This window comes from Aythya marila (genome assembly GCF_965140915.1).
Source record: "Aythya marila genome assembly, chromosome: 1".
Lineage (NCBI taxonomy): Eukaryota > Metazoa > Chordata > Aves > Anseriformes > Anatidae > Aythya > Aythya marila.
The window spans coordinates 184,153,063-184,204,872 of record NC_139042.1 but is presented as its reverse complement, the minus strand read 5'-3'; the positions used below and the strand labels follow the sequence as shown (position 1 = coordinate 184,204,872).

General features: G+C 39.8%; 2 protein-coding genes across 2 annotated transcripts; both read right to left on the bottom strand.

Annotated features, from left to right (window-relative positions):
- Window positions 1–843: 843 nt before the first annotated feature.
- HYAL4 (hyaluronidase 4) lies at window positions 844–7,926 on the bottom strand (the record flags this gene model as incomplete). The annotated part of the gene is given in 11 exon segments (XM_082752172.1): window positions 844–858; window positions 2,429–2,518; window positions 5,039–5,053; window positions 5,056–5,079; window positions 5,083–5,336; window positions 5,339–5,435; window positions 5,439–5,468; window positions 5,470–5,658; window positions 5,662–5,806; window positions 5,808–5,865; window positions 7,848–7,926. Coding segments are annotated over 11 exon segments (996 nt in total).
- An 11,132-nt stretch (window positions 7,927–19,058) lies between these two features.
- Window positions 19,059–27,874, bottom strand: LOC309876881 (hyaluronidase-1-like; the record flags this gene model as incomplete). The annotated part of the gene is made up of 3 exons (XM_082757734.1): window positions 19,059–19,487; window positions 20,643–20,732; window positions 26,957–27,874. The coding sequence occupies 3 exons, from the start codon at window positions 27,872–27,874 to the stop codon at window positions 19,059–19,061; spliced, it is 1,437 nt and encodes a 478-aa protein (XP_082613860.1).
- Window positions 27,875–51,810: the final 23,936 nt, after the last annotated feature.

Below are 51,810 nucleotides of genomic sequence, written 5' to 3'. Positions count from 1 at the left end.
TATAATAACATTTACATAAGATGCATTAATGTAGGCAGGTACAACTTTATCATATAGAATAATAGAATCATAGAATATCCTGAGTTGGAAGGGACTGATAGGGATCATCAAGTCCAACTCCTGGCTCCACACAGGACCACCCAAAAATCATACCCTGTGTCTGAGAGCACTGTCCAAACACTTCTTGAGTTCTGGCAGGCTTGGTGCTGTGACCACTGCCCTGAGGAGCCTGTCCCAGTGCCCGACCACCCTCTGGGTGCAGAACCTTTCCCTAACACCCAGCCTGACCCTCCCCTGTCCCAGCTCCATGCCATTTTTTATCCTGTTAGCATGTCTCTCAGTCCTACATCAGAAGCAGAATGCTAAAAAAAAAATCAGTCAGAAGATTTCTACTTTTCCTATCAAGAGTGTGCTTAAAAAAAAAAAAATAATAATTTTTTTGAAAGATACAGTCTGAATTTCATTTATATATTTTTTTCTTTTAAAGAAGGATCATTCTAAACTCAATTTATTTCTTATTCATTGGCTGAGGTCTAGTCCCCGTCTCCCTTAATTTAAAAGGAATTTAAAATATTTCTGCAAAGGAGTTCAAGGAGTTCTGTCAAAAAAAAAAAAAAAAAAAGTTTTTCTTACATGTCTTCAAGAGCTCTTTTAAGATAGTGTTTGTTTTACAATAATTTGTTTAACACAGCTATTATGACAATAACTCACCGAGGTTAGATATGAGGATAATAGCATATGTTTGAAGAATTAAAAGCTGCTAAGAGGTGCAAAACCACAAAGCTCTAAGCCTGATGATCCTTAAAGTTCTGGAACAAAATGGATAATGAAAGCCAGTGGGAATTACTGCTTCTTTGCCTGGGTCAAAAAGAAAAAGAAAAAAAGAAAAGGAAAAAGAAAAAGAGAAAAAGAGAAAGAAAAAGAGAAAGAGAAAGAAAGAGAAAAAGAAAAAGAAAAAAAAAAAGAAGAAAAAGAAAAAGAAAAAGAAAAAGAAAAAGAAAAAGAAAAAGAAAAAGAAAAAGAAAAAGAAAAAGAAAAAGAAAAAGAAAAAGAAAAAAGAAAAAGAAAGAGAAAAAAGAAAAAGAAAATAAAAAAGAAAAAGAAGGGAACTCATCTTAGTTCTCATAGGTCCCTTATTGGTTTTGCAGCTATTTGTCTGTTATTTTTTCAGCTATAGAGATTCTAATATAAAGACAATTATGTCACATATACTTTATGTGTGCATATGAATATTTATATATTCATATACCAGTAACCAGTTTGTAATTGCTTCACACAAGTAAATTCTCTTTCAGAAATACTTAACCCCTTGAAACTAACCACTCTATGTTTTGTTTTTTTTTTCAGTCTGAAAAATATGCAATATGTAAGCAGCCCACATTAATGAATGAATTCGGGATGAGTTACGTGTAACTAATGTAAAGGATTGTCAGGAGATTTTATACAGAAAATGCAAACCTTGTGGAAGTGCAGAATTTTGCAAATGGCCTTATCAATCTGCACTCCCCAGAAAACATTGCAGCCTGTAGATGTAGAAAGTATCTACGATGTATGCTAGAAATGCAGGTGCTGACAGCATGGCTGTGTGGCAAGAGCATGGGGGTCTGGAGCTGATGGAGATGCTCCAGGGGCTTTCTTTTGTCATTTGACCCAGCTGGGAGGAAGTTCAGCCCTCCTATTCACATGGACTCTGACAGAAGTCATGGCTGAATATTCACAGAAATTGGCTGAAGTAATTGAATTTGCTGAGGAACACTGAACACTTACCTTCAGCCATTTATTCTCAAAATGGCTGGGTTTTCTTTACTATCTGCCAGGAGAAAAGTGGCCCAGAACACCCACTTCACACAGCTCTGAGGACAAAGTCTTTTCTCCTGACAAAAAATGTGGTTGTCTGAAGGCTTCAGGACACATTGGGGCTTCAGACATAAATCTTTGAGTTTAATGTGGCTAAGTCTGATATCACATGATACAAAGCCTCTGTACTTGATCTAAACAGCCTGCTTCACTTTACTTGCCCATGCACAGACACAGATAGAGGTCTTGTAACCAGACAAATTGCTGGGCAGCACTGCTATACCTAGTCTGGGCTGACTGATGTGCAGGTCAGGCCCTAGCAGATTTCCTGGTGTTTTATCCAACTGGAAAGGAATCTGACGAGGGTGACAAATCCTGAGGAACTGTCTCCCAGAATGCCTGGTATTAGCCATGGACTTCCTTCCCTACCGCGGGGTTGCCCGTAAGCCTCACAAGGCCTGGTTGAACCAGGAAGAATGGCGTGTTGTGTGGTCATCCTGGCTGGGGGACAGCAGAGTGATTAAGCAGTCAGCTCTGCTCTGCTGACTCCTCAGAACTGGTGCAGTTAAGGTCTATTAATAGGGTAAAATGAAGATCTCGCATACTGCATTTAAATCAGGCACAGGCTTACTTCTGATGAAGTTAAACTCATCTCTTTCCAAATAACAATGCCTGCAGCTCCCAAAGCAGCACTCTCTCCAATAGTGTTAATAAGATCTCGCTACAGCGAAAAGAGTAAAGACATCACTGTCAGGGTAATTCGGCATTTCACAGCCTTTCTAAAGCAATCCAATGGTTATTTATGTGGCACTCCTTTGGAGTGCATTTTCTTTTCATACTGGTTCCTATAAACCAGTTTTTATTGTGTTTCAAGGCTTGTTGTCTAGAGTACAAAGATTATTAAACATAAGCCAATCTTTGCAGACTTAGCTATTACCTGAGATACCCGAGAATAAACAAGTGAGCAAACACTGGGAAAAGAGTGCATTTTAATTCACTTTGATGAAAAAAGCAATTGCAATTATTTGGTATCTCATTATTACTAAAAACAACTAAAATCTTTTAATTAAAGTGGAATTTTTAACATGAGAATTCCCAAAAGCATTTAATTGGTTCTGGTTTTGCTGATAAGAGAAGAAGAGAGACATTCTGCCATGTCAATCAGCTATTTTCCAGTCCCACTCCAATTTGAAAGCTGTGATTCCAAAGGCGTGCATTGTTCATACTGCTTTCCCTAGGAACTCACAGTTTCTTATAAAAACCCTAGAAAAGGTTACCATAAATAGACACACACTATAGGAGGGTGAATGCTGGTATTGTGCAACATTAAATGAAAGAGAAAATGTGGCTCTTGATAACTCTTAAGAATTTCAGTTTGTTTTCATGCTCTATGTTTGTTTCAGAAAGATGTCTTTCACTACGCTTTTCCCTCAAATTGCAGGCTCTAAGAGAAGGGTATTAGCTGCATGGATGTTTATCCCTAATTTGACCAGTGATTAAGAATCAGCAACAAGTAAATTACGATGCCACAAGCACTGAAGATGAAAGACCATTGATATGCAAGTGACTCCCTAGATACCATGGTAGATTTAAGGGAGATTGAGGGCCACATCACATGAAGAATCAAAGTAGAAAATCTTCACTGGAATTGGCTTCCTAAGGGGGAAAAGAGGTGGAAACTGGGCATAAAATGGCAAGGGGGTTACACAGCAGTCTGCAGCAGTTCTTGATGCCCATCTATCTTCTTGCAAAGCTAAGGAAGGGCAAGCTGGATAAAACCAGCAAAGCAGATGCCTATGCTTCCTTCAAGTCTGTCTAGGAATGAGATGAGCAAATAACTCTTCCGCTTTGCAGCAGGCTCCCTGCTGAAAGATTCAGTTATCCTCACCGTCATCGATCCACATCTTTCAGAGTTAGGTCAAAAAAGTGGTCAGGTATAGGAAAGGAAGCTCCCTAGCTCAAAAGCAAAACCCAAAGAAAACACAGCATGGACAGCCAGAGGTACAAAATAGCATTTTCTGTCATCACTGTATTTTGTCCATATGTGAACTGCATTGTTTCTAGTCTGCCACTTGATTAAGCTGTCACGCATGGTAAATTGATAATACAGACTGTGCATGACCACAGAATTTATATAAATAGCGTGTTTTACTTCTCTTCCCCAAGCCCATTCAGATATGCAATGGCCTGTCCATGCTGTGGGACCCTTTCCCACTTCCCCCATCCCCAGCATATGATATGGACTTTGTCCCACAAGACACAAAGAGGCCCAAAGCCAGGTCTTCAGACAAGAACAGGCGTATGCTTTCCACCTGGAGTAAGTGGGTGATGATAATGCTAGGGGAGTAGTGGGACCTACTAGGAGGGTGAGCTAATTCTCCTTCCCAGACAAGCTACCAGCTTCAGATTCTGTACCTGGGCTGAAAGAACGAACTCAGCCTTTAAGAAGTGAATACAGCTCACTTGCTAAACTCTGAAATACAGAATTTGAGACCTGCTGGTAGAGCAGCCGGTGTCTAACAAGAAGAGAGAGATTATGCTGCTTTATCACAGGAAACCTGCTGTCTTCATCCAATTTCTAGGAGGATGTCCAGAACCAAGTAAAGAAGGGCTAGGTTAAGACATTTGTTTTAAAAACAGTTGTGTGTTTGTGTGTTTGCAGCTGCTGTGACAAGTACTCCTTGCTTCTGGTGCACTGTTTGTCTATTCTGAGGTAGGCATGGAAATAAATTACATGTTTTTGAGATGGAGCCATGTGTCCATGACTCCTGGTTTCAATACCTAAGCTGAGTAAGTTGCTTAGTTGTAACACTGAGCAAGTTGCTAACATCTCCGCCTCAGTTTCCTTTCTATAAAAGGGGCAACTATCTGGGGATTAGTTAGTGATTGCATACCTGAGAAGAAGAAAGTACATCGGGGGGATTAATGTATTAACTGCATCCTACATACTACATCAGATTGCTAAAATCCTTTTAATCCATTCAAATGCATGTTTGAGTATAGCACAGTGCTGAAATAAAGTTTTTTTTTGTTTTTGTGTGTGTGTTTGTTTGTTTGTTTGTTTAAAGAAAGGGTATTTGAGACTGCATTTTTTCTTCAGAACATTGAGCTCTTCAAGCATGTGGACAATTAACATGAACCAGCAGAGCTGGAGCTGGTTGGAGGTTTTCCATCCCAATGTACCATCTGCAAGAACGGTTAAAGCATAAACGCAACCCACATTGTTCCAGCAAGAGCTTACGACTGAGAGAAAAAAAATAAAGGTTCATCTCCATAACCTAGTCAACTATACACAAATACAGGCAAAACACAACCTTTGGATGTCATGGAGAAAATCCTTATGGATTCATTCACCATAAATTCAGAAAAGTGCAAAATGTTTTCACTGCTTCCAAGCAATTTCTTAATGCTGATGGAAGGATACAGGGCTGCACCACCATCCCAGAGCCAGGGAAGTTCATTGTTCCCCAAAACTTCACTCTTTAGGCAGGAACCAGAGCACTTCTGAACACAGAAATTGTAATTGTGGCAGTCAGGGTTAAACAGCATCCCTGCAGGCCCCTTGTTCTTCTTTTCATTCCTAATGCAATTGTTTCCTTCATAAAAGCTTTTGCACTTTTTTTAAAGGAAAATCTGACTTAATGTTCAACAGCAGCTGCTGAAAAAAATCCCTTCCATTTGAGAAATGAGTTTCCTGGCCTTTTTCCTGTAAACATCTTTTGCATCCCAGTCGCAGTCCCACTGAGGGCTCCAGTACTCCCAGTCTATGGCTGCTAATCCACGGAAGTCCTTAGCTGGGGTGGAATAGTTAATGTCACAGCTGCCTTTCTCCAGATGAGTTTGCAAAGTGAAGTTCTGTGATCAGCCGCCACTAACAGGGATTTCCTGTGATGTGTACTGAGGATAATAGCCAAGCTTATTAAAATAAAATATGGGCACGTTCTGCCCTCTTGCTTTAGCTAATGGGCTCCCAGTTACACGGAACATTTTCAGGTTCAGCACTACGCTGAAGGGAACACAGGTCTCTCGGTACATTCCAGGCAGCTATAAAACATTTCCTCTCCAAAACTGGTGGTCAGACTGGTTTCATGGCAGCAGAAGCCTGGAGGAGTGAGATGCACAGTCAGGCCAGGGGCTGAAATGTGAACGATGAATAATAGTACCCCATTTCCAGGGACTGTTTTCAAGACTTAGAGGACAACATCACAGAATCACAGAATTTCTAGGTTGGAAGAGACCTGAAGATCGTCGAGTCCAACCTCTGAAACAACATGACACGGATCTTTCAGTTTGTCTGTAAAACATAACAGAAGAGGCATTAATACTTATTCCATATACATCTATATGAACTGGCATCAGCCATATCTAAGGTATCTGCCATGCTAACACTGAAGAAACAAAGTGGGCACAATCTATACCAAACAAAGTGGTAGATTTTCAGAGTAAGATCTGTGTATCAGCCCACAGTAGCTTGTCTCATCAGTTCAGGTCTTACTGAAATCATGGAGGATGCTGCCATCACTGCAGTGGGCCCCAGGGTGCCTTAATGGCTGTGGCTGCTGTAGATGAAAAGGTTGATAAAGAAGCAGTTTCCCTATTCTTCAAGCTCTCTTAGTAATAATAAAAGCAACTATAAAATAAAACCTTAGCTTTTATCACTGTCTTCATACTTTGTGAACATCCCTGACCTGCCTAGTACAGTGTCAGCCAGAGATAGTCCAAATAGCTCTAAACAAGCACACATATTTCACTCCCATAGTACAGTAACATAAAGGGATACAAGTTCAGACACCTGACAACAATAAAGCAGATCCATGAAAGCCTGCTCTGAGCTATTTATTAGCCTGGCTGCACTCTCACATTGAGCTAGCGCCTTCCAGACCAGCTCTGGTAGCTCTGCACAGCAACTCATTGTGCAATGTGGACTTTGATGCCAAAGCCTGTGACCACTGCTATGAGCAGAATCATTAGTCACAAGGTCCCTGCTGATTATGTGTGTGTTAAGCAGAACAAGAAACCAGAAAAAGATCAAATATATATATATTTATATGTAAGAAGGAAGAAGGGAAAGAGTGAGAAAGAGAGAGAGAGAGAGAGAGATGACCATGAAGATGGTCATCAACCTGCCCACCACAAAAAAAAAATCAGCTTCTGACCAGTGGCGTACCTGAACTTGGTTGAATCAGTGAGCCTGAGTTTTATACACAAGGGCATAGAAACCACTAAGAGCTTAAAGCATTTGTTATATCTGTACAATACCAGATTGGTAAACAGTTATAGAGTCTTCAGCTGTGTTCTCCTTTGCTCACGTAGCAAGTGACCTCTTATAAAGACGTTCCCGTGTACAACAAGGGTGTGTGTCTCTCTGTGAGGATAGCACTGCCACAGCTTCCTCTGCTTTGCTCTCTCACCAGTACAGAAATCACCCACTTGGTCTTATGAACCTTCCAACCCCAGGCTTCCCTTGCCTTCAAAACCCTGCAGAAATCCCATGTAGCCTTATAACCAACTCTGGGGGATGATCATGGATTTGTATGTGAGTCCTACTTGTTGTCAGTCCTTGCCTACCTGTTCATTTCTCCTGGGACCGTGACTCACTGGAGGTTAGAACCACAGGTTTTATGTGGGCAGCCAGACTGCTACATATACTAAGGGGAATTACAAGTGTATTCCTACCAGTCATCTGTGTTATCCTTCCCTTATCTCAAACCACAAAAGCAACCAGATATATCTATGCACATGGGATAGCTTTATGGGCCTCCCCACACTCCTATTTATTTGCTATTTGCTAGGACTAGAAAGACCTTATCCCAGGTACCTGCAAATACATAAATAAATAAATAAATAAAGTAAATAAAGCACATTAACATCTAAATGGCCAACCTAGATATTTTAATAGATACTTTTAGGAGATAGACACCGTGACATCAGAGAGATCAGAAATGTCCTAGGTGCTCCTTTTCCTTCTGCTGACCATGCAGGCAGTTCCCAGGACACAGAAGTGCAGTGTAGGCATTGCAGAACTCAACATTTCATCAGAGAAGTCTCACCTCTGGAGGCTTGCAGTGCATTTAGTGCAGAGGAAGCCCAGGTTTTCAAAACCACTATCCGTATATCCACAAGTAGCATGGTGACATTAATGGGCCTTTTTGAATATAGCTTTAGTGAAAATTAGCCTTATTTGCTGAGTATCTTCTCTGAAAGCCTACACCATACCAAGAACTCAAAGTGTGCCCTGCGTGCTCCCCTCTGTCAGCAGAGACCTCCCTGTGCCAGAGCATCGTCGCTGAGCAGCGTTCCTGCAGCTCTCAGAGAATCAGAGCTGTAAAAAATCCTGCCAGAGGGCAGCACATCCCTACAATTATTTTTTTCTTGAATTGCAGCACACACTTTTAAATTGCAGTGTGTTAAGTTGCCCCTTTGAGATCTGTGCCACTGTCCTGCCCCCCTGCTCCCGCATCTGTCACAGGCTGGATCAGGGAGGTGCCAACAGCAGGGTTGTTCCTGGAGTGATTTGCCCCAGGATTCAGGGAGGGCTTCCCACACAGGGCCTGTCTGCCTTGATTTTTACATGCAAAGGCACAGCAAGCAGTAGGAAAAAAACGCCATGGGGGACTCTCACGGAAAGATATTTCTAGCTGCTCTATTGTTAAAGAGGAAACATTTACCACTTTATATTCCTGTGCAAGGGCAAATTGCTGAGTTCTGACTTCATTCCACTCGATGCGTTGAGCCATCACACAAGCACACACATGCTCCAGCTGGGAGCACTCTGAAGTCACTTGTTTGCAGCTTGCCGAAAGGAATTCCTGTGCCCAGGCTCTGCTCAGGATTTTTCCCTTTAGCCAGGTTTTTCAAATCTGCTTTTAGTACCCCAGGATGACAGCACACGCTAAAATGTTCTACTCCTGTTTTTGCTAAGTATGTCTTTCAAATGTATCTGTCAGAAGTGGCAAAACAAACAAACAAACAAACAAAAAAACAAACAGGATGAGCAGCATATCCTGTTCTACCCCTTCTGCTAATTATATTTTCTGTAAACCAAGTCAATGCAGAGGCAGTCCGTGCTGGTGTCCAGCTGACCCTGAGAATGCACAGTGGGCAGCAATTCCCAGCGAAGAGAAGAAAGTGGAAACCATATGTCTTTATTAGACAGCATGCAGCTCTAGCTGGGACCAAGCAAAACCAGCTCAAAACAGATGGTTCAGATCTGAGCGGATATACAGGGTATTACTTAAACCAGATATTTAAACCACAGAATACTGCTGAAAAAAAATAATAATAATAACATACTGACTAAATGGTAAAGAAACAACTAGGCATTCATCAGATTATGCAAAGCCCGTATCCTTCTGCCCCAGTCCAGTTAGAGCTGAGGAATGTACTTTCAAGCTTTGGTATTTATCTTGTAACAAAAATCCTACTTCAGAGATGTTACACTATTCTTATTGAGGGATTAGAAAAATCACAGATGATAAATAAAGACAATGGTCTTTTCTCCTTTCTGGCTAACATTGTTACACAAGATGACATTGACTCAGCACAACCCTGATGGTCTTAAAACAGGCTGTCTCAACAGGCCAGCCAGTCACTAAATACCCTTATCAAAGATGTGCATGGTTTATAAAACAAGAATTTTCACACCCACAGAGATCCAATAAAATCCTTGGATTTTTACAGAATAATCCTTTTGTTGACTTTTTATCAGCAAAGCTAAAGCTGATGCACTCAGAAGTCTGATGAACTGGAACAAGTTTTGTCCAGCTTAAGGCATGCTGCTAGAAGTGAATCTTGCTTCCTGTGCCAGATCTGCATTTGGAGGCAATATGCTTGGAGGCTGCACAGATGCCCGGAGGCTGGTGACGGAAGAGATGACACTGAAAGCTCCAGAGACTCCGACAGCTTCAGGGAGGACAGAAAGGGAGGATTCATTACTGTTATCCTCTACGTTCCCTCATAGGGATGAGAGCTCATTAGACCAGTGCATCCATTAACCATTTGCCTGGATGAGATTTTGCAGAGTCTCTCTGTTATGTTAGTAAATGCAGGGGACTATGCAGCATAATGAATAATAAAAATGGAGCAGGATCTCACCTCACTGCTGCCTGACTAACTCAGTGATGCTCATGACTGATTGTAGCCGAGACTCAAGCCCTTATAGTATAATGTTTCACTGATCCTGACAAAGGTGCTGAATCCAGAGCAGCATGAACTGTCATGGGACATTTTACAGTGTTTCAAACCCTGGGCAGGGCACCCTGACAATGCTACAAATGAAAGTATAAATCTGTAGCAGAAAAGGTATTTTCCATAGCACCTGTGAGGAATAAGCTAATTAATGCATCAAAAGCTGTGATTCAGCATTTTAGCATGCTAATGGCATGTTGGTATACAGATACTGATAGCAATTTTGCAGTAAATTTTAACCTGTTATGAGGAAAGATTGAGACTACTGGACAGAGGAGAGCAGAGTTTAACAAAACAGGCCCCAAGTCTGTGTGGGGCTCATCAGGAGTCACCTGGCCTCTGTTATCTCAGCTCCTTTTGCCACCATAGTGGAGTTTTGTCATTATCTATGTGAGAGTACTTGTAGTCTGGTGGTCTACTAGGTAGCTAGAGTCCTGAATATGGAAAATGAAGAAAATTGATCAAGTGCCCTTATGTCATTTACTTTTCCTCTGGTTCATGCTGCACAGATGTCTCTCACCTGTAGACATTACACCTGAGAGTAGTCCAGCCTGGGAGATTAGGCTCATGCTTAGCCCTAGCAAAGAGGCAGCTGGTTTGATGGATTCATTTAATGTCCCACTGAAACATCCATAAAATCAGTCTTAATGCTTGGCTTTGTGTTCTGGATACCAGTGATGGTTGATTTCTGATATACACTTAAATAATCAAAGAGCTTCTTTAGCCTAGGTCCAGCCTGGCAAGGCTCCCAGTGCTCCATACCACATTTTTCCCCATTTTAAGCCCAAAGGTTTTCCAGTAACTCTCTTTTTCAAAGAGGGTAGCCCTTGCACTGGGAGCTAGAGTTTGGACACTTATGTTACAGAATAAACATAATGGCCTGAATCCTGAAACAGCCCAACTGATCTGCAGTCCTATCATGCTGCCTTCATGTGAGAGTGTCTTGGAAAACTGTAATGATTACACCATGTGCAAAGCAAAGGAGGTCTACATTCTTTGAGGGTACATCAGCCACAAGACATGAAGCCTGTGGTCAGGAGTTAGGTCAATCTCTGACTCCCAGGATGCCCATCTTTCCTGCCATGCTGCTCATGTATCTGTACTTCAAAATACCCACACTGCGGTTTAGCAGATGTGCTTGGAGGACACAGCACAGCATAGGCAGCCCCTGACTTAAGGATGCGGTAAAAACACAGTGGAAGACCATTTTAAGACATCAAAACTGCTTGGGCTTTCCCTCTTCAGGGAGCTCCCTCACTTGCCAGAGCATATCTTGTATCCACACAGTGTGGATGGAAAACATTTTTCGACCAGAAATGGTCTTTATGGCATGTTATTGCCATCCTTTTTCCTGCATTTCTGAGGCTACTGAGAGAAAAGAGCAAATACCAACAGTTCATTGCTGATTTACTATTATTACTCATAGTATTTTAAATTGTTTTGAACTGATTCCCTTAAAAAAAATTAAGGATTTATTTCTATAAGAATTTAGTTCTTTCAATTTTCTTGATTCAGTTGTATGGTAAACCCTAACCACAAAAATAAAAATAGAAAATAAAATAAATAAATAAATAAAATACAACGTTTTGGCTGTTCTGAGCATATCTTTCTCACAGAAATTAAACAAAAGGGTAGCCCAGCACAACAGCAGGGAGTTGACTTTCCTCCCACCAACTTTCCCGCAAGCCCAGCAGAGTTGCTTTGCGTTTGCACCGGGATAAGAACGGCCCCCTGGACCGTGCAGAACAAACACCCACACGCTCGCAGCAGTGATTACAGCTTGCACCCAGCACCAGCACATTCGGGTGACATTCCTTTCTTCCCACTCCTACAGAATAACTGTAACGCAGCAGCAAAAATAAAACAGGCATTCGATTCTTTCCCCAACCCCCCGCGCCGCTGAGTATTACATTAGAACTAAATGTTATTTTTGGAGGGAATACAACAATTCAGTGTTGTCAATCCAAGGGATTATTGCAATTATTTTAAGACAGGAATTGTGTAAACCCCTGGTAAGCCTTGTGTATGGATTGGTTTTGAACAGGAGACTTTGAACAAATCTAATGAGCCTGACCAGAGGAGTGCTGGCGCAGCCTCTTGATCTAGCTCTCATCTGCAGCCGTATGACCCGCTGCTTCCAAGGGAGCACAGAGAGGGGATTTTAAGGAATTGCTGCAGACTATCCTTGCAGCAGCTGGCGACTGCTAAGAACTAATGGACCAGTGCCAGCCTAAAAGGAAAAATCTGAGGATGAGGAAGGCAAATGTGAATATTTCACATCTGGTTTTCACCTGCTGCAAATGAATAATCATATACTGTCTTAAATCAGATGGGGCTCTGTCCCTGTAAGAGTGGGGAAATCACAACAAAAATAAGAGATTGCATGCTGGAAAATCACAAATCAAGTACTTGCTATCAAAAGCAGGGTAATGACCACTCAAGTTAGCATTTTCACTGCAATCAGGTCAGTTTATTACCAGGATTTGATTCAAGTGTACTTGAAGCTGAGTATTGCTGCTGAGGTACAAATGCAGCAATGGTACTCACAGAGTGCTATTCCTTCAAAATCAAGATACATCTGTACTTGAACTGCTACAGAGGCCCAGGAAGAGTTTATCTTGTTCCTCCCTACTTCTAGCATAAATAGAAATGTTACTAGTCCAAATTCTACAAAACAAAGTTCAATGCAAATATTTAAGAAAATAACACTTGTCTATGGAGAAGTCCAAATTTTCCAAAGGGCTTCAGATCATGCTTGTGCAAATTAACCCCATGCAATCACTACCTCCATCCCATCCCCACCTCAGCCAGCTGGTACCTAGCCTGGGTGCGGTGCATCTGACTGCAGCCCGGTGAGGGTGATGAAGGGGCAGGAGGAAGATCAGAGGTGCTGCTGGATTCCCACATAGGAGAGTCCCACAGCAAACAGTCAGCAGGCCTTGGGCCTTCTCCCAGCACGTGAAATGGCAAATGTCCTCCCTGTGGCCACTGAGACAAGGCAGCCCAGCGTGGTGATGGAGATGCCTGGCATGAGCCTGCGTGTCTGCATGTCCATCAGGAACCCTGGGCAGAAATGACAGGCTGATTCCCCCAGCATTAATACATGTATTGAAGATCACTTCCAATGTACATGGTGAGCTGCATAAGCAGCCACACATGGGTGGGACAGCAGTAATAATTTGAGTTGAAGGCAAATGTCAGCTTAGGAAAACCCACACATCGTTGTCCTTACTGCAGTCAAGGGCTGACTTGTAGGTCCTGTAGGGTTTCCATAGTTTAACACCCTCCTACCAGAGGGAAATAGAACTGTCCCCAAAATAAGGAGCAAATTCAGTAAGGGATAAAATGAATACTTTTTGTTCTGTCCTGAAAACCCAGCATTTGAAAGAGCAATATAAAAAAACACTCTTAATAATCTACAGTCTAATTGTCTGAGAAGTTTATTACTGGTGTGCAAACAAACATCATTTTTCCAAAAGCTGCCCACAAATGTCAGACTGCATGGCTATCTGAAGAGAAAAAGCAGAAGCAATACCCTGGGCTGCTTTGCTTCTCACAGATACAGGGTATCTTAAATAAAAAACAGAAGAGTTTGTGCTGTAATGGAAAAATGAGAAAGGAGCTCTGCCTCTCTCTGAGAAAACAGGCTGCCAGTGTGATAAAATATCATCCTAGACAAAAAATAAATAAAACGTCTAGAAAGACCACTTTTATTGCTGAAAGAGAAGAAGCGTACGAGAGGTCTAAAATATTGTCCTTTGAAATTACAGAAGTCTGCTTATTTTTAGCTTGTTAGATGCTGTCAGCTTCCTGTATAAACTCAGTTACATAATGGACATAATCTGCACCTCAGCAGGGACCATACGTGCCAAGCTATAAGGTTATGCAACCGCCTCCCAGCTTGTTCCCACAAGACAGACAACAAAGCCTCACACCTGTCTTCACTGTTCTGCTTCTTCTGGGGCAAAGTCAGACATATAGACGCATAAAGACACATATACCCCAATATGGATGTGCGTATGCTCAGTTATGTGTACATATGTATGCATGTTCTCTTTCTTATTGCATGCTAAATGAGGTATTTCCTGAATCAGAAAAAAAATAATACATCGGAATTATTCTGGTGACATTAAACAAGGAATACACTGGTATGCTACAGCTGTTAAATGCAGCAGAATTAAATCCCAAACTTTCTGAAGCTACCAAAAAGTTCCCCCCTCTTTTCTAATCTGACCTCCAAATGCTCCTTATTGTTGCCTGCAATGGTATGTGGAAAATGTGCAGTGCGTTGCTGAGTGAGAACAAGCTAGTGGCTTTAATCTCATTAAACAGTGTGTGACATTGTTTTTCTTTGTGATTTTTTTTTTTTGAAGGACTGCATTTTCATCTTTGAGAAGCTGTACTGTTCCCAACCTGTATTGTTCTTCGAAGTATACTGAAGTGTACAAAACTATATCGTTTCCAACTTATTTTTAGAGTAACCTGTGTTTGCAAATACTCCCCCTCTCTGAGCCCAGCACAGATTGACAGGAAATTACTTTTCCCAAAACGTAAACACAAAAGCAGTTGTGCTGCCACAGTGTCTTAAGCGTATCAAAGTTTCTTTGGCAAAATCTTTCATACGTCTTTCTATTATGCATGATGTGCAATTTTAATTAACTTTCCATTAGTTGCCCAGAACATGCAACTACATTTTACGGAGTACAATACCCTACTGAAGTAACTCTACCTATTTCTTGCTTGTCACATGGCTTTGCTACTGATCATTCAAGCTTTGTAATTCAAAGGTTGGTGTTAGTTGCATTTCCAGACATGGAAAAGAGATAGCATACAGAAATAGAAAGCCCAGCATGGAACAGATGTATGCACAATGGCATTCATTCAACTTCAATGTGAGCACAGGATGAATTGAGTATAGGAGATCACTGCCCTCCCATCTGAAAAATAATTTGTCTATGTATTCAATTTTTTTATTTTTTTTTATTTTTTTGCTGATTATTAAGACTTCTGGGTGCACAAAGCAAGTGTTTTTATCACCAGAACAAACAGTGACCTAGTATTAATGAAATGACTTCGAAAACAAATGTTTCCATTGCTTTGCATGCGCATTTACACAGTAGTGTGAGATAAAAAGGAAGACATTTCCCCAACTTTCAACATTTTGGAATATTAAATTGGCAAATTTAAGAAAAGCTGGAGATCTGACAGTTGTGCTTCTGTCGGTATTGTTTATTCCCTGACAAGGGGCAGAAGATTAGAGAACTCTACAGGTACATTTGGGAAGAGTTACAGAAACATATGGGGTCTGAGTACACAGCACCTTGAAGCTCTACATTAATCTTGAAGCTCTAGATCATATGCAGAAAATGATTGTTTCTATGATCTCAGAGAATCAAATCCCACCTCCCAATTATTCTTTATGAGCTGGTTTTAACTAAGGAGATCATCATGTAGCTTAGAGCACAATTCTCTCCTGCTTCAAACTCTCCCTCCTCCAAATAATTCTAACACAGAGACATCAGATTGTGTGTTTCCAAAGACTAGACTATACAATTGGGCCAGAAAATAAATCTTTGTAAAAGCATATATACCCATATGTACCAGAATGATCAGGCAAGACCTACCACAATTGCAAATAGGTGTAATCAAAAATGCACTTGAAAGTATTTCTCTACTTGCAATTCGTTATTTGTTCTGCGGTAGCATCTGGAGTTTGATTTGATCACAAGTACCACCTAAGAGAGAAAAGCCTTATTAAGAAATAAATTGGTAAGATTGTAACTACATAATACTGTGTGGGAACATCAATGAAATTAAAAATAAATAAATAAATAAATAAATAAATAATAATAATAATAAAAAGATACAGCTCCCATACCCTCCAGGTAGCTGGGATTTGCAAGAATGTCTATTCATTTGGATTTGATTTCGGTGTTCTGACCCATATTGTCAATTAGTCCACCCCTTATTTTGAAGACTATTTTTAATTTAGTGGTAATGGAAAATAAAAAAATCACATTACCAAGGTTATTACCATATTTCACATTTCTTCACGTAAAAGGAAATAGTAGAAAAACAGCATACCAGTTAACACTTCACTGGATGGGTGCTGAGGCCTCTGATGAGCACAAAGTACCCATGAAAGAAGGGATGGGAGCAGAGGGGTCTATGGACCCCCTTGCTTTTATAGCAGCCAGCCAACAGGCACTGCAGGGTGATACATCCTCTGTGGTCCTGCCAGGCATCAGGCTCCAGCCAACCTTGCACAATCCCATCCTGCACCTGCCCCAGTATAGGGCACAGTCACAGGACTGTGTGTTTTTATATGTGTCCTACAGCATATTCACCAGGGCTAAAGGGATGAAATGCATCCCAGTTTTGATACTGCTTGTGTAACTGGTGGTCCCACATAGGAGCACACAAGCTCTGGGAGCCCTTGCAGTTGCACAACCTCTGCCTGCCCCAGTCAGCAGCACAGCTCAGCTGCCTCCTACCCCACCATTGACAGCTGCCATTGTACAGAGCTTCCAAGGACACTACGTAATGGTAAATGTTTTGTTTTTAAAAAAAAAAAAAAAAAAAAAAAGGAGAGAGAAAATAAAAAAAAGGGGGGGGGAGGGGGAGGGCTTTAACTAGTTGAAATACAAAAAGTCTGTATAATTACATTCACTTAAATGCATGGTTCCATTAAAAAATACCATTGAGCCCGGGCCAAGTTCTGGTTTTGATTATACTCAGGGAACTCTGCTGAAGACACCATGGTGATGAGGATGAAAAATTGGGCCTGCAGTTCTACATGGAAATATATGAGCCAAATCCAAAGATCTTTGTATCTGGGATTCTTTGTATCTATTACCACAGACCTCATACACTCCTCCATGTGAAATGATAACCTAGACTGAGGAAGAGCCACTGGGCAAATTTACAGCTGACATAAACTGACAGAACCCTATGGACTCAGTAAGTCAGTCAACTCTGATAGCATATATACATCTCAGACTGACCTGGGATTATTTCCAATTCACCCACAGCATTTTTACTGTTTGTATAAACACCCTAGCTTCAGTCTGAAGCCACAGTTAACAACTTTCAGTTTTCCTAAACTTTAATTCTAATCCCTCTTCTCTCACAGCAAAACAGGGAAGTTTTTTAGCTTCATTTTTTCTGTCATCTACTGCTGTGGCATGCTGCAAAGTAAAAGATCAGTGGCAAATCTCTCCTGTAGTTTCTCAGCACAAGTCATTACAGTCATTACTCAAACACTATAGCTAACAAGTCTCTATTTAACTGAAGTCAGTCCCATTTCAGTGTCTGGATTTAAAGGGATCATTGTGGCCTTAAAATATCTACTGCAGGTCTGTTATGAGCTGGGTGAGTCTGAGCATCTGTTATGAGGCTGGAGTGAATCAGACTATCAGTTCACACCAGCTGTGAAACTGGTCTTGGCAAACCAAATAAAGTTTTTTTTTTTATTGTTATGTTTTTTGATTTTTTTTTTTTTTGAGGGGTTACCATGAAGAAATATTTAGAGACAACAGGAGATTACAAAGAACATGAAACAGCATGGCAAATTGTAATCCATAGAGACATCACAGAAGCATAGAATATCTTGAGTTGCAAGGAACCCCCAAGGATCACTGAGTCCAAGTCCTGGCTCCACACAGGGTCACCTCAAAATCAGACCCTATCAGCACTCAGTTGAACCCACCATATGACAGCCTCAAAACAAATTTCAATATCTTGCCTGTTACAGAGAGATGTAGGGAATTTCTTGGTTTTGACATCAATTCAATGAGGGCATTCATTGTTTGTTACACAGAAAGTCTGTGTAGAAGGTAGATATGTTTTTGATGAAATATATTTGTTCACACATGAGCATGGACCAATGAATATCTAATAAAAAATTAACATGCTACAACCTGACTGTGACAGGATGACATTTTATATATGCTACATTAACATCATAATCAGGGGCTCTTTAAGCTACAGCACCTCTGAAGGGGCCCCCATCTAAATCTGAATGAAAGTTGCAAGCCAAAATGTTGTCAGTAAAGTCCTTCAATTTCTCCCTCTCTTGCACAAGGGAGACACATGCTGATGGTGGGATCTGTCAGCCTACCTTTGTTTCCCAGCCACTGACCAGCTTTGTTGGGTGAATGAACAAGAGCTGTACAAGAGCAGATCTACCAGACCCATTTTGCTAGCAGAGCAGAAAGCAGCCCCAAAGGGACCAGTGACACGAAGCAGCGAGGCAGAGAAAGCATGAAATTACCTGCTATCTACTGGAGAAGTATTTTCCCTGCTACCTACTGGAGAAGTATTTTGCCTTCACAGGAATGCTGCAAAGTGCCAGCAGAAATCTCCAAGCTCAGGAGCCCCCAACCTAAACACGTATACATTCTGCTGGTTGACTGGTGCTTGTAGCAAAATGAATATTTGACCCAATTACTGGTAAATGCTGAGATTTTCAGTCAAACTACCTTTGAAACTGATGGCACAAAACTACCACTGGAAATACTGATAACACTAGAAGTAACAAGACACAGATTAGGCCCTGAAGTACTGAAATACACATTTTTTAAATGTATGCACATAACACTGATACATAATTGGATGTGGATCTGGGGACTGTGCTGCTGCTCATGCAAAATGCCATTTGACTTCAGCAAGACCTGCAGCAAATGGTTTGGGATCCCTGGTCTACAGGAATACTTTTCCTCATCAACATATGTTAAATCATCCAACCCTGGAATAGAGACTCTGGGTCCTTTTTTCAGCTTCTATGTGGATGAATCTTTATACAGGTTTAATCATCCATTTTACACAGATAAATTTTCCACTGTAGCAGCAAAAGTCTTATCTGCTTAAAACATGAGTAAAGGAGCTGGTCAAAAAGGAGCTACCTGAAAAATGTTTAATGTCTGAAGATATTGCAGAGGGCCTGGGACACGAACAAAACAGCATAAACCTATTTAATCAACAATGTCTCTCCCCTTTGTAATAAAAACTTGCTGAAAGAAAATGGAATTCCTAGTGGCACCATTTCTTATTTCCTTGCATTGCCTCAGAAGAGTTTAGTATGCAGTATAAAGCAGAAGAAGCTGCATGGCTCCTAGGAGGAAGACATGAAGCTTTTGTTTTCTTGATCTGCTCAACACAATGTGAGCCCAGTGATCCTTTAGCCTTTGGTCAGGCAACTCACAAAATATTCCTGTCCATCCTTGGTAACATTGGCACATGAACCTCTGCCTCATGGTTTCTATGTTCTCCAGGCTTGGTTTACCAGTTGCCTGCAATCTTGGGCCCCTCCCTGAGTGACGGACTTGAATCTTAAAGTTGGTGGGTGGCAAGTGGAGGTAAGCAGAAGAGGCGCTGTTTTTGCGGATGCATCTTCCATTCTTCTTGCACAGAACTTTGCTACAGAGTTTGGCTGCTGAGGTCACATTAATGACATAATGTCCCAAGGGTCCATCAATATATCGTTTCACAGTTGAACAGCTCTCCTATAGGAAATAAAAGATCATGACACGTTAATCAATAGCTAGCATTATGTCCAAATTTCGTACATTTTAGATACTACTACACAACTGTTCTTGGCTGCAGTAACTTCTTGAGATAAATAAGTTGGATTTACATACTGGAGCAAATGATTGTTTTAAGTGAGATTGCTTCCATGGGTAAGATTAGCAAAATATTAACGTTTACTATTTTCACTGTTAGGGTGCTTGGTAGCAACGTACCGTGTTTGACTGGAGATGTATCGATATGACACTGATCTCTCTGATCGGAGACTAACTTGTTCCTTAAGTGGAGATTTCTGGTAACTGCTGACAAGGAGCAGGGTGTGTGATTAATAGGTTTTAAAGAACATATTGAGTCACTGCTTTGGTCCTGTTTTCTCCAACTCCTTCAGCTTACTGGGAGCTACATCATTCTCAGAAATAAGCACAGAAGTTGCAGCTAGAAAGCTCTAGATGGTTTCCCTACACCTCTGCTGAAGTCAGTGGTGCTTTCACAGAGACTTCAGGAGCAGGACAGCAGATTGCATGAAAAGAGAGAGGGAAGAGAACCAAAGCCCAGCCTGGGTTCAGGATGGAAGGGGGGGGGGGGGAGGGGTCTATCCTGCCATGCCCCCTACAAAACCCCAGTGCAGCATCCTTCCCCCTCCATCACTTCAGGAAGGATTTGTGAATGCTCGAGGAACCTGGGAGGACTAAGTAAGCCATTTCTTTTCTAGCAGCATTCTTTTCTATCTGTCATTTCAACACAAATTCCACTAGTGACCAGAGAAAACTCCCCCTCTAGACCCCATTCCTTCCCTGGGTCTGTACAAACTACCATAGCTATGAAAAAGAACGCCGTAACAAGCTGTGTTTACATTTGTATGCTATTGCTTCAAAACATGTCTATTTTCTAATCTGGACTCATTATTGCAAACTGGCAAAAATGGCCTGCTTGAATCAATGTGCTCTGAAGCAATGGGACCTCTCCGCCTAACTAAAGCACAGAACGAACAAAACCTTAAAGTATTCCTGAGCCTTCATCCTCAACTGTAAGCTGGTGACAATGATAATGATAGATAGGTACAATGAAGGGTGTGGTGGCAGAGAAAAGGTATTGATGTGATTCCTAAATGCTAATAAACCAATAGGAGCTACCTTTGAGCTGGCATATTGCATACTGCCCCAGAGAACAACTCCAGCTGCTCCCAAAGCTGCACTTTCACCAATGGTGTTGACCAGATCAGTCTGCAAAAGAAGGCCAAAAAAAGTCAGAAAAAAAAAAGACATAAACCTAAAATTAAAAATAATAATAATTTTAAAAAGCACTAGGATACAGGCATCATTTTTTTTCCCCTAGAGGAGACAATGATCCTGTAGTATATTCTTCACCGTAAAACAACTGTTTAGATTAGAAAGCTTTTCTGCGTACCTGCAAAGGTTTGCATAGGGTTTTATTCACAAGTGGGACTAGCAAATAAAAAAATCTTTAGAATTTATTCACAAAGGGTCCTCCAACCAAACCAGTGGCATATGAATTGAATGATAGGTTTTATCTACCAGTCTTTGAATGGTTACCATACGCAGACATCATTTTTGGCAAGTGATGTTAAGTATGATCATGTCATTGGACTGCTACTACAGTGCTTAGTTGCAACTGATAGGCTTTACGCAGGTGCCTAACTTGTGCTGCATTAGCCACACCAGTTACAGAGCTGCTGTTCCTACCAGCATGAATACTGCTATTCCAGGAAACACACTGTTGAAACACAAGCTGCTCCCTGTGTTTCTTTATGCCAAATGGGAAGAAAGCACACATTTAATGGCTTAACCAAGTCCACCTTTAGGCCTGTACCAATATGCAGTCAAGTCATCACAATTAGCAGTAACGCAGCTCTGCCGGAACATAGACTGTGTGTAGCACAGGAGTCACTGGTGCCCTGCAGTGACTCATGGAACCATCCATGTATCTTAAAACCATTCCCTGAAACTGTGAATACCATGTCAAGAGAAATGCAATTAAATCTTACAAAGTAGGGAGGAAGCTTCTTCTTCCATCCCCATATTTCAAGGCATGACCAATTACATCTAAAATAATTCCTACCTACGGTAATTGATTACTGACTAATTTCCAATCACTGTTTGCAAGGAAAGATTCTACAATCTTTCTTGATTTGGTGAGAGAACAAGAAAGAGAAAATTCCTTTAAAACATTACTGGTGGTCTTCAATAGTCTTTCAATCTCTTCTTAAGAGAAAACAGTACAAGAAAACAGCCAAATTATCACAGTGTGGTCATGGGACCTTAGAAATACAAACTCAGAGTGGAAGAGCTGTGTTATTATTGCAAATTGGTACTAAATAATTTATTCACTCTTTAAGTGGGCCTGTTGATCTACCAGAGCATAGCAAGGAGTTCCCATTCCTGAAACATGGATGGCCCAAGAGATATAAAAGGAGACATAAACAAATACACTGGAAAGAAAGAGATTCTGCTGAAGAGTTCAAGACTATGACAGACAGTTGTAGTGAGCAGTGGTTCTGAGCCTTAACTGGAGGTCAGACAAAACAGTGCAGGAAAATCTGCAAAATTTGAAAGAGCAGAGCTTGCCCTGGCTCAGAGTGGTATAGCGTATAGTTAGTATTGCCTGAAGATCATGTTGTTGCTGATCATGCAAGCAGTCTTTTAGAGAAAGACATTACTCTTAAAAGTATATAGTCTGGTGATACTTTTGTAAAATTAGAGTACTGTGTGCTGCAGGTGTTATTTTCTAGTGGTTTTCTTCCTACAGGAATTAATCTGTAAAGAATACAAGAAGAGGGAGACAAAAAAAAAAAAAAAAAAAAAAAAAAAAAAAGTGAATTAAAAGTCAAGATATCAAATGTGAAAAGAATGTGAAATATAGCCTGACCTCTTGGTAATGAGGGCTCCTAAGCATTTATAATCTACAAAGCATTTTATAAAGGCTACCCAGATACAAAGTCTGGATGTTAGCCAAACAATCGTTCAGTGATTTAGCACTAGCACATGAACAAATCAATGAAACCTTTTTGTTCATCCAAAATAAATAATCAATAGACAGTTAGCATTGCTGGATGGACTAAGATCTGAGCAAAACCCAAAATAGAGATTTTGTAAGTAATATACTTTGGGATTTAGGTTGCTTGATCACAAGTCAGTAAATCCAGTTTTGATTCTCTTACTTTCCACAGTTTTCTTTTGTTAATTGTAGAAATAGTTTATATTTTTAAACACAAAAGTGTTTCAGCATTTTGTGTATGATTCATATGGATATAGAATAACAAAATTCAAGAGCATGACCCTTGAAGTTCACCTCCAGATGTGTGAAGTCTATTGGCACAGGTAATTTCACAAATGAAGTTCCAGGAACACCTACCCTTCCACCTTTGTGCACACCTAGAATCACCACCTTGCCAATGCTGAGAAACCAAGCACTTTTCTCAGACTAAGGCCAAAATGTGGCATTTGATTGGAAAGCACGTTCCCCTGGGGATGCTTGAAGGGCACTCACAACACTGCACAGGTATTAGATGCTGTAGAAATCTGTAGGGATTTCATTTAAACAATCTCCTTCTTCCTTATATTTCTTCTCTCTTATTGTATTCTTTAAAACAAAGGTCAAGCGGTAGAAGTCCTCCCCAGGAGGAAAGAGAATTAGAAAAGCATAAGCTGGATTTTTCTGTCTTCCTCATGCACCTTTTAAGGTGTATCATCTCCAGGTACATGAGGGTTATCTTCACTGTGAGGCTACAGACAACACTTAGATGGGAGCATTTCTCTTTCTGATGCCATTTCACTTTGCACCAATTAAATGAAAGTTCAAAGGAGAGCAAGAGAAGCAAGTGTGAATCTGACTATGTCTTATGATTAATTCAGTTTAATAATTACACAGCTTGCCCACAAGGAAGGAAGGAAGGTTTCTGACTGTCATTTGTAGGAATAGCTATGTCTTTCACTGAATAACTGATTCACGTTAAGTACCTCAAAAGCATTTAGCACAGAAGGGCTCTTCTTTGAATAATCTATGAACACTAGACAGTATCATCTTTTCCCTTTCTGTCTTATACACTTGTTCTTTTTGGTCTAGTGATTCCCCAACTCTTTCCTGGTGTCTAACAGAGACTGAGAAGGTCCTGGATTCAGTCTCAGCAAGCTGGGAAGAGACCTGGACAGAGAGCTCTTGCTTCAGAGGTCAGTGCTCTGACCACCAGCCAGCCGCACGAAGAGATGGGACCACCATGACCCTCCCCTGCTACAAACCTGGTTATAAAATAAAGTTCTTATCCCCCATTATCCCCCATTTAGATATCTGGGGGGGGAAAGAGGAGTCATAAATGACTGCCATAACTGCTGAGAGAGGCAAATTGGAGGCAGAGATAGGGAGGTGTCTCCCCGAAGCTCTGAGCAAGGCACACAAAAGAGGCACATGTGTCCATCCTGCAGCCATTCCGCTTTCCGGACTGAAGCTGGTGCTGTTCCTCGCACAACACAGCCTGACATTAGTGGGGCTCACTGGCATGGCTTTTCCATGTGAGTGCAAATAGACAAACAGATGGACTGGTAACGTTTCTTGGCCTCTGCTTCTAATCTTTCTAATCTTCTTCCTCATGAAGAAGAAAACATGCAGGTTTAAAATTATTTTTGTCATAATTTTAAATATGACCATCATGGCATGTGTCTAGGTGGGGAATCGTGTTTCACTCTTTGTATCAGATCCTCATCCATCCATGATGCAGGACTGTCCTGAAGACACAACTTTACAGGTCAGCTTCACTCAGGTATTTCTCCAAATGATAAGCAAGTCAACAAAGCCTCTTTACTTCTCATGCTGGTCCTGATGCTTGTTCTTGTTCAAGCTACTAAAGGCAGTGTGCAACAACCACAGATCCTTAGGATTATGCTGGGCTATCTCCTCGCAGAGAGCTAATTTGGCGCAGAGGAGGAAACTCCAGTTCCTATCAATGCTTCTTCATATTTTGGTCAGCCAAGTCACCATGTTGCCCACTAAAAAAGTAGGAGGTGAGCTGTTTCACTTGAGAGGAAGCAGGACAGTCAGTCCTTGTTACATGTTGAGAAAAGACAAAGAAGTAATCTTTCTTTTAAATTTTGAATGGTGTCAGTTTCAGACATGCTTCTTTTGTATTCAGGAATGGTAGTGCAAGCCTAGCGTGGTTGTAGGCAATGGACTCTGTACACATGCACACCTTGGCATCAGAGACTATCAGGACTATCGGTAGGTGAATGAGAGAAATTGCTATCCATTTTTTCATCATTTGTTGGTTTATTTATAATTCTGTTTTATTCATGACTCCAGTCTTCTAGGCAGGAAGCACAGATGCTACTGTGCAACTCCTCTCTCCCACACCGTTAGGAGTGAATTGTCAAGGCGAAATTTCTAAATGCCCTGCAGATGGCAAATTGCTTGTAGGCATTTCTAGCAAATACAGAAACCTTTCATAATGACTGGGATCCCAAATCACAATTTATAAATTGCTTCCAAGAAAAGAAGCAGGATGAATTTCTCAGATACCTTCTGCACAGCTCACCTGATTTCCAAGTACAGTCAAGGTGAAAGGCATAGCAGACATAGCTACAGCATCAGCTTGGACCTGTGCATTGTGTCTTTCTGAATGTCTGCTAGACCTCTGCCTCTCCCCTAGTGACTCTGGCCCACAACCATTGTTCCTGTTTTCTCCCACTGTAATGTTTACTGTATTTATCATACCGTGTACAGAAGGCATTACACACAAAGCTTGAATGTATCACCTAATATTCCTTTTCAACCACAATGTCACTACTCTTGTCCAACTTAATGGGTCCAGGCAGTGGTTCTCCTGGCCCCATCCCTGTCAGAGCTGAGGTTCCTATTAGCTTGCTTTCCCCATTTCTCATCATACTACACTGGCTCCATTTCTTATTGCACTCACACCCACTGTTGCTGGGACTCAGGGGTTTCGTGCCTTGTTTTTAGATTTGGGAGCTTCACTTTGGGGCATGTCATGGATCAAATGAGAAACTCCAGTCCAGTCTAAAATCTAGAAAAAAATATATTTTAAATATCTTAACATAGAGTAGATGTTTCCCGAAAGATGCTTCTATGTCTATGCATAGATCTTCCCTGGCTGATGGTTTGTAAAGTAATCTTTAAATCATCCAATAAAAAATGGCTGTATGCAGTTGAAAAAACTGCCACTGGGTTAAAGAGTATAACTTAGGAGAAACATCACAGTACCACTGTACTGTTCAGAAAGCAGTTTAAGGTAACTTTATATTTTGAACAAATTTTGAACTCGTGCATAATTGGTAACAGCATGTTAGTTTTCATAGCTTTCAGTAACATTTGTGGTATTTTTATATCTATCAAGAGACTGGTTTATATTATAAAATTAATTATTATGGCCTGCATTTGTAGATTGTTCATTTGTTTGATGGCCTGTTTTAAGCTCTTCAGTGAAGGCATTCTGGGGGAGCTCCTGCCTGTATTGACCCCAGAGGCTTCTTGTCTTCAAGTGGGATCTGGCTTTCCTGTTTGTACATGATTTCCAAGACACCTAGGACCTGTAGTTTCCACACCACACAGAAAACAGCTGCAAAGAGTCACCTGTTGCTAAAAATGGGGCAGACCAAATTCATGGTTGCTTCAATGTGCCATCAGCTTCTTAAGAGCGCCCTGAAAGACTTCTCAGGCTGATGAGGCTCCACAACCCCTGCCCAGCTCCTGGCTGCAACCACACGCAGCTTGTGGCCTACTGGTCTGACCTCTGCTTTTCTCCTTGCCGTCTTGTGTTGGCAGCTCTATATTTATTGCACTTTGTCGCTGGTTGAAGGAATATTGCATGCCTCAAAAACTCAGTTTCTTTCTTAGAAAGATTCCGCAAGATTAGCGCTAAATATTGGATCAAGAAGACATTTGAACCTGTTGTGCCTCTGAAAAGCAAAATGGCCAATGCTCATCATGCAGGAATTTTTCCAGTCCAGACCAGTTTACTTGACTGGTTTATTTCTGTCCTGAATGAATTTCCACTTGGATAATGGAACAAAAAAGCCCTCAGGTTCCTTTCTTATGAAATTTTATCTTTCTATTATCCTAATAAGTTTTAAGCTTCACAAAAAATTTGTCAAATTCATTTCACAAGCTGTCCTGAAGAATTAAAATATCAGAATGAGTTACTTCCTTAAGGGAATGATTTCTTTGTACTTGCTTTCTAAATTAGCCTAATTAAAAACATACAATGTTATCCTACAAAAATATACGAAAACACTGCAGGATTAACTATTGAAAGGTGTGGCATTTTGTATGGTGACTACAGCTCTTTCTTATGGAGTGGTATATTTTCATTAAATATGAAAAACTTACATAAATGCTTTTATATAAGGAAAACTTCTAGAAAGTACCTTTTCTAAAAGGCTGTTTCTAATCTCTACATTTCTAAAGAAGTCTGTCTGCTTACCTCTGTTAAAACATGAAAAGTATAGGCATAAAACGGTCTGGAATAAACAAAAACTGGCAAAACATAGTCTTTTCTAGCAATTGAGGCAATACGTATTGCCTCCTTAACCCGAAAGTGAACAAATTTTAGTGCGTTTGGACTTGACTTCAGTACATAATCCAGGTATATCGAGGGGTAGAGAGCAGTACTTTCTTTCCACAGCCACAGCAGGAGATCATTGCGGGAAGACTCAATGGCTGGGCATTTCCCTGTGTATGTTTGTGGGTGCTCTTTGTAATCATAATTGTAGCAGTCTGGGTAAAGATAGTAACCCCACAAACCATTTGGCCTCATGTGTTCAGCCAGAAGGATGGTGTTGTTCATGAAACTCTTGCCAGCATTTTCAAATTCCTCTTTAGCAACTTTCCTAATTTTGTCCTCTGACCACTGAGGATGCTGTCGCCTTACCATCTCAAGAGATTTATTTCTGTAAATGCTTTTACTGCCCCAGTTCCTGTCCCACTGGGGTCTCCAGTTTTCCCAGTCAATGACTGCAAGTCCCTGAAATTTCTTCAGAGGTATGCAATAGTCAATGTCAGACTTTGCTTTATTAAGGTGCTTGATAATACTTTCATTTTGGGGCACCCCCCCGTTCACAGGATCTCCGTTATCAGAGTAGTACGGATAGTATCCCAAGTGAGTGTGGTAGAAGATTGTCACGTTTGATCCACTCAGAGTCTCATTGGTGTTGGATGCGATGTCAAAAATGCTGAGATCCAGGTCCACCTTGTAGCGCAGCCTGCACTGCTCGGTGGGCGCATTCCACACCACGATGAAGGGCTTGTGCAGCAGCAGGGGGGCCTGCGCCTGCTTCTGTGGCTGAGCACCAGCCACTGCAAGAAGTGCTGTGACTGCCAGCCATTTGATCCAAAGATCCATGCTGTGCTGTTTTCTGGGGAATTGTTATGGTGTGTCCCTGAATACAAAAATGAGAGAGGACATTTTATGTCAGTAGCCACCCTGGAGACAGATGGGTCTTTGGGTTTGATTTGCTTTTGTTAATGTCATACTTGGTGCAAACAGAGGAAAATGCAAAACTGTGTCTTGGAAAAATGAAGACTAATTTCAAATGCTTTGAAAGATTTTTTGATAGATTTTACTTTCTGGAAGTGTGTTCTCATGCTTGGCTTTTCTTGTTTTCCTCTTCACTCAGGCACCCAACACACTCAATTCAGACCTTTCCTTAACACTTATTTGTTACAAGAAATTAGTCAATAAGAGAGTAACTTAAAACAACAGTATAGAAAAGATTGTGTTGCTCATTTCAAATTTCAGTTTTGAAGTAAGTATTTTTACAGCTAGTCTGACTTGCTTAGAGCATCATCACAATGGGGTTGAGGCCTTCCTTATTATTTGTATATGCTATTGGTCACATTAAGGGTAATTTAAACAAAAGATAGACACATCTACATCACATGGATTAACCAAGAGATTTCAGAAATGCTGCAATTTTCAGCACATCTGAAAAACAGTATATTGTTACCTACCCCTGAGTTAGCTTTTATTTCCTAAATGAATGGATGCCAGAACAATAATCAATCTGCAGTCTAGAAGGGTGAAGCTATTGATGGCTTAAAGGCTTAAGCTAGTTATTATACTGAAAGTAAATTAAATATCAATATGTGAAAGAAAATAAATTATGTCAAGCAGATCTGAACTAGCCAGAAAAGTATGCTACAGCTTGGAAAAAAAAAAAAATTAAAAAGGGGAACTAGTGTGTAGAAGTGGGGGCTTATTAATATTTATTTTTCCTTTCAGCATTTGTTGTTTCCTATGGCTGTAAAGCACGGTAGTTTAGGGACTATCTGTACTCTGAGAACTGTCAGTGCTGCAGGGCTGCTGGTACCCAAGGCACCCACATCCACACTTGGCACACCATGGAGCAGATGTTCACGAACTGCTCACAGCTGGCTGCTCCAGAACCTGCCCCTGCTCCTCTCTTCCCCAAGAGGCACAGCCCAGCTCTGTGTTGGGTTTGTGATCCAGGTTCCTTTGTGCAGTACATATTATCTTTACTGATGGCCAAACACTTCATGGTTGGGTCCAGCTGATACATCAGCTTCAATCCAGAGATCGTAAAAATGGCTTCCCCATATGAACATTACTGAATCTATACTACAGTGTGGTTCATCCTCTCAGTTATCATCTGTCGTTCACCTGTTTATCCATTGTCTTCACATTAAATACAATCAAGATGCAATCACTGTCTACATTGCGGGTTCAATTCATGTGTTAGCCTTATGAGTTTGAAATGACTTGAACCTGGATATTTCCGTATTTTCATGTTCATTTTTAATGACTTCTTTCCTTGACTGTAAACTCGGACTCCCAGTTATCCCACTGTAATTAGCCTGGTTTCACCCGCCCCTACTATTTTCTCACTCAGTTATAATCAGTTAATCATTTAACTCCTAGATAATGAGCACTCTTCATAACTACCAATCCTTTAATAAACCATTAGGTCACAGCTGAGGAATCTAGGTTTCTTGCTTTCCGAACCACCACTTGAAATTTCCATATTAACAAATGTACCACCCTAAATGCCAGATTTGGTTGTATTCCTTGGATATTGACTTTTAATCTGTAGTGGGACACCAAATCTACAGGAAAGCTGCAAGTACCCTATCCAAGTCTGCCAGAAGACTTATTAAAGAAAAAAACTTTTTTCCATTTTCTGAAAAATTGTTGGCTCTCAGAAGAGATATAATACAGGATTTCTCTCCGTTATCTGTTCTTTCTTCCCAATTCTATCCTCCACATTTCGTACTTCTTTTTCTATATGCCACTCCTCTCCTGATATTCTGCTGTTCTCTTAGTTCTCTAATTTGTCCTTTCACCTCCTACAAAACAACCTGTCTCTCCTCTGTCCCTGCCCTTGAGTTTTTCCATCCTTATTCCCAGAAAGGGATTGAGTTCCTCTGCCCAGTGCTCAAGAGCACCTTCATAAGGGGTGGACAAAGGCAATTTACATTGTGATAGCTCGAGGCAGCACACAAAGAGCAGGACTGCAATAAGCCACAACACAGTTCTCAGGAGCAAACTCTCATTAGCAAGCCTGAGATTTACACTTCCTTTATTTCCTCACTCAGTCTCCAGCTGATGGCTTTGCATGCCTAAGTACAGATTTAGCACCCAAGTTTTAAAACTTTGCTCACAATCCTTTAGATCCTATTAATGATAATGTCCTTGAGTGAAACTGGCCATTGCTACAGGCCTTCAAGCTGGTAGGATGTACAAGTGTACCTGTTGAGAAAGGGTGTCAGGTTGTTTTCACTCCACTGAGCTGCTGGAAAGAACTCTTGCAACTGGTATCTTTTTCTCTGTTTTTCTGCACAGTCCTGTATAATCTTCTAAATAATGTCGCAGGCTAAAAACAACACACACACACAGAACAAAAACAACAACTAACAAGCAAGCACACAAACAGAAAAGATTCTGGTTTTGCACAAATTGTTGAATTCATGACAGTACTTCACCCTCCTTCTTCGATGCAGCAAATTGACATCAGTTTGGATGTGAACTGGATTGCTTTGAGAACAAGCCCATAAGATGAACAAGGATTTGTTTGTTTGTTTGTTTGTTTCAGAAGTGATACCTCAGATGAAAGAGAAAGAGCAAAAAGAAAGAAAAAAATAATAAAAAAATAGACCTTTAGTGAATTTCTGTGTAAGAAAAGATCCAGGAAAATACCACAGCTGCTTTATCCCACAGCCCAAATGCTGATTTTGTTCAGTCTTATGTTATATACATATAATTGGATAATTTTGTCATATACTAATGACTAACATAGCACAGTTTTTGTCTAGCTATGACACCCGTAGGCATTACAACATCGTAATAAAAAAAAAAAAAAAAAAAACAGAACAGAGATAGGACAGGAAATATATAATAGTGCAAGATAATTTCAAATTACATTTTTAATTCTGTGCCAATTCGTGTCACTTTCCTTGACAAGGCTTTACATGACAGAACCACAGAGTGGTCGAGATTGGAAAGGACCTTTGGAGGTCACCTGGTCCAGACCCCCCTGCTCAAGCAGGGTCACCTAGAGCAGGCTGTCTAGGACCATGTCCAGATGATAAAATGAATGCATTTATCTCAGGATGTACTGAAGAATTCTCAAGGGTCTGTTGCCTATATTGTCCAAATCTTCACTGCAGTTGTGAAGGAGCCCGGGCACCTTGCTCCAATGCAGACGTGCAGGTGTCTGCATCTGCAAGCTGAATCCCATGATGAGGGCGGGTGGGGAAATCTGTGTAATCCTGTTGAAGCTGTTTAGAAGTCAGGGATCTGGTCGAGGACAGTCATTCAGGCTCCCCCAGTGAATAATTAACACCTCCCAAGGTTACTACGAGTTCTTTATTTAGAGCTGTATGGAATTAGTTACACAGATATCTCTGTTAGACTAGAAAGAGAGGTGAAAAAAAAAACAGAGATAATTCCTAAAAAATTGTCCTGTGTAAAAATTTCCAATCCAGTTGCATTAATCTATGATTAATTCAAATATTATTGGAACATAGGAATTTAATTACAGGTGCTTACTTTTGCTTCTAAAAGTCATCTGAAATAAAGTGAAGCATGTTTTCAAATTAAAAGTTAAGCCTTTAATTCTGGAAAAGGGGAAAATAAATTATCTGTTGTTTCACAAATGCAAGAAAGAAGCTCTAAAGAAGAACAAAACATCTTTTATTATATTTTTTTCTGCTGATTTTTTGGACTATGACCTTTTCAGTCTCATGCAAGAGCACTAATTGGACTGCTTTAATCCCTGTTTTTTAATGAGTGCAGACACTAATGATTCCATCTTGAAGCTCATTATCAACTTTTTTTTCAAATCATCCCATTTTTCTGATTTAATGACATATTGTCATGGTTAATTTAACTTCCCAAAGATGCACATAACTTTCTGAGGCACTGTAGTATTTTCAGAGCAGACTCTGTTCCCAGTGTTTCTGCTCTATATTCTAAAAACAAAATGAATTCCTCATAAGTGAAAGAATTGAGGGTTTGATCACCAAGCCATTGAAGCTGATGAGATTTTATATTGTGGTCAGGACAGTCTGGATCATGCTCTCACTGCTCCCTCTATACAGTTCAGGATAAGGCAGGTTATAGCTGGTTTTCAATATATCCCTCAATAAGTGTGGTAAAATTTTCTGTCTTGAATGGAAAAAGAAAGTACATTTCTGCATATTCTTTTCCACATTTTTGTAAAAAGAAACAAGAAAACATTTACTTTTCCCAAGCAAATGCTCTTAATTTAGCCCAATCCTTATTTCCATTGTGTTTATTGGCCAGAATTCCACTGTATTTCCATTTCCACATCGCTGATAACAGCCAAACCAGAAATCTTAATTGAACACTTTGTTTTCAAAATAAACATCTTAAAAATAGTAAAAAATGTAGACCTGCACCCTAAAGAAACCCATCTGCACAAGGTGGGTCCCAATACAGCTCAATGCAAGTGTCCAGGTGACCAGTTCTGCTTCTCTGAGATTTTTTATTAATTGTCCAGTGTCTTTGAACTATAACACACTATGTTACAGCCGCCACTTTAGATTATGATTCATATGCTGGTCATATGATAGCTAGCTAGCTAGCACAACTTTGTAGGAGTTGGCAAACACATCCTCTCACTTTATACTTCTCCATATGATGACTTTTCAAAGAAGTATAATCCACACATTTAACTATAATACCATTCTGCTTTCATCTTCTACAGGTTTAAATTGGTCTTGAAGCCCAGTATATTTGATATCTTTTGGATGAACAGCTCATTTTTATGGACACTATTCATATTTATTTTGCAGGAGTAGGACATCCATAGTGTTTTGACTGCCTATGGGGTTGAATGTCAATGGACAACAAAATGAGAGTCTTTCTTCCATTAAATAAGCATTTAGTAAAGCCTCATATTCTTCTACTGTACACTTTTATTAACAGTTGATGTTCCAGAGATTTCGTTTCCTTATCTTTCTTCACCAGTCAGGTGAGGAACTCTAATGGGAGATCTATGTCAGTTGTTCTACTATTTCTGAAGAAACAAATGTAACTTCTGCAGAGCTATAATGACAAAATATGACAAAAAAGGAAAGAGATTTTAAGCAGATGTTGCAGTGAAGTGGAGAGAGTATGTAGACTTAGACCTAATTACATCTAGGATTTAAAGGTGGTTTAGTTGACAATTCAATACTCAATAGTGCATGTGAAAGGCTGAAAGCAAGATTGGTAAAATGCTGTAAATCTAATTTAAGCCACAAACTTTAACTCTTTTCTACTAAAGTTTCTGATAAGTTGGAAAAAACACCATTCTTTTATGATATAAATATATCTGTTTGATAAGTAATAAAACACATACTGCATTTCCTATTCTGGATTTTAAATTATATTAGCCAGATACTGGTTAAAGAGGAAATCTGAAGTAACTGTTACCATAGGAATCTCTGATTTTTTCCCCTTTTTTTTTTTTTCCCCAAAATGTGTACCAATGTATTCCTCCTTGTCTTTCAAATGTTAAGTGTAACACTATACTATCTTTCACTGTAGACACATGCATTCATTTTAATGAATATTTCTCATATCTATAGGGAAACATTTTACTTGTTTTTATTGTTGTTGTTGTTTGTTTGTTTTTAATGTGACTGCACTTTAAAAGGGAAATTAAAGCAACTGGATTCTTTGTATTCCACTGAGGGATGTGCAAAATTGGCAGGTAAAAGAAATGTCCTTTTTTTTTGAACACAGGCTGATCACATTTGGAGTAGAAATTATTATTGTGGCTAAGAAATATGGACAATTCAACTATATATATATAAAATATTAAAATGAAGATTTGAAATAATTTTAAAAATCATGTGCATTGGTACAGTATTCTCTATGAGATACGTTTCATATACACTAAATGTGCATTTAAATATGCACATTTGTGATATGTGATATCTTTTACAAGATATCATGTATTTATCTATACAATTAGTTCTGTCTCTTCTTAAGATGTAAGGGAGAGAACAAATCCATCCATCTTCTCCCTGTCTTCCTCCCTCTTTACTATTATTTCTCTGATTCAACATTGTCTTAAAAGTCTTTCTTTCCTGGTTTTATGGCAAAATGGTTTGCACTGACAAGATGGTAAGGTGGACATAGACTGCATACCTATTGTGAATGGGTATTATGGTCCAAAAATGTAAAACTGCAGTGTTTAAATGTCATATCTCTTAAATTTTCATTACCATAATATTTTAGAGAAATTAAGTGTTGACTTCATCCTCACACTTACCAGTCTCTCAGTTCACATTATCTTAATTCTTCAGTTTTTCTCAGGCAAGATTCAAAGTTGAAAAGAGAACAGGAGAAAAAGTAAAACTAAAATGTTTGCAGCCTTCCTCACAGAGCAATAAAAATACTGAAAGGGATGTATTACTGACTTTTTCCTTTGCAATTCTTGTTAAAATCCACTTTAAATAGGTGAACAAAGAGACTGGGCTGCAAGGTGTGAAGTAGCATTCCTCGGTTTTTGTACAAAATATATGAAGAGAAATTCAAAGAGCAAGGAGATGGGGATTCAGGCATGTGCTTTCACTGCTATCACCGCTGACCTTTTGTAAACTGTGGATTAATCATCTTAAAGCAAATGGAAAACTGCAGAGGACATTCTTGGGTGCATATCACAGTTTTACAGTTAATAACATTTGGGCCAAAGATCTGCTTAGGCATTTCCTGTTTAGTTTTATTGTTTCTGTTATGTGCAGCTCATGCCATGCCTTAAATAGAGAGGAAAGACTGTAAGAAAGCATGGGAATGAAAGATAAAAGAAGTATTGGAAAGCTATTCTTCTTCTGGAACCCATCATCCTTCTGTTCTAATAAAAATAACCATTTTTTGTACTTCACATGTCCTAGTCTACATAGGACAGTTGTTAGAGGCCAGACTTACATCTTCACTCACTTTTTTTCATATGCCAAGTCATTGCGTTCATACCAACAGGTCTGAGGACTACTTGGAGTGATAAACGATGCAGCATTTTACGTTAGCCTTCACTGTAGGACAAGTTTCATATGAGTACAAATCACTCCTTAAACTATTTCCACATCACAGTAAACCTCAGTAAAACCAGGAGACTCATAACTTTTCATTTCTGGTTGCAATGTTTGGAGTGTGAAATGACTGAGGTTTGGGTCATGTTTACAAGCAAGAAAAAGAGCATAAGTTATCAAAGGGCAGAAAAGTCAGGTTTTCCCTGTTTTCCAGTGTCTGTGCCAAACCCTTGGTGAAGCCTGCCATGAGCTGCACTCATTCCTTTAGGTTTTGCCATCAAATATGCTCTTGTCTCTGAAGTTAAGGCTTGGGCTCCAGACCAAATGAAAGTTTAGGGGCTAATTTCAGAAGGCAGAATTAGGCCTCTGAATCAGAGAGCTGTAGCTCTAGGCGCCACTGCTGACAGCTGTGTCCCTCCAGATGACAATGCCCTCAGGAGCACAAGACCTAGGGTCCACAAGGACACTCTGTGGCTCCATCTCGTTTCTCATGTCTGAGATTTCTCCTCAGGGCATGGACAGTCTCATCTTGACATGAAGCCAGGATGAAGATGAGTCACATACTCAGGCCTAGATGCTAGGTAGCCTGGTGACTTGCAGACCTCAAGGACACTGAGGATGCCTGCATCTATGTGCTGTCACCAAAACCCCACTGGTAAAAGGTCCAAATGTCCAATCTTTCCCCTTCCCCATGTGTAGAGCTTAGACACCCAAATACCTATTGATCCAGCACTCCAGTGCTGCCACATCATCCCTCTGTAAACTCACAGATGACTTCTGGTCACATCTTCGTGGCCTGCATCGTTATTTATTTATTTATTTATTTAACACAGGGACTTCAAATTGGTTCTCAAATTCTTAGCTTCCTGTTGGAAAGGAAAACATCCCATGTCACACTCATACAGATGCCCACATACAGAAACTTTTATGATTTGCCAACAAATCATTGCAGTGGGAAAAATAAGATACAGGTCATGGTTTCCAGTCCTGTGTTTTAGTTAACAAACTGTCATGTCATTTTAAATCACTGAGATTATGGATGACACTTTGAATACCAAGGGAAGAGAAATTAATATGGTTTAAATCTGTCCATGCAGTAGAGGGAGATTAAATATATATGTGCCACAAACAATTTTGCAATTGCTTAAGGATTGAGCAAAATGAAGAAATATTTTTGAGTAGATGAAATTATATAAAATCTAGAGTATTTTACCATTTTACATATCTAATACTTGAAGTTAGATGGTATGTAACATATGAGGCACCTATATGATTTGTTTTAAGGAAAAGCTTAATGTATTGTCTTTCTAATTTTCAATTCCAGCTGCTTCTATTGTATTATAAACTGGACACAAGCATATTTTAGAAAAAAGTATTCTCAATGTTTAAAGTTGGCGAGTTGTAAAAGTGGCATTAAAAGCATAACCTTTTATATGCAATTTGAGGATTTCTTTTCTTCTCCATTAAAATATCTTGCAGTTAAAAGGGAAAAATAAATTGTACTTTTTTGCCTTCTTCAGAAGCCATATTGATTGTAAGAGCTGTTAAAGTCTTAATTCCCTGAAAATTAAGACTAATGTCCTCAGCAATGCTCAGTAGACTGTTCTGGCTGTGGCTTGTGATGGGTGAAAACAAAAGTGCATACAAACAGTATTCTGAACAAGAGTTCTTACTGGTTTATAGATCTTCCTTTTAATTTATTACTAAGCACTTTTAGCTGGAGATCATGTGCATTAATTGGCACTAACAGAATACATCCTACCTTCTGGAACATAATTTTAATAGCTTTTAAGACTGTATGAATGGGCAATACCATACAATAAATAATACATGAGTTTACATTGTTGTGAAGCATTTAAACTAGTTCAGCTTCTTTCACACCATCTGCTTAAATCAAACATTCATTTTTGAAGAGTTTATTGTTATTAGAGTCACTAATAAAGGAGAAAATTAAGTCTAACTGATAACACAGAGAATTCCTATAATCAGGCCTTGGCTTAATCCTGAGAAAATGCTATAAGCTAAATTAACTTTTGCTCTCTCAGAGATAAATTCTGCTTTCAGATGGTGTAATTCAAGAAAATTCAATTGGAATTAATTGAAGGGTATAAATCTGGAAATATTCCAGTTGAATTAATGGAGTTTTAAGCATTTATAATCTTGTGCAAGGAAAAATGTGTTCTTCGGTCAGCTAAAAAAAAATAATATGTTGGCAAATGTTTAAAACATTTGTGTATTTCCACTGTAAATCTCTGATTGCAGTAAATAATTCCTATTCTTTGGATAATACAAAAGGAAACGTTATACTTTGCCAAACAGAAACTCAGGACAATTTGGAAAATATGTGTAAAGCATTTGAGGTGAAATTAACTTCAGACTTTATTTGCATGCCCATACCCACTTTGTCTGGTGTCTCCATTGTCACAAAATAAAAATAATAATTAATAAAATAAAATAAAATAAAATAAAATAAAATAAAATAAAATAAAATAAAATCTCTCTCTCTCTACAAATACCCAGCACAACACCTTAATGCAAAGCATTAATGAACATAAATCATTGTCAAGAAACTACCTGTATCCTCTTTTGGGTTACTTACTTTTGAGATTATTTTAAAATACCCTGCTTATAGGTGATGGAATGTCTTAATGTAAATCTATGTGTCATCTTGAAACAGTTATCTCTGATGTTTTGTTTCTAATGAAAAAAAAAGTTTGTGTTTTTTTTTTTTTATTTTTCATATGGAATTAAGTACGTGCCCAACATACAATTAGCTGCTTTGCTGGTCTGTAGTGTTGCATGCAAAGCCTAGTATGCTTAAGTGTTAAATTGGTTAATTATTATTCTAAAATATATTTAAAGTCAAAGCATTACTCCTGTTTTTCAAATGTAAATCTTATTCACAGCTTTTCAAGTTCTGTTTTCTCATCTAAAATTGCTGCTATACATACCAGATAACTCACCAAATTAGCTGTTTGACAGGAAAAAAAAATATATAAAAAATATATGGTCCAGAAGTGACGTGCTACAGAAAACAACACAGAAAGACTTCCTAACTGGTAGACTATAAGCAGAAGAGAAAACTTCATCTTTACCGAGTATTAATTGAGTAAATAACATGGCACTTACCTCTGTAACATCAGTGAACAGCAGAAAACTTTGGCAGAACAATTTACAACAGCTGATGTGTTTGTCCAGACAATTTGCTCTTCCTAATGAGTGGGCTTTTAACTAATGAGAAACTGAGAGGATCTGAAGATATGCACAGATATTTATTTAAACAGTCATCATATTATTATAAAATAGGTAAATGAATGCACAAAATATTTGGCCTTCTGCTCTTGCTATAATAATTTTGTACAACCAACTTTTATGGCCTGATAAGGGACAGACCTGATTGCTGTTTGAGCAGAATGAAGTTGTGTTTTGGGAGCTGCACGCTCAGTAGTGACGAGCATTGACAGCAGAGACCATGGGGCAGGGAAAAGCAGGGCCGCTTGCAAAGCAGAGCCAACAAAACAGTTCAGGAAGAGCTGCTTCGCAGAGATCATTTGGCCATAAACCAAATAAAGCTTATCCCAAGGTGTTCAGTCTTCACTTTTCCCTGACAATGACAACCACAACTGAGGACCGCTGGCATGAATGCTGACCAGAACAGGGCAGGAAAGAGCAGAACCCTTGCAGCACCCATGTGTGCTCCTGAAAGTGTCCTTAAAAATGCCCAGCCTGACACCAGCTCTGTTTCACCTGACTGAGCAGTGGAAAACCTATCAGATGTGTAGGGATTTGCAGAGGGAGACCCCACGTATGGAAGTATGATGGTCAAAGGCATTTATTTGTGTACTCTAACAGTGTAGACAAGGAGCTCAGAAAGGTCTACATCCCCATGTGGGAACTGTGAAGTGTAAAAGAAGGAAACTCTGCATTTCCTAGTCTTGTCAAGCATGGCTGTTGCCATTTAAGTATTAAATGTGAAATAAATACAGGAAACAAGTACAGAGAACTATTGGAACAAGTACAGACAATGTTATTGTTGCCCTGGCTTTGCACAACTATTTGAATTCAGTAGGAAACAAGTAGCTAGCTCCCTGAGCCCTGGAAATAATAAAGGCAAGTTTCCTATGGACCTGTGTCTCATCGCTGACCGAACTCATAACTAATTTTTCTCAAGGTCGAGGCATTTACTGATCTCCGCTGCGCTGGAGCTCTGGCTTGCAGGACGATCACAGCACACCCCGTGGACTTTCCCTGCCAATAGGCTGCTCTCTTGTCATTTACTCAGCAGGTTGTTACCATTGATGATGTGATAATGTGATGATCTCCAAGACCTGACCCCCTCCTACATGTTTAGCTGATATTTGCTGTTGGGGGAAGACACACAGTTATTCAGACAGACAGAGACAGCCCATATCTACACATGGTGAGGGCTGTAGCATCCCTTCTGCAACTGGAGATGCTGGAATACCCTGTAGGCACTGCCTGTTGCCCAGCACCTCCAGTGAGTATGTCAGACGGTGCGTTTCACAGCTCTCCCAACCGTGCCATGCATGATGGAGGGGTGGTAGCCCTCCCAGGCCACCTGCACCCCTGGCAGGAGGTTGTGAGCAGCTTCACGGACTCAGACACAGCATATTCAAAACAAAATGCAATTTATTTGCCTAGAATAGAACATATGACAGAGGGTAAAATCAAACAAATAACATTATTATTATTATTGTTGTTGTTGTTGTTGTTGTTACTATTATTATTTAGCCTGGCCTAACTACCCATCTTCCTTTTCAAGCAACTGTAAAGGTCTCTTCAGCCCAGTTATCTCAGGCTGGAGGCTCAGGGCACAGAGCAACCTGGCACGTGCAAAATGCTTCTTTCTCAATGTGTTGGATGGTGTCTGATAACTGAGGTGTTCCCAACCTGCCCCATACTACAAAGCCTTTGCAAGGGTTAGCAGTCTTAGCATTGCCAGCCCTGTAGCAACTCTCTGCCTTGTTACTCAACTAATAGATTTTTCTTTTTCGTCTCACGTACTCAGGTAGAGCAACACAAAGCAAACTGACTTATAATTTACAACCAATTTATTTTTGATGATCCTCTTTGCTCTGTCAGTTCAAATAAACAGTGTGAAGAATAACTTGCCAATTAAATGTTATGAAATATATCAGTATGTAAGCTTCAAGTGTTGTTCATGCTGTGCACACATACTTGGTCTATATAGATATGTTATGTCTATCTAAAAAAGGACCTGAATACACTTCAAACAGAGAGTCAAGGTGGGAGAAACATCTCAGGTTAACCACTAAAAACTATCACATTTCTTTGATTACAGTGGGAAAGGACAACAAATTTCATATAAATGATTGGCAGCCTACCAAAGTACCACCCACTCTGGGGTTTTCCTCAGAAGCACACTCAAAAGTGCATCCTGAAGGATAAACAGGAGGCAAAGAGAATTCAAGAACTTGCCTCTTCAAGGCATTTGGGCTGTGCTCTGAACTGCTGAAGTAAGAGAAATCCCTCCTACCCCGGGGGGGGAAAGGGCTGGCAAGGGCAAAAAATGTGTGTTCAGGGTGATGAAACATCCCCATACAACCCAGAGTAGAAGAACCAGATTTGATAACAAGTACTTTCTGTTTTACAGCACTACTTGATAGTAATACCAACACTGAATAAAAATCATTGTAATAATACAGTCTCCAGAGGTTTTTAGCTTCTGTTTTCTTTTACCTTTCTTTCTCCCTGCACTTGTGTGGGCACTAAGAACTCAGTGCTTTCTTTGCTGTTGTTATTTTTACTTGGTATTGCAGTTACATTTGATATTTGAGAAATGGAGATCACAAGGGTGCTGTAACAATGACCATGAGTCAGTAGCTGTTGATTACTGCTGTTTGACAAAGGGGGGTGTATGTGTATATATATATAATTCTGGCAAAGAATGATACTAGGATTTGCAGTCTAGCTCCTGCCAACCTCCCTGTGCACCATATAAAGCCTTTGCTAAATCTGAAAGCCTGGTGTAGCTTGAGACATTTTTTGTGGAGAGCCCAGCTCTGTCTGGATCTCCCCAGACTCAGGTGCTGGGCATCTCAGTGGGGATCCATCTCAAGTTCTGCTCCTTGCTCCTGTGGATGGACCTCTGCCCCTGCCATGATGTAGGAGAAACAGAACATGTTCTCTGGGAGAAACTGGGTGGTGGTGGGCTGCATCAAGAGGGAGTAATCAAGCAGGGACAGGCTGCTGGGGGAGTAATTCAGGGTGAGACTCGTGCTTTGCTTTTATTTGAATTACAAATGAAACTGAGATCTTTAATGGATGAAATTTGAGAAAATCTGTACTTTCTGGAGAGCAGTATTTGTTTAGAGATGGATAGGAAGCTCGGCTGTTCCCAGCCTCTTATTAGGCATCTAGAAATAATGGTATTTTTATTTTAAATATCCTATATATATCCTACATATCCTATAAATATAATCTGGCTTCTTATTCATCAAGAAAGAAATGCCTCAGGAAAACATGGGTTGTCACTTGGATAATGTAATCTATTTTCAAATACAGGACTTGGGTGGGTTGTGGGTTTTTTTATTATTATTATTCCAGATAACTGACAAAATAATTAAAATGTATGCTTCTGAATTAATTAACCATGTAGCTATTGATACTAGTGTTTAAAGACTATAAGAAAAATATGAAGTCCTGCTGTATATTAAAAAGAGGTTCTACCCTATGTCACAAACGCCTTCTGAACAGTAAATGTTTCTAAAACACTCACAGCTCATTAAACAACTGGACTAACATAGCAATTCTATGAAGAATACACGTTTAATATTTAAATTATTTTGAAGAGTTTCAGACAAAATTAAATTCAACATGGCCTGCAGAATAACTCCTCATGCTCCACAGCTAGGAAAAAGAAGGTTGAGAAAAGAGGTTGGAATAATCCAGTATTAGACCAGAGTTAATATTGATTTTTTTAAATAAATTTTGTCGAGGTCATTAGACCTGTGGATATGGACTTCATTTTAAGTCTGTACATGTTCCTTGAGCTGGATTCCATTCCTAAGAGTTTATTTTTATTTAAAGCTAATAGGAAGTAAGAGGGCTTTGTGCCGCTGTGGTCAGATTTCCAAGTCACATCATTGCCTAAAGATGCAAACAGGCACTTACTGGTGTTGTTAAAAGCAATTGAATTGATTGGGCCTCATAGGACTGGGGGCATGTATCTGCAAATTTGTTTAAATACTTAATTCCTGTTTATTACTGATTTCAGTGCAGTTGGGCATCCAACTGTCTTTGAGCATAAGACTGATAATACTGAGGCAGTTATGTTACTTTTGAAAATATTATTAGATGGCTGTCTGCACTTTAAGCCCATGTATAATTTCATAAACCTATCCCTTTGCGGGTCAAAGGGTTAAAGGGTTAGGTCCCTCTCTTGCATTTCTGAACACATTTCATCATAAATGCTGGACATTTGGTTTCATTGCTAGATAAACTGAAAATAAAGCACACCCTACAAATATCTAGATAACCATGGAACAGAATAAATTGTCTCTCCCAGCTTTCCATTTGCACAGGGACAAGCTTGCCTTGGGGTGCTTGTACCTCCTGCTAGCTACCTTTTGGCCAACGCTCATCCCTGATTCATTTTGGGGGAACACCACCCTGTTGTGACAGGGCTTCCAAGAAGCACTGGTGACATTGAGGATGTTCGGATCACCTCTGTCAGGGAAGCACTATTGCAGTGCCCACACTCAGCCTGCATCATATCCACCTGCCTCAAGCTGCAGGACCACATCCAACCTTCTCCACTGATTTTGACTCTTCTTGTGTCAGCTGTGAAAATCATGCTGAAGTCTCACCTGGACTGCCTGCTGATACATTGCCAATGCAGCCCATGGATGCCAAACCATATAAAAACTCTTCCAGGTAGGATCATCTATAATAAAATATATACTAACCTGCTTGTGAGTGGCAATTATGCCACACAGGAAAGGGCAGCAAGTGCACAGAGCCTTAGGGCAAAATAAAGCCCAGCCTGTGAATATCAAGGCAATTACAAATCAGCCAACACCAATGTAAAGTTTGGGCTGGTTATCTGATTTCATCAGGAGCAAGGTAAGAATTTAACAGTGTTACAAGGAAATTTTGCAACCAGGTTAGATGTTCCGGCCAAGGAATACCAAATATTCCCTCTTAGCCAAACACAGAATGTAAGAAAACAAAGATTAAAAGCCCTTCAATTTCCTTATGTTTTCTAAAGAACCTAAAAATCGATTTAAGACAAAACTATTTATAGGAATGCCTCTGTATTTCTGTAAATATTGAATTCTGTGGGTAGATGCAAAAATTATGCACTTTACTAACATTCTCTGAACATATCCGGTGGATTGGTTGGTCTTAGGTTTTAGGTATCCTTGCAAAAAGCTCCTGAGAAAATGCCAAGCCTCTGCACTTAGATAGCAGAGATCTTGCTCTGCTGGTGGTTATGTTGACAATACCAAGGGAGAAAATATGTTCAAAGCTCAAAGCCTGCAAACATTTATAAGCTTATCATACTCAGAACATAATTTTGGAGGAGAACTTTAGTAATAGCTCTCACAAAATCCGATCTGTAGCTCCCCTGCCTTTAGTACAGCTATCAAATAGAGGCAAGTAAAGCTGGCTTGCTGAGTACATTTCTCTGAAGATAAGAGTCTCCAGGTCTGAGATACTTTACTCAAAGACCTTTTTCTATTTTTTTTCTGTGATAATGCCATTATTTCAGCACTCCTTTGGGAAAAAAAAAAAAAAAAAAAAAAAAGTTGTGCCTCCACTTTTTTCTGAGCTTAGAGGAGTTTTCATTGTCACACCAGAGGGAGTTGGTAATCTCATCACATGAGAGGAGAATAACTAACAGACCTCTTTCCTAGCTGAACAGGGTAATGAAGTTATATTTAAAGCATAAGGAGTAAGAAATGGAATTTATTGTTCAGCTTCATGCAGGGAGGGTGCTGACTCACAGGCCTGCATGGCTGACAGTACTTTCAAACAACAGCAGGAGATAAATGAATAAGGCAAAAAAAAAAAAAAAAAAGTCAATGTATGTTTACTGAAGAGGAAGCTAAAGAACAGCCATGACTCCCCACATACTTCTGCAAGGCAACTCTCTTTGCAAGCCTGAAAGCAGTGTCCTGTGGATAAATTACATCTCCATCATTTTCTATCAACCTATGAAAACAAGCAGGATCATAGAAAACTCATGAGATCCCTACATCTTCTACCTATAAGGTAGAATAGAGGAATTTCAAATTCTGGAAAAAGAATAAACACTCATTTTCCAGATGCTAAACAAAAAATTAGGCAGCAGTTGAAAAAATACTTTTTGTGGAAAATAAGCCTTTGCTTATCTAAAAGCTATCTTACTATATACAGAAATCACAACCAGAAACTTCCTGTTCCCAAAATGCCCTTCATGTGTGACACTCACTGTCTAAAGCTGTCTAAGTGGGGAGGGTATCAGCGAGCTACTGTTGAAGCAAAGAATGAAGCTTTTTCTGAAATTATTCATCCTTCTTCTTTGTCAACACTCAGGTTCATGAAATTTTGTCCAGAATGGGAAAAATGTTTTTAGAACAGTTCCCAGAAGTCACCATTGCTGCACACCTTCATGACACTACACAAAAACACAGAGCAAAACATCAATATTCAGAGTTGGCGTCATCCTAAGGTTGCTGTGTCTGCAGGGGACAAGATGCTCAGCAGCCCTGGAAGTTGCCATCAGTCACAGTGGAGCAGCCATCCCCTGCCTCTGACACAAGCCCTTGCTAATAACCATCCTCCTAACATATGAACTTCCTTACCGCTTCTCTTCCTTCTTTGCATATTGTTTTTTCAATCATTTCTGCCCTCTGTCTGTGTACAAACCCATCCTAGCCAGGCAGAGTGTCTTAACCCTGCTACATTTAGCTTAGCACAGCAAGCTAAAAAATGGTCCCAAACAATCAGATCTGGTTCTAAAAAAAAAGTTTTCCATGAATTGTAGAGAGGAAAATAAGAGCAAAAAGGTGAATGTTTTTCCTGGCCAGAAGAACACAGTCAGGATCATGTGCTCCAAAAGCTACCCAGATACAGAGGCTATATTTTCCTGCTTTTGCTATTCCTTCCTCCTTACCCTTCCTAGCAGAGTGCTTTGTTTTGCTTTATAAGGAAATATGACTCAATTTTAACTTTGAAACACAAAAGCCACTGTCTGAAATCAACACCTTTTTTTTTTTTTTTTTCAGAAGAGACATTAATTATGACTTTAAAGACTACCAAATAGGAGTGTTTTTCCTCTAAAAATGTATATGATCTAATAGAGGGGGAACAATTTAGGAATATGATGTACTGAGCTTTCTCATAAGATTTAACTCAAATTGTATCCACTTCTTCAAAAAATATTACTCTTAATTCTGAAGCTTTTTTTTTTCCCCTTTCTCCCTTCTCTCTATTCCTCTTCATTTTTTTTGGCATTTAATAAAAATGAAATGTAATTTTGCTTCTTATATAACCAGTAAAAAAACAATGCCTTGCGACATAACTTCAAATCCAGATTTTTTGTGCAAATCAAGGAAGTAAAAAAAAGTCATTTTTCATGAAGGTTTGTGATTGATGTCTAAACTAATTTTCATTTTTCAAGCACAGGCTGCATATGCATATGGGGAACTCTTGTAAGAAACTGGATTACTTAAGCTTCTGAGAAACACACTCTGTGACTTAGGCTGGGAGACATCCTCAGGCTTGCAGCTAACCTAAACAAATGAGGTATGGAGCTGTCACACCTCCATGAGTCACACAAAATCTCATACCTATGCAATTTGAAGCTATCCCTTCTGATACCTATTGGGATGGTGACGTGTTTGAGGTGGTAAATAAGCTGTTTTCTCTGGAACTAGACATTACGATACCAATGGCACCGTGTCACCTGGTCCGGAAGAAGCCAGGGAGTTGAGTGGGGAATTACCCTGAGACAATGACTTGCTTCATGGTTTGGAGGAGAGTTCATGCATTGTCATCCAGCTACCTGTAGTAGGGTTTCTACATTTAAGAGTTCCTTAGGCAATAAAAGGACTGAAACCATTTTAGTCATTCACACTGCTGCTCCTTGCCATGTGATTAGTAGCAGTTTTGGATTATAGAATCATTGAACCGTAGGATGGTTTGGGTTGGAAGGGACCTTAAAGCCCACCCAGTTCCACCCCCCTGTCATGGGCAGGGACACCTCCCACCAGACCAGGTTGCCCAAAGCCCCATCCAGCCTGGCCTTGAACACCTCCAGGGATGGAGCATATACTTTCAAATATAACTGTCAAGATTGTGTGAAAGATATACCAGCTTGTGTTTTTCAACTTTCAGCAAGTCATTTTAATAAAAGGTTGATTTTTCTCCCTCTTGGTTTAAATGCAGATTGGGATTTCCTCAATAAAACACAACAACTCTCCTCTACACTTAATAAGAAACATATGCTTATCACATGTTGGAGTGGGAGTGATACACACAGTCTACTTTGTGAAATGTTTTTCAATTAGACACTATTTTGGGGGTATTTACACCCCATCTAAATGCAGGGAGCCTCTCCATGCTATTTTGCTCCCCTGCACTTCTTTGGGTGCCCCATGGAGGAAACAGCTACATAATGAGTGACAGGGGAAGCAGAGCAGAGGCAGGCAGGAGCCACTGCAGTGTGGATGGGAGGGCGTCCAGAGGCACCAGAGGGGCAAGGAAAGGATGGAGACACAAAGCTGCCAAGGGGCTGCCTCATTTGCCACCTCCTACCCCTTGGGTATTTGACTGGGAGGTATTTTTACAGATGAGATTTTGTACAAAAGCATACATAGGTTTCTTAATCTTTCAGGTTTTCACCTTTAAGGAGGTGAAAATAATAATAAGCAGCAGTCGTCATCCCCAAAGATCTTCTGAAATGGCTATTTATAAATGATATCGTGAGTGTTCTGCTTTTATGCATTTAGTTTAAAAGAAGAAAAGAGTTTTTTTCTTTTCTTTCTAATTTTCAGCTTGACAAATCTGACAGCAACCTAAAGGAAAGCTGGTAGCTTTCCACCCAATTAATCATCCCCGGCAACGAAGGCTCTCAAATGTGTTCTCAGCCACACGTTGGCAACCCCATTCATTTCACATTGCACACTCGGATCTGTGCAGATTGTCCATCTTCGGTACATTTCCTTAGATGTAACGCGTTCAAATTTGGTAAATTTTTATTTTTGTGGTGCATGGAAAGGAACAAAAATCCATTCAGACCAAGCCGTGTGGTTCTGAAGAACTAGCAGCAGGGACAATATGGACTAAAGGTTATTTTTGTCACTCAGATTAGCAGACAGATCCCTGAATTCATGCAGGATGTAACTTGTGCAGAGGGCCAGCACAAGGACCATATTTAATTTACATCCCACTGAAACCCTATTTTAAAGACACTAGTAGGATTCCTGCACTCCATCATTCTTTTCATGGGGATTAATTTCATAAGTGTCATTTTTTAATACAGTTTTCAAAGGAAAATTCACTTTAAATTGAGGAAGTGGCACCATCTTGTGGGTCAAAATGAAAGTGTTTTCTTTAGTCAAGTTTTGTGTTTGTTTTGTTTTGTATTTTTTACTTTCCTCTCTCTCTTTTTTTTATTTAATTCTCATAATCCTGCAGAGTAGCCTCTTGAGTCCAAAAACTAATGACTGTTTCAGAAGACAGCAGAGCAGAGCCCTGCCCCCTTGTGCAACAAGTGCATCACATTTTGATAACTGATGATGCTACACAGATTTCTGAGACACCAGCTAATGTCTGTGAATGATTTTTTAAAATCCATTTTGAGGTCAGTCCCAGACTTCCCAGAAATAAAACTCAATAAATATATATATTTTAAAGCTAAAATACACCTATTAATAGAATATATCTACATGTACATGGGCAATGTCTAACTCCCAGAAGTGACTCGAAATTGTTCAAGTCCACATAGAGAGGATTATGGTTGGTTTAACAACTGAGCACAGTGTCCTCACTCTGAGACCATCAAGATCTGGGGCACTGTGTGGTCTTCTGTGGATTGGGACTGTGGTTAGGATCAATGCCTTCAGGGAAGAGCCTGGGCATTGTGTTGTGTCCACCCAGAATTGACTAGATAGACTCTGCAGGTGGGAATTACAGGTCAGACCTGAGGTGGAACAAGCCCAGTGTGGGTGCAGCTCCAGCCATGCTGCATTCTCATTTTTCTCAGTCCTTTTCTTCTCCTAAATCCCTTCATTTCTGCTTTTAAAGAACAGGTCAGACTTGTCAGCAACTTACCCTGGAGAAGAAAATAAAAAATAAAAAAATTAGAAGACCAAGAAGGGTGTTGATGATAGAGCATTACAGGCTATACATTTGGGTTTAATACACAAATAGCTGTAGGGCTAACAGTAAGATGTGTAGTGTTTGGGCTAATTTATTTATTTAAAGGAATGCCCATAATTACAGTGGGGTTGACCTCTCACTGGTATAAGTGTCTATACCTGAGCTGGTCACCAAAGGTCCTTTTGAAGTCACTGGGGAGAAATAGTTGCTTTTAGGGTGCAGGTCAACACATGGTAAACCAAATATCTGAAATAGATCAGCTGACTCATACTCTTAGAGTGCTTATTTTTCTTCTTTGGTTATAAAGAGAACACGATGTGATTAACATAGATGTAGATAGCTCCTGGAGCGATTTGCACGCAGTCAAATGAATCCCACCCCTTGTGCCTAATATAAATGACATTATCAAGATTTTTTGAGCCCTGTGGATGGTATTTAATTCAGCACTACAAATGACTTAATACAGCCTATCTTAAATATGGATTTCAAGAACAAGCTCTAAAGATCAAAACTGAATTAAGACCCATTGAAATAGCTTAATATAGGGCTGCACACGCTGCATCAAGAGGTTGGCATGATCCTTTGTGGCGAACCTCTGAGAGAAACTATGTATTAGAGCACTCCTTTGTCATTCAGAGGTGTTTGCAGGCCTTCTTGCCACTGGTAAGTACATGCACAAACTGTCATTAACAGTGTGCAAAGTAACAATAACTGCTCTTTTTAATCACTGAAATACAAGTTAAGCCTAAGATGTTTGTTGTTGGCTGCAGCTATTTTCCCAAACTGAAGTGCCAGAACAGGAGCTGGGCTGCAAAGCAAGACATAGCACAACAGCATTCCAAAATCAGACACTCGCACAAAAAAATGGCATTGTCCCTTGCAAGGAAAGCTCAGAGACAGTTTCCTCATTGTGGAACAGAAGGCTAAATTTTTCAGTGCCCTTTGGACATAGCTCTTCTCTCTGACCTTGTGACAGGACTAGACACTCCAAGAAACGCAGGCATTAAAATGGGATGTCCGGATGGTTTTGCAGTCCAACAGGTTCCCTATGTCTGCAAGGTGGGGAGATCTGCTCTGGTAAAATGAAGAGGTGGAGCAGGCCTTGCCCATCCTCCTGGTGTGACACAGGACGGCAGCTCAGAGCTTTCTGGTGCCCAAAACTCATGTGGGAAAGGTGGCAGTGTCCCTGTGTTCCCAACTTCACCCCTCCAGGCCAATTCTTGGTGGTTGAACTGCTAGGGATGTTCCCATATCCATCTGGCTTTATGTGGTGCTTCATCCTCAAGGAGATAAAGATCTCCATTTCAGAACTGCTGATTCTGGAAATATCTACAGGGATTACAGATGGGATGCATCCTCTTTAGGATATTCCCATGATCTTCTTTTGAGAGGTGTGCTGAATAGATGTATGTTGTAAAGTTATGGCATCATAATAATATAAAGAGATCTACCAAAAATACAAATACATAAAAAGTTGTGAAGGCAAATGCTTCCCCAAAATGTTACTTAGCAAGGCAGTAATTAGCTACCTGTAAATTTCTAGAAATTAAGCCAGATGGATTAAAAGTGCATACTGTACTTAAGTACAGCCTAATTATTCACCCAATGTGGAAAGACACTAGTAACTTGTGAGAGAATATTTATAAGAAAATTGAAAAGATACAGAAATACAATATCAAGGTGATTTGCTTTACATACAACTGTCTAGAAGTTAAAGATCCAGTGTTCAAGGAAAGAAGAAAATCCTTTCTCCAATACAAAGCTCTTGGCAAATGTAGGAGTTTAGCTAAGCTCTCTGGCTCTGCATTTGTAGGTAGAATTTGACTAGCCCAAAATCATTATGGAAATATTGCCTTATCTAAAGTAAGAATCTGGTTGACCCTTTGGCCAGTTCTTGAACTGAATCTCTTTTGATGTTTGAAGCAGTTTGGCTCTTTCAGGTGCTAGCCACTCCACCCAGCTTTTTATCTCCTGCCATGTTTCTGGGTTGAAAACAGCACTTGGAGTTGAAGCTGCTCTTGTGGCACCCCAGTGAGCATTAGAAACACTGCAAGTAAATTTATTTTTATGAAAAGGAAAAAGTCAAAGGATTTACCCAGATTTATAGTCATCAAGATTTATCAATCAAAAAAAAGATTTATTTAACATTCAGATAATAATATGAGACAACAGCAAAGCAAGAGAATTGGGAATTTCTCCATTCAAAAATCACATATTTTAAAAATCTTGGTATTTCTAATCAGGACTTTATACTTTCAATGACTGCCATTCAGTTCAATATGGACAGGAGTCTTTTCAGTATTGTATCAAAAATGGTTTTGGTGAAACAGTTTAGGATTTTGAATCTTAAAATAGACGGTGGCTGAAAACTGTGGTAAAGAGAATACACATGCATTGGGCACTGACCCATAACATGCTGTTTGGGCATCCAAGATCATTCCCACACCTTTCATAAGTAAAAATAGCATTTGAAGATATCACTGCAGATAAGACTACTTGCTGGGGAACCGGTCAAGGTCTCAGTGCATTTGAGTTGTCATAGCTCTACCAAAGTCAACTTGTACCTGGTATAGATCTATTCAATTCATTGTAAATGTTTACTAGAGGAAGAGTTTAACATTTACATGCCAGCTTCTTACAAAACTGTCAAACACATCAACACTTTGAGAGCAGGAGTTGTTTTTTCCATGTGATTTTGGATTCAACTTACCTAGGATGACCAGTAATGACTTCAAAAATCTTCAAAAAGCAGAGCTACCCAAAGCTCCTAAGGAAAAGCTATACCTCTTTGGGACTCCTGTCGGTCCTCAGGCTCTCGGCAATAAGGCTGTATCCAGACAGAGCAGCCCCATTAAAAGTTCTGTTATAGCCTTAGCTGGTGCAAAAGCTCCTGTATAATATGCATTTGAAAGGCCAAAGACAAATGATATTCTTCAAAATTGTTGAAGGCAAATAATGAAATGATTCTTCCCTGGTGAGAGTTTTGCTTTAATCACATGGCCAGGATGCATCCCTGTTGGAATATTAGTGCAGGACAGGAGAAACTAGCGATGATTTATATGTGCTAATACATGGAGATACCCACACACGATTGCTCCCAACTATGCAATAATACATGGCAATTGCAATGAAACCAACTGCAAATGCGAGTGCTACTCGCCAGATTGTGCACTGCCATAAGACACCATGTACTGACGTATTACAGATTCATCAAGTGCCACTTTTACCAGGGAAGGGGGGTTAGTTCCTGCTGTGGAAGCACTGCTTATCTCTAGAGAGTATATTAGGGCCAATTAACTTTATGGCCTGCATGGGCTAAGGGCCAATGATTCTGTTTCCAAATATTTTAAATCTCTGAGTGCTTGCTCAGAGGCATGTGTTGAAATACAATTCACTTGTGTAGATTGTTTACTGGGTTTTGTTTGTTTGTTG